Source organism: Notamacropus eugenii, chromosome 2 (assembly GCF_028372415.1).
Source record: "Notamacropus eugenii isolate mMacEug1 chromosome 2, mMacEug1.pri_v2, whole genome shotgun sequence".
Taxonomy (NCBI): Eukaryota; Metazoa; Chordata; class Mammalia; order Diprotodontia; family Macropodidae; genus Notamacropus; species Notamacropus eugenii.
Window position 1 is genome coordinate 311,939,536 of NC_092873.1, and position 72,089 is coordinate 312,011,624.

The 72,089-nt window shown below is 39.9% G+C and overlaps 1 long non-coding RNA gene across 1 annotated transcript; it reads left to right on the forward strand.

The window, feature by feature from the left end:
* The first annotated feature begins 16,064 nt into the window (after nucleotides 1–16,064).
* On the forward strand, nucleotides 16,065–30,853 carry LOC140527801 (uncharacterized). Its single transcript, XR_011974925.1, has 3 exons — nucleotides 16,065–16,775; nucleotides 17,998–18,303; nucleotides 29,937–30,853. It is a non-coding gene; the product is annotated as an uncharacterized lncRNA (long non-coding RNA).
* The last annotated feature ends 41,236 nt before the right edge of the window (nucleotides 30,854–72,089 follow it).

Consider the following 72,089-nt stretch of genomic DNA (forward strand, 5'->3'; position numbering starts at 1 on the left):
TGATTCTAAAGTTATCTCACTGTCTAATACATGGTGTTTCCTCTCAGAAATGATCAAATATGGAAATAGCCAATGTTGGAGAGGTTTGGGAAGACAGACACTTTAATACACTATTGGGGCTATTGTGGGTTGGTTCTGTCCAACCCATTTGGAAAACAATTTGGAACTCTGAGAAAAGTAACTGTTCATACCCTGTGATCCTACAACTGCACTGGATAGAAGTGGGGTGGGTTCAAAGACAAAAAGACCCCATAGATGCCAAAATATTCATAGGAGTTCTTTATGTGTTAGCAAAAGACTAGAAACAAAGTTCCATTAATTGTGGAGTGGCTGAGCAAATTTTGGTACATAGACATAGTGGAATGCTATTTTATTATAAGAAATGATGAACATGAGGAATTCAGAAAAACATAGGAAGATTTATATGAACTGGTGCAGAACAAAGTAAGCAGAAACCCAGAGAGCAATATATGCAGTATCTATAATAATGTAAAGGAAAAACTGGTAATGTAAACTTGAATTCCGAAAAATGATCAAACTTGCTACCAGGGAACACATAATGAAACATATTTCCTTGCTATCAGTAAAGAAATGGAGGACTTTGAGTACAGAATGCTGTATACACCTCCAGTTTAGGACACTCTATTGGTTGCTTTTACTTAATTTTTTTTGTGTTCTAAGGGAAAGTTTAGTGACGTGAGAAGGGGTGAGACAAAGACAGAAATGATTTCGATATGAGAATAAAAGGTAGCAATAAAACAAACGAGAAAAAAACCCAGGAGCTTGTACTAGATAATCTTTAAAGTCTCCTCCAGCTATAAATCCTATAAATAATTTGCCCAAGGGCACACAGAGATCAAGTATTAGACCAAGATATAAAGCCAGGTCCTCATATACCCAGACCAGTGCTGCACCAGTCTGTTTCTCATGGAGGCAGCTGTCTTCCTAAAGGTTTACAAAGGACTTTTCATATATTTTCTCATTTAATCCTCACAACAACTCTGTTCTATTATTATCCCCATTTTGCTGGTGAGAAAACAGGCAGGCAGAGGTTAAGTGACTTGCCCAGGGTCACAGAGCTGCTAAGTGTCTGAGGAAGGATACAAAACCAGGTCTTCCTCATTCCAAGTCCAGCACTTTATCTATGACACTCTAACTTTCATATTTTTTAAAATTGTGAATTGAATATCATTAAGAATTATAAATATTTCAAGACATGAAGAATAATGGACTAGAAAACTGGACAAGTACATTTACAGATTCTGACACATTACCTGTGTGATGTATATGTATGTAGATATATGCATATGTAAATATGCACATATATGTATGTATATATACACACAAATACATATACATATGCATGCATGTAATCAAAAATATCATCCAAATTGATCCCTTGTCTCATTCCCTGGGCTTGGCTTTGAATGACTTTTGCCTATTTTTTAAAAAATAAAATCTCACCAGAGGAATTAAGTAAAAGCCAGAATGTTTTTCTTCCTTTTGAAAACTGGCTTAATTTGACTGTTGCCCAGATGGAACTCTCCCAGAAGGCAATGGGGCATTTGCTTGGGAGCCTAGATAGAATATGCAATTTTTTTCCTTAGGGGAGAGGGAGGAGCACCAATCCATTAACCTTAGAAACTATATTCAGTGCCCAGGCATGGGGGGTTGGAGGGAAGGATTTACCTAGACTGCTCTAGAACCATGAGTTCACCTTGCTAATGCCTCAGAGCATTTCCTCTTGGTACGATCTAACTGTGCCCTTGGTGAGCTCTAACTTGAAGTCTCTGAGCTTCCAGCCATCCAATGAAAACTTGATGGTTGCTCCCCACAATTTCCCTGGGCTCCCAGGACTTTCCCTATCCCACACCTCATAGACATCTTACAGCTGCCAAATTTGCCTACTTTCTTTTTCCCAAATAGCTCATTACAACCTAGCTGAGCTTCTGTTTCCTCACCTGTAAAATGAGGGAGTTGGACTCCTTGGCCTCTGATGTTCTTTCTGGCTCTAGATTTAAGATCCTATGTTAATAGGTGGTACAGTGAAGAGATAAAATCTATCCACTGTAGTCAGAGGACCTGGGTTCAAATTCTGCCTCAAACACTTACTAGCTGTGTAACCCTGGGCAAGTCACTTAACCTCTCTTAGCCTTAATGTCCTCATCTGTAAAATAAGTAGGTTAGCTTCAATGGCCTCTCATGCCCTTCCAACACTCAATGGATGATCCCAGGATAATTTACTAATAATATTATTTCTTACTACAATTTATATGCTGCTTTAAGGTTTGGAAAGTGTTGGGCACGTTTATCTTACTGGATCCTTTCAATAATCCTTGGAGGTATATGATTTTATAGATGAGCAAACTGAGGTTAGGTGACTTTGCCCATTGTCATAGTCAGTAAATGTCGGAGGCAAGATTCAAACTTAGCTCTTTCTGACTCCCCGTCCAGAGCTGTGACCACTGTGTTTCCTACTTTCCTCATCTAGCTATGTCATCTTGAGTAGGTTTACTTTTTAATTTTTTCTATTGTGAATTCACTAACAATCAATTGTAAACATTTCAAGACATGAAGATCAGGGAAGGTGACTCTACAGGAAATTATGAACTTCAATGTAGAGTATTTTTATTTATTTATTTTTTTAAAGAAACACATACAGGCTTAACAAAATAGTAATAAAATGCCCTTTTTTTTTTTTTGGCATCCCCTTCTCCACTTTTTCTTCTAAGTACCTTTCAAATGCTTTATTGAAGCTCTTTTTTAAGGCAGCCAGATGACATTGTAGATTAAGTAATGGAGGTAGAGTTGGGAAGACTTAAATTCAAATTTTGCCTCACACCTTTATTAGTAATGTGACCCTGCATAAATCACTCATTCACTATGGGCCTCAGTTTCCTCATCTATAAAATGAAGAACTTAGATTTGATGAACTCCAGGGTCCTTTCCAGGGCTAAATATACTATCCTTTGAGATATGATCTATGATAGGTAAATGTCTAATAGGTGCGTTACTGGGTGATCTGATGACCCAAACCCAAAAGAACTATGGGCTTGGGTCAAAAGGTTATTGGGTCATAGATTTAGAATTAGAGGGGACTTGACAGGTTATGTCGTCCCACCCCCTAATTTTACTGATGAAGAAATTGAGACCCAGAGAGGTGGCATGACTTATCCAAGGTCACCTGGACTCTCCAACTTTAGATTCATTGCTTATTTCCATTGTGCCATACTGTGTCTTTCATATCCCTCTGGTCTCTAAAATTGTTCCTTTGGAGGTAGCTGGAGGTGACAGAACGGGAGCCTGTAATGAGAAAGGAATCATTTCAAATCTGACCTCAGTCACTTATTAGCTGGATGACCCTGGGCATGTCATTTAGCCTCTCATTGCCTCACTTTCTTGAACTTTAAAATGGGGATAATAATAACACCTACCTCACAGGGCTAATGAGAGGATCAGATGAGATAATATTTGTGAAAGTGCTTAGTACATTGCCCAGCACATAGTAGGTTCTATATGAATCTGAGTTCCCTTTCTCTTCCCCCTCCCTCTAGTATTACCATGAGCCTGGGGGTCACTGAGACAGGAACTCTAATGAGGAGCATCCATCTGCTCTTGTTGGTATATTGCCATGTCAGTGTTCTTGTGTCTTTTCCTTGTACACATTTTCGAAATACCATGATGTTGTTATCCATTCCCAGCACGTGATAGTAGCTCAGGAGTTCCCAGACTTTTAGTGCTAGGGCCTCTTGATGTATTTAGAGACATCTTCTCCCAACAGCTTTTGTTTATGTGGGTTAATGTATTGATATTACTGTATTAGAATTAAAGCTACCACCACACCATCCATATGTGGGATCATCGGTTACAACAAATAGAGAAGTTTTGAATGCTGTGGATAGGTTCACTTACCTTGGTAGTGTACTTTCCAGGAATGTACACATTGACAATGAGGTTGATGTACACATTGCCAGAGCTAGCTCAGTGTTTGGGAGACTCCAAAGAAAGGTTTGGGAGAGAAGAGGTATTAGACTGACCACCAAACTGAAGGTCTACAGTGCCATTTTGCTGACCTCATTGTTGTATGCCTGTGAAACATGGACAGTCTACCAACACCATGCCAGGAAACTGAATCACTTCCACTTGAACTGTCTTAGGAAGATTCTGAGGATCACCTGGCATGATAAGGTACCAGACACTAAAGTCCTTGCCTGAGCTGAACTGCCAAGTATTCAAACTATGCTTCAGAGAGCACAACTCCAATGGGTTGGCCACGTTGTTCAAATGCAAAATTTACACTTGCCAAAAAGACTATTTTATGGAGAACTTGCATGGGGCAGGCGATCACATGGTGGCCAGAAGAAACAATATAAGGACCCTCTCAAGGTCTCTCTCAAGAACTTTGGATTTGACTGTGCAACATGAGAGACACTGGCACAGGACTGCTCAGCATGGCGTGCCCACATAAGAAAAGGTGTTCTGTGCTCTTTGAGCAAAGCAGAATTGAGACAGCACAAAGTAAATGCAGGATGCACAAATTTGGAGTATTCACCCCAAATATTCACATGCACTATCTGTGCCCAACCTGTGGTAGAGCATTCTGAGGTCATATTGGTTTGAGCATCCATAGTTGGACACACTGAAATTTCACTTTACTATGGTGATGTCATTTTGGTCCTCTTCGAAGACGAAGGACAATAACCAATTAGAATTAAAACAACAGTAATATTGCAAAGAGAGTCTTGACCTCATGGACCTTCCTGAAAGGGTCTCAGGACAGCCACTTTGAGAACTGCCATCTAGCTACTCAATTACACAAGCATTTATTAAGTACTTGCTGTGTGTTAAGCACTATGCTAAACATTGGGGATACAAGGAAAGGCAAAAAAAAGTAGTCTTCAAGAAGGTCACTTTTCTCTTTGGGGAGAAGCCATGTACCTGCAAATGACATGCAGAGTAGATCAGAGTACAAGGTCAACTTAGTCAGGAAGGCATAAGCTGTTGGAGAGGACTAGAATCAATAGTCAATTATTCGACATGAATTTATTAATTCCTTGGCTCTGTGCCAAATGCTGAGGATGCAAATACAAAAAATGAACAACGTCTGGTTTCAAGGAACTTACATTTCTAATGAGGGAGATGACAAATCTATAAATTGGTGCATACAAGATATATACAGGGTAGAAGGAATATACCATTAGCAGCTGGGGGCTCATTCATCAATGTTGGCTGATCAACTGAGACAAAAGTTCAAGAGTGGAGTTGTCGGTTGGGTTTACTCCTATTGGGACATTAGAGAAAAAGGAATTGAGGGAAAAATTATTTTCTAGGTGCTCTCTCATTCATTCATTCATGACCAGATATGTGGTGGTCACTGTATGTAGATCCCTGAACCAGGAGGAGTGGGAAGGAGAGGAACATGAGGGGAGTATGACAGTTGGCTATTGAAAGAAAGATGAAATTGTGGTCCTCTCTCAGGAATTTATCAATTTTATTCATTTAACAAACATTTTATTTTAAACATCTGCTATGTTCAGAGGGCACGCTGATTGGTCCTAGGAGATACACAATTTAGAAAAGACAAGATCCTCATGAAACTTACAGTCTATATAGGGGTATAAGATACAAATATATATTGCCTTACATAATAGAATGTGATAAGTGCATCAGAGAGTTGTAAAGCAAAGGTCTTGAGGATAGGGGAGGAAGGTTTGTTACTAACAAGACAGATAGGAAGTTCTTCATAGAGGAGGCAACTTTTATGTTAACTTTCTAGAATGAGTAGGAGTTGAGTAAACAAAGACGAGGAGGAAACACATAGTCAGTTGGAGATGCCAATGGGACATCCAGAGGGAGATGAGTTATAGATACTAGGAACTGAAAGTCTAGCATTCAGAAGAGTGGCCCAGGCTGCAAAAATAGGTTAGAGAGTCATCAACATAGAGGAGGCTATGGGAGAGAATAAGATTGCCTAGGAATAGTGTAGAGAGGAGAAAAGGATGAAGGAAGGTCCCTGGGGTATACTCACATGAAGGAGTATAGTTTAGTTATGTGCAATGAATTATATGTGTGTATAATAAGATTAATAATATATGTATACTATGTTAAATTCTTACCATGCATCAGGCACTGTGCTACATGCGGAAGATACAAATACAACTGTGATAAAAGAATTTTTGGCTTCACTTTCTTACTGTCATGTACTTAAGATGGGTAGGTCACTGGCAGAATCAAGCTGAGACATCAAACCACAGCCCAATATTAATGATTAGTTTGCAAATTCCAGCTATAACCCTGGTGTTTACTGATTAGTTTACTGTTTTACCTGATAGAGATCCTCCCCTTCTGCTACCTGTTCTTTGATGTGTAAATGATTATCTTCTTCTGACTGCTATAAAATTCCATTGTGCACATCCTGACTGTGTAACTAAAACCTATATAATGCTGCTGAATCTGTTGGTCATGGCTTGCTGATTTTTGTACACAGTGTTTTGTGCTCTGAGCATATAATATACCTGGTTTCCCCCTATATTTCTGCATCTGTTGGTGATTATGATTAGCAGCATTTTCCATCAGTGGGTCCTGGGATAATTTCTGTCACATAAGCAAGCATAAGAATCCTTACTTGAAGGGAGCTTCCACTCTAATGGGGGAACACAACACATAAAGGAAGAGAGGGTTTGGAAATGGCCAGAAACTGGCATGGAGAAGGCAAAAACTCCCCTATCAGAACCCAGGGTCACAGAGGTAGTATCCAATTTCTGTTGGGATGGGAATGAGGAATAATGACCAGAGTGCAGGTTGTAGGGTTTGGAAATAGCCAGGAAGTACAAAAAAGAGAAAACAGAACAGCATTCAGCAAGTGCAAACTGGGTATGAAAAATTCATTCATTCTGTGTGCCAGGCACTGTGTAAGGTACTGACCAGAAGTAATGCTGGGTTTTGAGCTGGGGGTGGGGTGGGGGAGGTGAATCACAGAGGGGTCCTTGGATTAGCTGAATTTTGGGGTTGTGCTTCAACTACCCAGGGAAGAATGAATGCTGGGAGAGCTCGGTCTCCTGCAGAAGCCCAGGTGCTGCTAGAGTGGGATGGGTGACTCAGCCTCCAGCTGTTGACCAGCCTTGCCGCCCCTTTGATGAGTCTCATCTTTGGGACAAGCTGAAGAACTGAAGACTCAGCCCCAGGGCAGGGTGGGGGGAGGGGCATCACACATCCCTTGGCATTGCTCTGTAATCCAGGCGCTGAGTCACTCCCTATTGCTCCATTGCCAGAGGAGCAGTACCGTATTTCCCAGAGTACTGGCTGCTCTCTATTGGGTCTCTCCCCTCCCCCCTGCTTTTAAAGCTAATAATATAGGGTGTGGCAAAATTAAGATAGTTTGTATCTGTAGATTCACATAAAAAAACAAAAACAAACCCAGATTCCCCCAATGTACAAAGTATCACCTGATCTTCTCAGATAAGTTCTCTGTGTGTACTGAGTAACCCAGTGGCCTGAACATTAGATTGGTAATTAATTGAATTCAAGTCAACAAACATTTATTAAAGGCCTGTTCATACTATTAGGTGACTGGGGACACTAAGAGGAAAAGGAAGAGGCCGCTAGGTGGTGATGTGGATAGAGTACAAGCCCTGGAGTTAGGAGGACTTAAGTTCAAATCCCGACTCAGACACTTGACACTTACTAGCTTGTGTGATCATGGACAAGTCACTTAATCCTCTTTGCCTCTGTTTCTTCATCTGTCAAATGAACTTGAGAAGGAAATGGCAAATCACTCCCTTTGTCAATAAAAGCCTAAGTGGGATTATAGAGAGTTGGACATGACTGAAGATTCCTTTTTAGGTCTAAATCTACAGATTTTATAGGGGCATTCTAGGAATATAGGTCAACCTGTGCAAAGGTGTGGAGGTGGGAGATGTGGTATCATATATCTCAAGTAGGCTGATTTGTCTGGAAAGGCAGTACGTAGAGTGAAATCATTTGACATGCATTATGTCATTTGAGCCTTACAATAACCCTGTTGAGGTTTGTACTGATACTTCTCTTTTATAGATGAGGAAACTAAAGCCTTGGAGATTGGTCCAAGATCAAACAACTGGAAGACTTGTTAAATGACTTGTCAGGTCATACCTAGCAAGTAGAGGAGGTGGGACTTAAATCCAGGTTTCTCCTGACTCCAGGGTCACTGCTTTTTTGACTCTATTGAGATCAGGCCTATCTGGTGCCTCTCTACATAGAATTTACTTCCAAGGATGTTATTCATAGAATCCATAGAATTCATCCAAGGATGATTTCAAGTCACCTGACCCAGATGAAGTACAATCTTTAGGTGCTGAAAGAACTTGCAGGTATGATCACTGGGCCACTATCATTGCTACATGAAAGATAATGAGAAATGTGAGTACCACAAGATTGGAGAGGAGCAAAGATCAAGAATTTTAAAAAATGAGTCTGCAAATAATAGATCAATGAACTTGACTTTGATTCCCAACAGTATTCCACAACAGATCATTAAAAAGATGGGTGGTGGCTATTTAAAAAGGAAAGTATTAATCACAATGGGCCAGCATGGCTTCATCAAGAATAAGACGTGCCAAACTAACCTCATTTTCATTTATGATAAGATTACAAAACTGATAGATGAAGGGAATGCAGTGGATATAGTTTTACTAGATTTTAGCATAGCTTTTGATAAAAATATCTCATACTATTCTTGCGGAAAAGATGAATGATAGAGATGACACTTTCCACCTTTGTCTTCTAACTCTCCTACATATTTATCCCTTCCATCTGCTGTGTAAACTCCCAATCTTCCCCACCTTTTCACTGGGCCACAACACACAGAATATGCCAAAGGGAAATTTTACCCCCACTCTTTGCCCTCTGATCTCTTTACAGCTACAGACTGTGCTTGGGGGCAGTGACTACTGAGTAAGAGCTCTAATTCTCTTCTTTTCCTTTTGGGTGGGACAGAGTGAGTCACACAGGATGAGCAGGCTTGGATGGATTGTGTCTTTTATCAGAGATCTTATTATATTACCTTTCTTTAAAAAAATGTATTTCAGTTAAAATATATTTTTCCCTCTTACTTCCTCCAGTGGAGGGAAAAACCTTATAACAAACATAATCCAAGACACATTTTCCACACTGACTGTATCCAAAAAGGTATACTCCAATCTGTGCCCTGAGTCTCCATTAGGAGTGGCTACCATGCTTCATCATTTATCTTCTGGAACTGTGTGTGTGTTTTTAATATTTTATTCATTACAATATCGCTCCTCCACTACTCTCAACCCATGCTTCTTTCAACCTTCTTTACTTTTGTACTGGAACCACCATCCTTCTAGCCACCCAGGTGTTTATAAACTTAGTATCAACTTGGATCCCTGTAGTTCCCCTTCTCTGAAACTTATGATCTTAAGAGAGTTGCCTAGGGCACTCAAAGGTTAAGTGACTTATACAGGGTCACACAACCAGCATGTGTTAGAGGTAGGACTTAAACTTGGGTCTTCCTAGGTAGGAGGATAGCACTCTATATGCTATACCTTTCTGCCTGTCAGTACGTATGTGTCATTTATAAACAAACAAACAAACAGATAAATAAAAAAAATATGTATATACACACACATACATATAGGGGAGCATGCTCAAATTATTTTATCTGTCTGTGTCTGTATCTCCATACCTATCTATCTATCTGTCTGTCTGTCTGTCTGTCTGTCTGTCTGTCTGTCTATCATCTATCTGTCTGTCTCTGTCTGTATTTCTCTCTCTCTCTCCCTCTCCATGTCTACATATCCATCCATATGTATGTATGTATCAATCTCCTGAAAGAGGCACATGACCAAAAAAGTCTGGAGACTACTGGGTTAGATGATAATATCCTAAGAGGGATACAGACTTGGTCCAGTCAAGAGTTCATTGGCTCAATATTAACCAACATGAGATCTCCTATAAAGTACTTAAGGGGTCTGTGCTTGGCTCTGGGCTATCTGACAATTTTTTATCATTCAAGGGTGCTCTGTGCACCATGGTGCCACGTAGCTGCCAATCACTCAGCTAATGACGATATGCTCAAGACGCCAAGTTGGAAGGGGTAATGGACATGGTGATGGAGTCAGGATCCAAAAAGCTCTGAATTTAATCTGATAAAATTCAGTGGGGATAAATGGAAAAATTCTTACTTGTGAGCACAGAAAACTGATTTCATAAGTAAAAGATGGGGGAAAGGAGAGAGTTATCTTTAGAGAGTGGTTCTTCTGAAAAGGATCTGAGGGTTTAAGTGGTCTGTGAGCTCAGCAGAAGTCAGCACATATGATGTAGTCAACAAAGCAAATGCTATCTGGGGCTCCATTCAGAGAGTAGAGCTTCTAGGAATAAAGAGAGGGCATTCCCTCTGTTCTGTATCCTTATCAGAGCACATCTGGAGTATTGTGTTCAGTTATGGACATACTTAAAAGGATATTGATAAACTGGAGAATGATTCAAGGCAGGTAAGCAGGAGGGTGAAGAGTCTAAGTCATATGATGATGGGTTGAAGGAACCAGGGAATTTAGCCTAGAGAAGAGGAAACTTTGTGTTGGGGGAGCATTTGAAGGGCTGTATAATGAAGGGGAGTGTTAGCCTTTGTTTGACCACTGAGGGTGAAACTAGGAGTAGTGGGAGGAAATTGTGTAGAGGCAGATTTCACTTTGATGTTGGGAACGATGTCATAAGAAGCAATGCTGTCCAGAAGTGAAATGGGCTGCCTTGCGAGGGGTGGGAAGTAGGTTCCTCTACTCTGGGGGTCTTTGTATAGAGGAGGAATGATCCCCTGCTGGGTATTTTATAGACGAGTATACTTCCCTACATTGGGACTGGACTAAATGACTGCTGAGGTCCCTGCCAACTTGAAAATTCTATGGTTCTGTGAAGGAAGGTCTGAAGCCTTGGGAAAGACTAGAATCCAGGACAGTACCCAGCCTGAGGGGCACTTTGGACCTACCTCTGTCCTAGAGCAGTGATGGGCAAACTCAAGGAGAAATGAGGCCACCTTTGTTGTTGCTTATTGACTTCAACATCCTCCCCCCGCATATTATCATTATCTATGTTCTGTTGCATTTTTGTTTATTTTGTTAAATATATTCCAATAACATTTTAAGCTGCTTCCAAACTCTGACCATGTTGTGCGCATCTGACACCTCTGTCCTGGAGTACTGGAATGAATATGACCAATATGACCAAAAGGTCTGTGCTTTAAACATCATGTTTACACAGCATTCCTTTTTGATCACACACCGGCCTGGATCTGCATGGAGTCTCACAACTGAAACCACTTGTCCCAGAGGAAGGTCTGATGTGGTATGGAAACATACTTGGGAATAATTTGAACAAATGAGGTGGTCATGATCTAACAATTCAGCTAAACAGTTCAACAAGCATTTATTAAGTGCCTACTGTGTGCCATGTAGGCCATATCAAGGCAAAAAGGAAATAATTCTTGCCTCTGAGAAGTTTATATTTTATTGAGGAGAAAAAAATATGTACATAGACAAGTTAATGCAAAATAAAGTCAGAGTAAATTAAAACTAATTGAGGAGGGAGGGAGGTGGAATACTAGTTAATAATCAAGAGTTGGGGGTGGTAGTGAGAGTGCATCAGGAAAGGTCTCACATAGATTTCCACAATGGTTGAAGCACATCACAATCTCACCATGAGTACATCAGTGTGCTTGACTTCTCAAGCCCTTCCAATATGGACTATTTCTGGCTTTTGTCATCTTTGCCAATTTGCTGGGTGCGAGGTGAAACCCCAGAATTATTTTGATTTGCATTTCTCTTATAATTAATGACGTGGAGCAATCTTTCATATGATTTGTTAATAGCTTACAATCCTTCTTTGGAGAACTGTTTGTTCCCATTCTTTAAGTACTTAGCCCTTCCCAACCCCTCATTATAAATATGTTTTATTGCTGACTTTTGTTTTAACATTGGGTCATTTCAGGTAATTCTGCCCTTATTAAAAAGAAAACCAATTAATTGTTTAGTATATTGATAGATAGCATGTTGATACCTGACAATGTATAGACACCATTCCTCCCTACCAGTCCCCTGCCTCTGCCAGGAGGAAATAGGTAACTTTTATTATCTATCCTCTGAGATCATTGTTCAACTCCCTCCTTTTTATGGAGGAGGAAACTGAGGCTCAGAGGGAAAGAGAAAGTGACTTGCACATGCTCAGACAGGAAATAAGTGTCAGAGTTGGGATGTGAACTGGCTTCTTGACTTCAGGGTTAAAAATAAGGTGTTGCCCCTAACGCGAATCTCTTTTGCTTGTGTATGGAGCCATTGTAAATGTGCTCAGAAGGGGATTACTGAAGAAAAGGTCTCTGAGTCCTTCTGCAGTCATAGGTGCATCCTTGAAACCAGTGGGGCCTCTTTTAGAGTTCTAGCTCTGAAGGGGACAACATTCATTTATGGGCATAATAGTTGTTATATTTATTAAAAGTACATATGTCTGCCCTCCCCTCACTCCTCAAGCAACCCGGTCTCACTTCTTTATAGCCACCGACCATGCAAACTTTTTTTCACATTTATTTTTAATTTATAGAATAAAACAAGCATTTCTATAACATAGTATGATAAAAAAGATGATTTCACATGAAGCTGCAACTCTATTATGTATAACTTGCTAGTATGTCTTTAAAATAGAATAAAGTTATCATAGAAATTTCTCTTTTTTCTTCTCTTCCTTTCCCCATATCCCTAGAGATGACTACCCTCAGCAAACATTTTCAAAGGACCTACTATGTGCCAAAAACTGTGTTAGGTACTGGGGACATAAAGCCCCAAATGAAATAAACCCTGCCCTACAGTCATGCCTGATTCTTTGTGATCTTGTTCGGGGTTCTCTTGAAAGACACTGGAGAGGTTTGCCATTTCCTTCTCCAGTTCATTTTACAGATGAGAAAACTGAGGCTAACAGGGTGAAGTGACTTGTCCAGGGTCACACCGCTAGTATATCTGAGGTCAAATTTGAACTCAGGTCTTTCTGACTCCAGGCCTGGTGCTTTATCCACTGTGCTACCCAGCTGCCATGTGTGTGTATATATATGTAAGTGTATATATGTATATATATATATACACACACACATACACACACATATATACGTATGTGTGTATACATATATATATACACACACATACACACACATATAGATATATATATAATATGTGATTTAATAAGCTCCTTGAGGGCACAGACTGTCTTTTGAGTCTTTTTGTATCCCTTACGCTTAGCACAGTACACATGGTAGGCATTCAATAAGTGTTTATACACACACATACATACACTTGCACCTCTATACCTATAAGTATTATAAACTCCTTCAGGGTAGGATCTCTTTTATATATACACATATATACATGTGCATGTGTGTGTATATACATGTGTGTGTATGTGTATGTGTGTGTGTATTTTACTCCTTTTTATAAGTTGCAGAGATAATGTCCTGAACTGTCAGTTCCCTGTACTGATGAAAGTCTGTGTCCAGCCCCCATTCCCTATCCTTTATAATCTGAACTCTTCTTCACTGATGGTTTATAAAGCTTTCTGGGATCCCTTCCCTTTTGGAAAACTCTTTTTTTCTGAGTCTTCCTTAATAAAGAAGTTGCTTTATTTATCTTTTGCTTTTATAGGCTTGGGGTTCTCAGGGCACATCTAGACCTAGCTCCTGGAAGCTCCAGTTATCTTGTGGTTTTGGTAGATCTGGCTTCTCTACCGCACCCCAAGACTTGGCTTTGTAAAAAAAATGTTCCCCCAAAGCTCTCTGAAGAATGTGACCCAGGAGGAGAACACTGGGGAGGCATGATGCATCACTTAGTCCAGTCCAAAGGTGGGGAGAGAGAGTGAACCTGTTCTTGCCTGTGATCAAAACTGAAGGAGATAAACATATTGATCTGAACATAGGCCTCTTCTGAATATAGGCTGCATTCCTAAAATGATATCTCTTTGGAAGATAATGAGTGTTCTATAAAAAAAAAAATGATTACTTTACATTACCATAATAAGTATATTTATTGTAATGGAATTAGAAGAAATCTCAGTGACTAATCCCAAACCTCTAAAGGACCTCTCCCCTCATTACACAGCAAGTGGTCATTCAGCCTCTATTTGAAACTTCCAAAGAGGAGGACCCAATCACCAACCGAGAAGCTCATTTCACTTTTTATCATTCATCTCCAGTCACCTCTTCTGACTCTTTAGACTCTTGACCTTGCCCCTACAGGTACTTTTGCCTTTCCTCCCCACCCATTTTTTTTCTTGAAAAACTGATATCTAGCCACATATCCTCAATTTTATACCTGTGAGGTTGTTTTTTTTTTTTAACTCAAATGTAAAGCTATACTTATCCATGTTGAATCTCACCTTAGAGTCAACCTGATGCTCTTGCTGTCAAAATGTGACACCTGCAAATTTGATAAGTCTGCTGCTTATGCCTTTATCCAAGATATTGATAGAAATGTTAAATTGCATAAGCCTAGCCCAGATATTTGGGGAATTTTCCTGGAGAATCATTTCTTACATTTCTTTCTATTCAAATAAAGATTATATAGACTCACCCATACCTGAAATACAGTCCTTTCCTCATTTCTCCCTCTTAGAATTCCACCCTTCGTATGTGCCATCTTTTATGGGAAGTATCTTGATTCTCTTCTGCCTCAAATGACCATATCTATCTATCATCGATCTATCTATCTATCATCTATCTATCTATCTATCTATCTATCTATCTATCTATCTATCTATCTATCTATCTATCTTAATCCATTTTGGTTTATATATTGGATTTCTTCCTCCACCCCCCAGTCATAGTCTTAAGGAAATATTTATTTTTCAACTTGGAACAAAAATAATTGAGGGCATGTTATAGTCTGACTGTCAATACATACATGTGTGTTAGAAGAAAAGGCAATTGACCCTCACCCTCAGAATGTTTGGGTGGAAGATGGACATAGCAGGGATGGAACCCTAAGGATACCTGGGGGTGGATGGTTGTGTTGCCATTTGGTAGGGAATAAAAGAGGTTCCAAAACTGAGACATGGAGATGGCAGTTGCTCTCCTTCTGTGTGTGTGTGTGTGTGTGTGTGTGTGTGTGTGTGTGTGTTAGATTTTGCCCCCTTGAGTGTTAGCACCTTGATGCAAAATCCTCTTTACCTCTCAATAGTTGTAGTTCTCTCTCCAATGGAATGAGGGACATTATAAAGAGTACTATTGGCTGTACATTCAGAGAATCTGTTTTCAAATCCTGGTTCTGACATATAATATCTGTGTGACCTTGGGTAAGTAATTTCATCTCTGTGGACTTTAATTTCCTCAACTGTAAAATGAGAGAGTTGGATGGTATGATCTCAATTCTAGATCTATGACCCTAAGTTCCTAGAGGGCAGATGATAGCTTTTTGATTTGTCTTTCTGTTCTCTAGGCTTCAACAAGTTCCCATTTATGTTCCCTCTTGTCCTATCCCTACAGTAAAGTTTTTGTTTTGTTTAAAATTTTTTTCGATATATCTTTTTATTTCACCTTCTTCTCCCCAAATATATTCATCCCTTCTCCCCTCCTTAGAGATCCATCCCTTATAACAAAGAGGAAAAAAGAAAGGGGAAGCAAAAAGCAGTATAGCAAATCTAACTAACCTATCAATAGTGTCTGATAGTATATACATTGTTCCATGCCCATAGTTCCTCACTTCTGTAAAGAAGGGAGAAAAGCACATTTTAAAGTTCTTTAGGACCAAGCTTGGTTAGTACAGTTGAACAGTGTTCAGTTTTGACTTTGTGGTTGTTTGTTTTATGATGTTCTTTTCATTTGCATAGTTGGAATCATTGTGCCTATATATATATACATATATATATATATATGTATATATATATGCATATATATATACACATACACACACATACATACACACATATATATACATATGTGTGTGCACATGTGTTTGTGTGTATGTGTGTGTGTACTATGACAGTTCTGCTTCTTTCATTCTACATCAGTTCATATAAGTCTTTCCGTGTTTCTTTATGTTCTTTATACTCATTGTCTCTTATCATATGATAATATTCTACTGAATTGAAAGAGTTTGTCTCATAGTGTGATAATACTCCATCATATTCAAACCACAGTTTGGTCCAGAAAAAAGACATCTGCTCTGTCCAAAGGTCTTTTTAAACAGAATCAGTTCTCATTTTTCTGGAATAGTAGAGGTGTTAATGCTTAAATACAAGGGGATGGACAAGAAGAACTGTTTTAGCTAAGGGGATTAGTTATCTTAGGGCTCCAGATTTGTTATTTTTAAGGAGGATCTTGATTCCTGTGTTCTAGGAATGTTCCCGGGGAGAAAGATAGACTTCTGGATTGCCTGCACAGAATATCAGGGCTTGGTGGGAGGTGCTGGGGAAGGTTGAGGGTATTTGGTGGCTCTGGAAAGAAGTCAGAAAGAATGGGAGAAAAGCCACTGGGAACTCTACTCAGTGAGTAGAAAAAAAATCTGGGCCCCAGTCCTCTTCCTTTCCTGGATGTGCAAAGCTCTCAGACATGTTTGCCCTTGGTCACCACTGCTGCTACTGCAGTGTTGATTTTGGCAGCTCTAATAATTCTGTATTCCAAATACCAGTTGGGCAAATACAGACTGAATGGTTTATATCCTGCTTGACTCTGCTCCCTGTTCTTCAGTTGAGAAAATAGTGTAATTGTACCTGGAAGTCACATCTGGCCCCATGATCCACAATACCAGGTAAGCAAACTCCATAGGAGGCAATGCAGCATAAGCTCATGGCCCATGGTGGGTTAGTCATTTTAAGGCATGAAGGGAGGAAGGGAGAATATCTGAGTCCCTGGATCGTCTACTTGGTGGACTGCCTACTGTCGGAAGATCATAGGACCCTGGGTTCAGATCTGAAAGGATTTTAGAGGCCAGCTAGTCCAACTCCCTCATTTTATTTATAAAAAGAAAGAGTTAGGCTAGAAGTCTTTAAGATCCCTTTCCCCTCTAAAGCTATGATCCCAGGATTCCATTGAATGGTTTAGCCATTCTCCAATCAAGGGGCATCTATTTTGTTTCCTATTCTTTGCTGCCATAAAAGGACTTCACACATTTTAATGTATATCATAGCTATTTGTGCTCATGTCTATCTCCTGGCCAGACTGTAAACTCCTTGATGAGCATGAATGGTGTCTTAAGTCATTCATTTTTTTCACCCCAACACTTAGCACTGTGTCTTGCACATAGTACACACAATAAATGTTTACTGAATTGAATTATGCTCTATGCCTTGGAAAACAAGTAGCCTCTCAGTAGCAAGGGATCCTCCACTTTTTTGTGGGACCATAATGCCTCATAATAATAGCTAGTATTTATGTAGTGGGACAGCTAAGTGGCACAGTGGATAGAGAGCTGGGCCTGGAGTCAGGAAGATGAGTTCAAATCTGACCTTGGACACTTACTAGCTGTGTGACCCTGGGCAAGTCACTTCACCCTGTTTGCCTCAGTTTTCTCATCTGTCAAATGAGCTGGAGAAGGAAATGGCAAGCCACTCCAATATCTTTGTCAAGAAACCCCAAATGGTGTCATGAAGAGGCAGACATCACTGAAATGAACGAATGATTTATATAGAGCCTTAAAATTTGCAAAGTTCTTTACAAATATCTCATTTTTTTCCCTCATAAAAACCCTGGGAGGTAGGTGCTATTATTATCCTCATTTGACAGATGGGGAAACTGAGGCTGACAGAGATTAAATGAGTTGGCCAGGGGCACACAGCTCAAAAGTGTTTGAGGTCCACATCAATGAGATTTTGGAACATTGAGACATTGCCGAAGAAGCAGAAACTTTAGTAGCTATTTCTAATTCCAAGTATTTGCTGGTCATGTCCCCCATTGTTTTTCCACTGGTCTTGCATCTTTCCATTGTGTTTTTCTTTCTAATGAAGCAAAGTTGTTATTGTTGTTGTTTTTAGCATCTGCTCCTGCTTCAGAACAATGCCAGAGCTTGGAGGTCATGGAAATAGAACATTGAGCCTGGAAAGATTTGCAGGAACATGAAAGCTGGCTTCAAGTATTAGAAAGATTGTCATCTGACAGAGAATTAGACTTGATTCTGTTTTCCCTCAGAGGACCATAACCAGTAAAAAGAAAAGAACTCAGAGAAGCCAATTTAGGCACAGTGGAAGGTGTTCATACTTCTTTATTTGAACTGTCCAACAATAGAATGGGTTCTGCTTCACTGAAGGTCACCAAGCTGAGTTTGGATGACCACTTGTTGGGTATGTTATAGTACAGATTCCTTTTCAGGTTGACTGCTGAGGTCCTGAGATTCTATGATTCTCTGACTCAGCATCTGTGGCTCTCTTGTTCAGATGGGGGAGTCGGTTTCAATGACTATGAATCAATCAACCTTTATTAAGCACCTGCTATGTGCCAGGTACTGTTCTGGGGATACTTAAAAGACAGTCCCTGCCCTCAAGGAGCTTACAAGTTAATTGGGTAGACAACATACAAATAAACATATACAAAACAAGCCATAGGCAGGGAAACTAGAAAATAATTAACAGAGAGCAGACAATGGAATTAAGGGGGGCTGGGAAAGGCTTCTGGATGGGATTTTAGTTGGGACTTAAAGGAAGCTGGGGAGGAGGTAAGTAGAGCAGAGGAGGAAGAGTATTTCTAGTTTTCTTGCTCTCCTTTTCTAAGACCTTTTCTTGTTTTCAGTATCTGCTGCCTTTGTGTCACCAATTCTGTGTCTCCTCAGTGCCTCTGTTATGATACCCAGTTTGGACCTTCCTTCCTTGGTCAACATCCCATGCCTCAGCTGTTTACTTTCTTTTTCCTACCTTAATTTACAGGTCCTGGGTCCCTTCCCTTCATACTTGCGTTTTTGCTGAACAGACAGGTCATTAATGGCGTTAGTAGGTGTTTCCAGGGCAACAAGTTTTCATTCTAGGGATAATAAGAGTATGGATTTGGGGCTGGAAGGGGCCCTTAGAGGTCATCTAGTCTAACTCCCTCATCTTACAGCTGAGAAGATTGAGACCCAAAGAGGTAAATTTCTTTCCCCAAGACCACGCAAATAGTCATTTTTGACCCAGATCTTCTGAATTATACTACTTATGTACCTTTGGTTAAGTCACCTAACTTCTGTGGAACTCAAAGAGTATACCAGGCAATCTGACCTCAAGTACTTACTAACCCTGTGACCCTGGGCAAGTCACTTAATGCTATTTGCCTCAGTTTCCTTATCTATAAAATGAGCAGGGGAAGGAAATGGCAAATTATTCCAGTAGTTTTGCCAAATGGCTAACTACTCCAGAATCTTTGTCAAGAAAACCCCAAATGTGGTCACAGAGTCAGACATGACTTTAATAATTGAACAACAATTTCCTTATCTATAAAATGAGGAGGTTACATTAAATGATGCTGTCACTCCAAATGCAGCATTTTCCCACTTCATGAAGTGGCCCTCCAGATCAGTCTAGATAGAGACACAAAACTTTCATCCAAATGAGTGCTGCTAATGGTGAAAATTCTATAGATGGTGGCAAGTCTGTGGGGAAGATGCCTTTTGGGGTGTGTGTGTGTGTGTGTGTGTGTGTGTGTGTGTGTGTGTGTGTGTGTGAAGGGTTTGTTGTTAATGCCCTCCTCGTCTTGCTGCACAAGTAGCTGCCTTTTGGGTTCATGGATACTTTTCAAGAGAGACTGTTTATGTTCATAGTGGTGGGGGGAGCTGTTGATAAGCTGCTACTGCTCTATGTGGGAACATTTATTGTTATTTGAATCACCAATGACATATCAGAAGGTGGCTCTTTTTCACTGGCCCAGTAATGGGAGCCAGGATTTGTTAGGGCTGCCAAGTTTAATAAACCTGTGTTTTACCCTTTTAAAGCTGTTATATTGAGGCTTTCTTGCAAGAAGTCTCCTTTCTACCATAACTTCATAATTTATTCAGAATTTTCTTAACTAATCCATCAACAGAGGTGTGAAAATGCCAGAGAGTAAAGTTTGTTTAATGATTACTGATCTTTTTTGCTTTGTTACAATAACTTCTGTAGAAGAAAACAATTACCTTAGGCCTTGATGCCTAGCCTCTAAGTGTGGTCTCTTTTCTGTTGCTTTAGATGGAACATCATTTTCAAGCTCTCTTGCTCTCCCTGAAATCTGCACCAGCCACATTCTCATCCTCAGGTCTATCTGGAATGTGGAGCTCTGGTCCAGAGCATCCATTTTGGGAAGATGTGGTATCAAGAAAAGTGTCTTCCTTTGAATTATGTAGAAGCATGCCCTTTGATAAAAGCTTTTAACCCTGGCAGAGGTCTTAGAGATCATTGAAGTTCATTGACCTTGTCTTGCAGAAGAAACAGGGATACAGAGGAGGGACTTGCCCAAGTCACACAAGATGAAGAAACAGGCCCAAAGAGAGGAACTGACTTTCCCAATGTCACATAGGTAGTTAAAAGCACAAACAAGACTCCAACCCAGGTTGTTCTTTGATTGTAAAATCAGAAAGAATCCTACACCATGCTGTTTTAGAAGAGATTTTCCTAAGTTCTTAAAAAACTTATCAGTTTTTCTAGGATGACCTGACAAGTCATCCGTCCATCCATCCACCCTATCTATCCAGCCACCCACCCAGCATTTATTGAGAGTCTACTACTTGCTCAGGGCAAATTACCTATGTAACAACCATGTCGGTAGATTCTGCCACTACTGTTACTGGATCTTCAGGATAACAGTAACTTACAGTTATAGTTACCGTATCTTTGAAATACTATAACTTAAAATTGCTGTTACTTTATCTTTGGAATCTTGAACAGTCCCAAACTTGGCTATCCTTGTCAAAAGAAGTCATGACTAATGCCTCCTCATGCTATCATCCAATATCTCTGCTCTCTCCCACAACCAAACTCCTATAGAAGGCTTGTTGCTACCCTTCTCCCTTCCCAGTCCTTAACTCCTTTCAGTTTGGTTTCTGACTTCGTTATATGATCTCTTTGAATTAAAAACATTTTTTTTCATTTATTTTCTCTTCCTTTCACTCCACATCCCCAAGGAAAAAAGAAATATAGCAAGGATCTCTTAATTGCCGAATATGACAGCCTCTCCTCATTTCTCATCTGTCTTGACCTCCCTGCAGTATTTGATATTACTGACCACCCTCTCTTCCAAGACACTTCCTCCTACCTGGATTTTTTTTTCTGACACTGCTCTCTCCAGATTTTCCTTTCATCTGTCTTGATATTCCTTCTCATTTTTTTTTGCTGGATCAGCATCAATGTCCTAACCCTCAAGGCTCTTTTGTTAATCTTGTCAACTCCTATGGGGTGTGTGTGTATGTGTGTGTGTGTGTGTGTGTGTATGTGTGTATGTGAATTATCATCTCTATGCAGACAGCTTCTAGATATCCAGCCACAATCTCAGTCATGAACTAAAAAAAAAACCATTTATTTTTAGTTTTTAACATTCACTTTGATAAGATTTTGAGTTTTAAGTTTTTTTCTTTCCCTCCCCTTCCAACCGCCCCTCCTCAAGATGGCATGCAATCTGATATAGCCCATGAATGTACATATTTCCACATTAGTTATGTTGTAAAGAAGAACTAGAACCAAAGCAAAAAATTTCAAGGAAAAAAAAACAAAAAAAGAGAGAGAGAGAGATAGAAAATAATATGCTTCCATCTGCATGCAGACTCCCCAGTTCATGCTCTGGATGTGGATAGCATTTTCCATCATGAATCTTTTGGAGTTGTTTTAGATCATTGCAATGTTGGGAAGAGCTAAGTCTATCAAAGTGAGTCGTTGCACAATGTGGCTGTTACTGTGTGCAGTGTTTTCCTGGTTCTGCTTGTTTCACTCAGTATCAGTTCATTTAAGACTATCCAGGTTTTTCTGAAATCAGCCTGCTCATCATTTCTTATAGAACAATAGTATTCCATTACATTCATGTACCACAGTCTGTTCAGCCATTTCCCAATTGATGAGCATACCTTTCATTTCTAGTTCTTGGCCACCACAATCAGTCATGATCTCTTGTCTTGTCTTACCAATTACCTATCGGTCATCTTCAATCAATAGCTCAGTCAATTAACATTTATTAAGCACATACTATGTGTCAGGCACTATTCTAGGCACTGGGGGTACAAAAACAACATCATCTCTATCTTCAGAGAGCTCATATTTGAATGGGAGAGAAAGCATGCAGACTTTGAGCTATATATACACAGATAGAGGGTATTCTGAGGTAGGCATTGCTTGACTGGGAGGGTGGGACAGGGACCAAGAAAGACCTCAGGACCAAGAAAGACCTCAGGACCTTGCACTGATTTCAGTCTCTCGTTGCCTCTCACCTGAGCTATTGTAGTAACCTCCCAAATATTCTTCCTGCCTCTAGTCTTAACCCACTCAGAATTCATTGTTGGTCCTTTGATCTCGAAGAAGACCATGACATCAGGGAGGTTATACCATGACATGCAAAGGAATTTGGATTTAAGTGAGGCAGGGCTGTGCAGTCACCAGCCTTACTTTCTCTCTACAGCAATCTGCATCAAGTGGCCAGAAATGGATCAGGATGACTGAAGATGCCCCCCTTCCCCACTCTGATCTCTCCTCCACACAGCTGCCAAATTGATATTCCTAAAGCACTGACCATATCATCCCTCTGCTTGAGAAGTCCCAATGACTCTCTCTTGGTGCTAGGATAAAATGCAAACTCCTCTATTTGGCCTTTAAAGCCCTTGCCAGTCTGGCTCTGGCTCATCTTTCTAGGTCAATAACATTTAGCTGTACTTTATCCACTTTCTGTTGAAGCCAAATTAGCTTACTTGAGGTGGCACATGTGTGACATTCCATCTCTTGTTTCTGGGCCTTTGCTTACACTGTCCCTCAAGCCTAGAATGTCCCTCCTCATTTCTGCCCCCAGCATCCCTGTTGTTGTTGTTGAGTTGTTTTAATCATATCTGATTCTTTGTGACTCTGGGGTTTTCTGGGCAAATATACTGGAGGGGTTTGTCATTTCCTTCTCTAGTTCATTTTACAGATGAGGAAACTGAGGTAAACAAGTTAACTGACTTGCCCAGGGTCACACAGCTAGTAAGTGTCTGAGGCTGGATTTGAAACTTAGGCCTTCCTAACCCCAGACCTGGCATCTGTCCACTGTACCAACTAGCTGCTCCCCAACATCCCTAGTTTCCTTCAAGATTAACTTGAGCGTTACCCATATCTTCCTCCTATCCTCCTCCAGATGTCAGAGGCCTTCCTCACACACCAGATTGATTTTTTTGTCTATTTCATATATATTTGACATGATGCATACATATATAGCATATATAATATAATGTTATGATGCACTTGTTTAATTTTGGGATTTCTGACAGTCCTTCCTCCCCCTCAGCTGCCTTAATGAAGTCTCCATTTTCTGCAATTATCCATTTTACTTTGAATCAGAAAAACAGTGTAATGCAGTAGAAAGGTGACTAAACTGGAGATATAAGAGAAGTTTGGGTTTGAATCCTCACCACTTCACAGTTGTGGGAGTGTAGCCAAGCCACAATAGGAGCCTCAGTCTCTTCATTTGTGAAAGAGAGATGGAGGTGAGACAAGGGGGATGAAAGGGGCTGAGGAAGGACAGTAGCAGAAGAACCAGGGGGTCTTTGCACGATGGCCAGGGCTTTCTGCTTGGCTGCTTTCCAAACCTTTACTGGTTTACTTTGGGCAGTTGGATGGCTCAGTGGATGAGTGTTGAGCCTGGAGTTGGGAAGACTCATCTTTCTGAATTCAAGTCCATCCTCAGACATCGACTAGCTGTATGACCCTGAGCAAGTCACTTAACCCTGTTGGCCTCAGTTTTCTCATCTGTTAAATGAGCTGGAAAAGGAAATGTCAAACAGCTTCAGTACCTTTGCCAAGAAGACCCCAAGTGGGGTCACAAAGAGTCAGACATGAATGAACAACAATACCTTTATTGATCACTGAAATAGAAAGCTCACTGGGCTTTGAGACAGACAAACTGGGTGCAAATCTTGGCTCTTCTGCTCATCAACTGTGTGATCTTGGGGGAGGGACTTTACCTTCCTGGGCCTCAGCTTCCTCTTTTAGAAAATGAAAGGTTAAACCAGATGATCCCTTTGAGAGGTAATGTAGTGTACTGAGCTCAGAAGTAGGATTGAAGAGAACTTGGGTTCAAATCCTGCCTCAGCAAAGGTCATGACCCTGAACAAGTCACTTCTTTGAGCATCAGTTTTCTCCTCTGAATAGTAGCATCTACTGCCTTTCAGGGTTGTTGTGAGACTCAAAATGAGATCATATTTGTAAAGCTTTTTTCAGCCTTACCACACTTAATGTGAACTATTTTGTGAATCTTTTCAAGATTCCCATGCGATGATCTCACAAGCTGCTAACAATGCAAGCAGTACCCACCTGGTGGGATTGTGGAGAGACTCCAATGGGCTAAGGTTTTGTGAATCGATTAAAGGCTACGTAGATTGTGAGCTATTCTTGTCTTCCCAAATGTAGGTCTCTGATAGGAGAGAGGGCAAAGGGGCTGGGAACATCAGAAAATAAACCAAACCAAGGAAAGCTTGTTCCTTTCTTGGCTTACCTCTCCCCAGCATGCTGCCTACTAAACTGCTCTCTGAATAAAGAGCATCCCTTCCTAGGAGATGTCCTCGAAGACAGATTGTTCCTAGGGGCTCACCTGTTGTTTCCAGCCTGCAGCTCCAAGTTCTGTCTGTCTTTAGTGCTAGGGTGTTGGGGATGGGAAGGCTGAGGCTCCAGGAGAGGGTTTCAAAGGACAAAGGAGCCTCCTGAGAGTTGATTCATCTCATGACAGCTGACCCTCAGCCTTGCTTGGAGTGGGAGAAAACACTGGAGTTAGAGCGGACACTGTAGACATGTTCTGGGTCAAGAGGATAGAGCTCCAGACCCAGACTCAGGAAGATCTGAGTTCAGATTCTGCCTCAGACATAGTAAGCGCTTAATATATATTTACTGGTTCGGTTTGGATTGCATTGAAGAAAAGCAGTGAGGTCAGTTTCGCTAGATCATAGGCAATATGGAGAGGAGTAATGTTCTACACTCAGATTTTCTGTGGATTCTGCCTATCAGCCATTCAGTCAATGAGCGTTTGCTGTGCATTTACTATGTGTCAATGTATCCAGGAAGTAGTTTGTTCAGAATTGTTGCCGTGTTGTCTCCTCCATGAGAGCAGGGACTGGCTTTTTTTTTTTTGGTCTTTCTTAGCACAGTGCCTGGTACACAGTAAGAGTTTAATAACTACTAGTTGGCTGACTGCCTGACAGAGAGAGTCCATGGATAACTTAAGTGTAAGATATTTCTCTGTTTTACAGAAGAGGATATGAATACTCAGGAAATTTAAGTGACTTGCCCAATGTAACATAGTAAATGGTAGAATTCAGATTTGAACTCAGGTCCCCTGACTTCAAAGCTGGAGATCTTACTACCATACTTCCATAAATCCAACATCTTCCATTCCAGTGGGGGAGACTAGGTATGTACAAGATACATACAGAGAAAAAGTAAGGCAATCTGAGAGAAGAAGATACTGGCTTGTGTGATGGGAAGAGGAAGAAGACCAGAGCTGAAAGCTGGGCTCTCTCCTCTCCTTACTGTGACTGTAAGCAAGTTCCTCAACCTCTCTGGGTCCCTGTTCTTATACGATCTACCTTCCAAGGTTGTTGTGGGAGAAGATGGCAAGATGTATTTTTTTATCATTATTATTATTCTGGACCTATGATTGATAAGTGCAGGGAACTGCCACTGCCAAGAAAGATTAGCAACGACTCCAGTTTACAGACCATGACTGCCTGGGGGCACTGAAAGGGTGAGTACTCACATGGTCAGTGTGTGTCAGAAAGGGATTAATAATAACCATGATAGAGAACATTTACATAGCACTTTAATGTTTTCAAAGTATTTTATGTGCATTCTCATTTGATTCTTACAACAACCCTGGGAAGTAGAGGCTGTTATTATCCTCATTTTACAGTTGAATAATCTGAGGCAAGTGGCAGTTACGTAACTAATCATGGGAGGCTTTACTTGAATTGAGGTTTTCCCAGTTCCAGGATCAGTGTTACCTTGACTCAGTTCACTAGCCATGGCATCATATCTTCTCCTTCTTCTCTTTCTCCTTCTCCTCCTCCTCCTCCTTCCTCTTGAGAGAGCAACTGTTGGATTATTTCCTTCTCTGACATTTAACAAAGGGATTCCCTCTTTTCTCCTACAAGTTTTTAATTTAATTTTATTTTAAAATTTATTTTAAATTTTTATTGATATTTTTATTGTTATCTTTTATCTTTTATTTTATTTTATTACTCCTCCCCCTCCAATAAATATTCCTTCTATTCCCTTTCTTCAGGGAGTCATTTCTGGTAATAAATATTTAAAAAGGAAGAGAAGAAATATCAGTCCAACAAACTAGCCTGAATCTGACATGTTACACACTCATAATTGTAAAAATGAGAGGAAGATACATTTTCTCATCTCTTCTTCAGTGTCAAACCTGGCCATTATAATGAATTACATACCACTACCACTACCACCACCACCACCATCATCATTGCTAGCATTTATTAAGTACCTACTATTTACCAGGCACTATTCTAAACACTTTACAAATATTATTTCATTTGATCCTTACAACCTCCCTGGGAGGTAAGAGCTATTATTATCCCCATTTTACAACTGAGGAAACAGATAGACCCATGATAAGTGACTTACTCAAGATCATACAACTAGTGACTGTGTGAGGTTGGATTTGAGTTCATATCTTCCTGACTCCAGGCTCAATGCTCTGTGATTCAGTTTCTGTTTTTTGTTGTTCTATCCCTTTACTACTCAAAGGAGCTTAGGCACATTGTTGTGCATTTTGTTTCCTGGCTCCTACAATGAAGTTTTACCGTGAGGATGGCGATAAGTGAGCGAATGCATTGCCAGGTACAGGAATAGTGGCTCTTTCTGCTTTGTCAGGCCCTGTTTGGTTTCGGTCTTTACTAGCCTCTGGAAGGAAGCCTGAGGGACTGCCTTTTGTCTGCTAGGAAGGAAATGTCCTGTTCTCTTGGGCTCCCAGGAACAGCTAGGGCAGGAGTCCTGTCTAGGTTCCCAGGGCAAGGTAGACCCCACAGGGGTGGAGGCTTTTACTCTCACCTCATTGGCCAGCTTTTCCTCCGCTCTGGCCACTGTGGCTGGTGGGCAGAATCTGCCAAGATCTAACGCATTTTCTTCACTATGCTTAGTACCTTGGGCTGATACCATATCCCTCTAAGTTATGCTCCACCTGAAGGCTTGGCATCAGAAAGTTCAAGTCTCTCACTTAATCTTTTAGACTGGGCTCATCTTCCATCCACTCCAGGTCAGCACAGGTGTATTCACTTTGCCTTATATTGCTGCTGTTACCCACTTCTCACTTCACGAGAGAGATAAGTTTGTAAATGTTGTACAGTGGGAAGGTCACTGAGTTTAGAGTCAGAGGAGCTGGGTTCAAATCCTGCCTTTGCTACTGATTACCTGCAAGACCTTGCCCAAGTCTTCTTCCATTTTAGAGCTGCTGTAAAATGAGGGGGTTTAGATTAGATGAGTATTAGTTTAGCAGGCAAAGGCTTCTCAATTGAATCCCAGTTCCTCTATTTTCTATCTTGACTCCTTGGGCATTAGTTTATCCGCATATAAAATAAGAGGACTGGATTAGATGGATTTTGGATCAGAGGACCTGGGTTTAAATCCTAACTGTTATTTTACTACCTGTGTAACATAGGGCAGATTGGGACTCAGTTTCCCCATATGTAAAGTGAGGGATCGGACTTGATGGCCTCTGAGATCTCTTCTAAGCTCTAGATCATTGATTATGTGATTCTAATTAAAGTCATTTAACCTCTCTGAGGCTCAGTTTCTGCATTTGTGAAATGCATGCATTGACCTTAATGAGGTCTGTTCCAGCTCTAAATCTACAATCTGATTATACCCTGTCTGGATTGTGAGCTCCATAAGAGCAGGGGAGGTGTTTTCATCTTGGTATTCTCCACAGTGGCCTTACACACAGTAGGTGCTCAGTAAATATTTGTTGAATGAATGAAATGCTGAGGGTGAGAGAGAGAGATCCCAGGGAGAGAGAGAATTCTTTGTCTGGCTGAGCAGAAAAATCTGCTTTCCCTATCCTGGCTGCCCTGGGGTCAGTTGTTTCAGCTGTGACTCTGACCTTTTGCTTCAAGCTGTCTCCAAAGTATTTCAGACATCGGGTGCTTGGGACTAAACTTCTCCTCCTTGGACACTGCAGGTGTGTTTATTCTTCGTGCCCTGAAGCTAAATTTTGTTTCCTTCTTCCTCTCGACTAAGATGTCTGGGTTACTCAGGATGAAGGGTGATCTTGAAGCACAGGTCTCGGTTGTTCCTGGATGGGATCTGTCCCAGAATCCATCAGTTGTTAGGTGACCATGTTTTATTTGCTGTCAGACAGAAAGGAAAATAATAATGATATATAAGAAAGGGAGGGAAAGGAGAGAGGAAGGAAGAGAGACTTGTAATTTACTGCATAAATAGAAAGATACACATTTTAAAAATGGATCAGGAATCCTACAGAAGATGATACTAGATCTGAGGCTGGAACCTGATGAATCTCAGAAGTTATCACTTTACAGGTGAGTAAACTGAGGTGTGGGAGGGGAAGTGACAAGTAGTAACGAAGTCAGGACATCACACAACATCCATTTATTTGGCCCAAATTGCATTTGTAGAATTTTCTCTGCAACGTTATAGGAACATGGCTCTTGAGCTAGAAAGACATCCCCATCAAATTCTTGTGCTTGGTGACCTGCAGTGAGGGAGAATCCACTCTCTCCCCAGGCAGCACATTCCACTTTTGGACAGGTCTAATTGTTAGGATGATTTTTCCTTACCTTGAGTTGAAATCTTGTTATTCAGTTGTGTCCTACTCTTTGTGACCCTATTTGGGATTTTCCTGGCAAAGACAGTGGAGTGGTTTGCCATTTCCTTCTCCAACTCATTTTACAGATAAGGTTACATGACTTGCCAGTAAGTGTCTGAGGTCACATTTGAACTCAGGTCTTCTTGACTCCAGATCTGGTGCTCTATCCACTGTACCACCTAGCTGCAATCTATTTCTCCCTAATTTACACCTGTAGCTCTGAGGTCAAGCTAAAGAAGACAAATTAAATGACTTCTTCATTTAAGAATTTTAGCAATACTTCTGCACAAGGTATATATCTCAGAGAATCCCTTCAAAAATTCTGTAGGCATAAGAGAATTGAGTTCTGCCAGCTCTGAATCCCCAGGACATTTCGCTTACATCTCTCTTATAAGTACTTCCCTTATGATGCCTCTTATCACAGTTATTAGTCTATATTTCTTATCTTGCTACTAGTTAATAAACTCCATGAGGCCAGCTAGTATGTTACACTTCTTCATCTCCCCCAAAGTTTCTTATGTATGATATCTGTCTAGTAAAAGTATTTGATGAAGAAATGAATGACTGAAGGAATGAACATAGATAAAAACAAATACAGGGCTTAGTAGATTTTCTTTGCTTCAGGGGCAACCCTTATGGACTCATTAGTAAGAGTAATTGTTTCTGCATGTCTATGTTCTACCTCCCTTTGGGGAAGGGGTCTATACCTTAATCAAATAGTCTAGAGAAGGCACAAATGAGTGGATGGGATCTATGCTGAGTTTTGAAGGAATAAGAGAAGGAATAAAGAACATGTGAAATCTGTTCTTTTCTACACAGAGGAAGTGATCATTGTGTTGTCCCCAGACCTGACCTGACCCCACAGTGTCAGACTGAGAGGCCCATATCCTTGTCTTGTGTGCTCACAACTCCAGGGTAAGAGAACTTGGTCGGTGAATTCCTGTCTATCTCTTCTTTTTTTTTCTCCTAGTCTCTGTGCTAACTGGAACTCTTCTAGACCTTGGTTTTTCAAGGTTTTCACCAGAGGGAGGAATGTAACCATACACTGAGATCCTTTCTTGAGCTGAACTGCCAAATATTCAGACTCTACTGTGGGGACTGCAACTCCAGTGGGCTGGCCATGTTGTTCAAATGCCAAATGTATGTTTGCTGAAAGACTGTTTTATGGAGAATTCACACAGGGCAAGTACTTACTTGGAGGTCAGAAAAAGCCATACAAGGACAATCTCAAGGTGTCTCTAAAGAATTTTGGAATCATTTACATCACATGGGAGACAATGGCAAAGGACTTCCCACCATGGTGTGCTTGCATCAAAGAAGGGACTGTGCTCTATGAGTGAAGCACCAATTGCAGCAGCTCAAAAAGAAATATGAGATGCACAAATTTAGAGACATCTCCACTCCAAATGTTTATATGGACTATTTGTGTCCATTATGTGGTACAGTCTTCTGAACTTGTATTGGTCTGATTAGCCACAATAGGACTCACTGTATCTTGACCCTGACATCGTGATGCCATTTTGGTCCTCTTCAAGAATAAAGGATAACAACCAACAACAGTGCCATAATACTGGCTTGCAAGATATTTCTTGAACCTGCTGTATGGAAAAATATGAATATTTAGGTTTAGATTAACAAATCAGAGTTGTTCATTTTAGGTTGAGATTTGTAGCTCAGTTCATGTCCTTGGCACTTAGTAGATGCTTGATGCTCCGTAAATATTGACCTACCCATGTGTGAAAAGCCACTGAGGAGCTATGGTACATGGAAAGATTTGAAAGCCATAAACGTCTCCATACTTGGCTTTGGGGGAGGATTATTGTTGATGTCCATGAAGATGGATCATAGCTGTGAGGACATAAAAGATGAGTGATGACTAATATTAAAGTGGATGGTGGGTAAATAAAAATGAATTCTTGCTTTGAATAATTTTTATTGGAGTGTTTCAAATGAGGGGTGATCTATGGCAGGCAAAACCCACACAGGACTGTATAACAAACTTACACATGTCAAGCCACGCATGCAGCTTGATTTCCGCTCTGTTTTCACTTTGTGGAATTGGTACTTGGCTGTGGAGCACACGTGTTACTTTTCATCCAATAATCCTGAAAGACTTTGTGGAAAAAGTCACTTTTCTCCCTCCGTTTTTCTCACTGTAGAGAGAGGCATTGTAGGCAAAGACAACTGGCAAAAATGGGGATGTAGGTGACGAGTTAGGTTTTGGTTTTTTATTTGGGTCCCTAGACCTCTTATGCAAAGCTCCTTCCTTCCTTCCTTCCTTCCTTCCTTCCTTCCTTCCTTCCTTCCTTCCTTCCTTCCTTCCTTCCTTCCTTCCTTCCTTCCTTCCTTCCTTCTTTCCTTCCTTCCTTCCTTCCTTTCTTCCTTCCTTCCTTCCTTCCTTCCTTCTTCTCTCTTTATATCCTTTTCCTCCTGGCTCTCTATCCATTATACCAAGCTGCCTCTCATATACAGAAAGGTAGATATAAAATACACACAGAGTTGTTTGGTAGTGGTGGGCATAGTGATGGAGACTAGAACACCACCAACCCTGGGATGGAGGTGTACAATAAGGAAAGGCCTCCTGTAGGGGATGACACATGAACCCCTTCAAGGGACCTTATAGAATTATAGCCTGAAGAAGTGAAAAGGACCTTAGAGGTCATCTCATTTTATAGATGTGAAAAACCAAGGCCAAGGGAAGTTAATGACATATCTAAGGTTACACAGTTAATACCTGGCAAGGGAGGGATTGGAATCCACAGCACCACATTGTTTCCTTGGAAATTTCCAGAAGTATCAGTGAGGAAAGAGGGCATTCCAGACACAGGAATGGTCTGTACAAAGGCACGGAGGTAGGAGGTTGAATGTTGAGTTCTATAGTCTACTCTTCTCTTTCCCATCATCAAAGCTCTAGACCTTTGCCTGGCTTAGTGAGACTTTCACTTACCAAGAGGCACAAGTGAATGACTTGACTTCAGTGACTATTAATCTGATAATGCCCAATTCCTGTTGATACAAGCTTTGATCAGTTCTCCCAGTGGGCTGATCTGTGGGTCATGTGTCTAAAAAAACCTTAAGGGGCCAGATGGAGAAGATTTTCATCTGCACCAGGGATTCTTAATTTGGCATTTGTGAACTTAAAAAAATCTTGCTAATTGTATTTCACTCTAATTGTTTTCTTTTGCAATCCTGTGTATTTTATTTTATACATTGTAAAACATTATTCTGAGAAGGAGGTCCATAGGTTTCACCAGCCTGCCAAAGGAATCCAGGACATAGAGATTGAGAATCATTGATCTGCACGGATTCCTGATCGGAAACTATCAGTCTGGACAAGTGTTCTGGGTCCTGGAAAGAAGGAGACTTGACAAAGGTTATCCCCCTTAGGGGTCAGGAGCAATGAAAGAATTTTGTATTTTAATGGGGATCCTCTGGAGACAAAACCTTCATTTAAGGAGTGTCTCTAATCATGGGATTACGAAATATGGTTCCAAGGAAGGGTCCCTTATTGAGCCATATCTCTGCCTGCATGCTTTGCCTATAGGGCTAACCTTGACGGCAGCCTCCTACCTAGCAGTATGTTTATAAGAGGTAGGGGACCCTGTTTATGGTCTCACAGTTACTCTCTATTGGTCCCTAGGGACCCATCTCCAGTTCCAATCCTCTGCAAAACAGCTTGCTTATCCTTGCCAGCTCATATGGCTTTTTCCCTACTGCTTCCCTTACTCACTCCAAGCTCCCATCATTATTATAGGGTGAATTCTTAGGGGAAACTGACATTGAACTAGAAAGTTCCTCTTTTTGTAGAGTCTACAGGGAGTTTGGTAGTAACCGCTTCAGAGGTCTGAATGACAATAAATGCTCAGACCAAGCACAGCAGGCAGAATCAGCAGGTTTCTGTGTATGCAGGCCAGTCTGCCCTTCCTGGGTGTTGAGGTCAGAACAAGATGTTTGTTGATAATTTTGAAAGATTCAGGGGATATGTGATGGCCAAAGAGAAACCCAAGAAAGGTCAGAGCTTGCTAGTTCTGAAGGGAGAATGTCTCATTTATGGTTTGTAAATAAAGCCAGCTCTCAGTTGCTTCCTTTGTGTTGGGAGGCAGGGGAATAGATGACATATCACTCTCTCTAGTTCTGTTCTCAGAAATGGATGCCTCACACACATATATCTAAATAACACCTTTTTTTTTAAAAAAACACATTTTCCTCATAACAAGCCTAGAAGATAGAACCTATATCTGTAGGTCCATTTTGTTGTTGATGTTCAGTCATTCAGTTGTGTCAGACTTTTTGTGACCCCACAGACCATACTGTCCATGGGGTTCTCTTGGCAAAGATACTGAATTGGTTTGCCATTTCCTTCTCCAGTGGATTAAGGCAAATAGAGGTTAAGTGATTTGCCCAGGGTCACCTAGCTAAATGTCTGAGGCTGGATTTGAATTCAGGTCTTCTTGACTCTAGGACCAGTGTTTTATCCACTGAACCACTTAGTTGCCTCAAGGCCAGTTTTATATATGAGGAAACTGAGTCTCAGAGGAGTGAAATGAAACTATCTAAAGTCCTATGGGTAGATACTGGGCATTCAAACTCAGGTCTTCTGAACCGAAGACCAACACTCTTCTTGTTAAAGCATTGTGTTTTTCATTTTTTACATGCACACATACATGCACATGTGTACATATCTATACATGCATATGTATATAAATATTTTATTAGTATCTTTTGTTTTTACATTATCTAGACTTTTCCCTGAATCTTTCCCCTTTTTCTTCCCAGAGAACTAGCCATTATAATGCTTTTTGAAAAAAAAAGGAAGAGAAAAAAAAAACAGACAAAATCAATTCACATATTGAAAAAAAACCCCACTTCTGCAAGGGAGTGGAGAAGGGTCTTCTCCTTTGTCTTCTTTAGATCCAAGCTTGTTCTCGATAATTTTTAATATTCATTTTTAACTGTTCTGTGGTTATTGTTCTTTTCATTTCTATTACTGTAGCCAATATGTATATTACTTTCCTGCTTCTGTCACTTTGAATCAGTTCATGTAAGTTTTTTCATGGTTCTCAATATTCATATTTATCATTTCTCATAGCCCAGTAATATTATACCACTTTCATGTACCATAATTTGTTTGGTTATTCCCGTCAATGGACATCTACTTTATATTAACCCACTCAGTAACCCTTTCCAGTTCTTTCACAAACAGTTGATTTAACTGAATTCCAGCCCAATAAATATTTGGCTTTTCCCCCACTGATTAAAAGAAAAACAGTTAAAAGAGCCAGGGGAAAGTTAATCTGGAGAAGACTCGGAGAGGAAGGGAAGGACCTGATAGGGGTATTAAAGTATGTAAACCTGACCAACAGATCAAAAAATGACTTGCCCTTGGTCTTGTTATTTTCCCTGATTGAAATCAGAGATGTGTAGCAGTCAAGGACTTGGAATTTGTTTATCTCTTGGAATGACTGGGCTCTAGGGCACAAATAAACCAAACCGTGCTTGCATTTTACTCTCCAGATCAGCTCAGAGACAAGGAAGGTGACTTTGCTTCTGGACTTTGGGGGCTATGTTCAGGTGCTTTCTGGTGGGATATTGCGTTTATCCTTTGCCTGGAGTGGGGAAAGAAGAATGAGGTATAGAAGATGCCGGGTTAAGTGACCAGGCAGGAGGAGTAATTTATTCGGCTCCTGTGAAAACTGAATTGGTTTGTGATGCTGATTTCTGCTCCAAATCTAATACCCAGGAATGATTCCAAGCCAGGCAAACTCAACACAAAGCAGCTAGCTTGGGAGGTTAGTTATTGCCTTGAACTTTGGTTTGGCTGTTGAGAGCAGGTTAGCCTTTCCCCTAAAAGGTCAAAGTCTCCCATTGCATCCTGGGCCATCTTCAGTCATCCTGATGAATATCTGGTCACTGGATCCAGATGGTTCAGGAGGAGAAAGTGAGATTGGTGATCTTGCACAGCTCCCCCTCACTCAAAGTCAGGTGCAAGTCATATCATCATTTCTCTAATATCATGATCTTCTTTGAACACGGACGAACACAACACAAAAGCCTTTCCTGTGACTGCAGTATTAGTCAAGTAATGTCAGCTACTCCTGAGTCCCAAGGAAACATAGCCAGATCTTTGCCACCTCTCCCCTTGGTCCATCTCATCCTCTGGTTTTTACCTGAGTTGGAACTTTGTAAGACACAGTAAGACAAAAACGTCCTTTCTGGGACTTTCCCAGTCTTTCCCCAATTTTTTGGCTTCTGCCCCTAGCTTCTAGTTCATTCACTACATTAGAATTCTTTCAAGCCTGAAATGTGAGCCAGCCATTTAAAAAAGTACATTTTATCTTATTGTTATTGCTATCTTTTGTTCATTTACAAACATACCCCACCCTCTTCCTCAAGCCATTGAAACATCCCTTGTAATAACAAACATTAAAAAGAAAGAGAAAAAGCAAAACCAAAGTTGGTTTTCCTGGCTTCCTTTAGGTCCCTGCTACAATCCTACCTTCTACAAGAAGTCTTTCCTGATCTCTCTTAAGTCAAATGTCTTCTTTCTGCTAATTATTTACAACTTATCCTACTTGTACATAGTTGTTTTCCTATTGTTTCCTCCATAAGACTTGCTCCTTGAGAACAAAGATAATAATTATTAATACAATTTTTTATTTTCTTTGCATGTTCAGTGCTTAGCACAGTGACTGGTATGTGGTGAGCACTTGTTTATTGACTTGTCTTGAATGAACCAATATATCAACTGTGTCTCACAGCATATGCATAATTCCATACTCATGGACTCCAACTTGTGCAATGAATGGAGGGAGGTGTCGAGTTACCAATTATAATCATAATTATTTCCCGTATGGGCTGTCCTCTCAATCTTTTCCATGTAGTGGGTGTCTATCCATCACTTCTTTCCACCAACTCCTCTTCAATTATCATGGGGCTTGTGAGTATGGAGGGTGAGGAAGCTGAGGGCATGGTGACCTGTCTCTCTTAGCTGTGGGCTTGTTTCTTCCTTTGGTCTTCTTTCTGTCTGGCTTGGAGGTTGATCACCATGGCAACAACCTTATCAACTCAGTAAAATTAACTATGAAACAGCTCCAAAAAGGACTTACATATGTGGATGTGTGTGTGCATGTATACATTTATGTATTAAAAAATTAGTAAGAAGTCAACCCCCCAATATGACTCATTCCTTATTCTAGAGTTTGCTCTTGCTTTTGAGGTTGATGGAGGAGTCCACTGCTGTGGTAGCCGAGAGAAGGGGGCAAAATAGTGTAAAGAGTAATTATTAGCTCCAGAGATGGAATCCTCAATTCTAATCCTCCTTCTGATATATATGATGGGGTGAACTTGGGCAAATCACTTAACCTCCCCAGGTAGATAAACTTAGAGATCCCTTCTATGTCTAGAGCAAATAATTTAACCTCCCCAGGTAGATGAACTCAGAGATCCCTTCTAAGTCTAGAGCTATGACTCTCTGAAATACTGAGGAAGAAAATGTCAATGTTTGGCCACTGAAACCCTGCTCCTCTACTTTTATCAATTCTCTTATGAGACAATGTAGGGAGCATGTCTTGAGTCAGAAGGAAGCCAGGTTGAACAGTACATGACTTTAAAAGCAAAAAGAAATGCCAATAAAAATGCCCCCTTGGATTCCCACCAATATTTCATTTTATGAATTAAAAAAAATAATATAAAGAAATAAATGGTTTCTTCTTTAAAATAGATTGAAGAGTGAAGCAGACACCTTTATGTCCTTCTCACCAATCCTTGGTGCACAGTTTTACACACTGCTTAATAAAGGCTCATAGGATTGGATTGACAGACTTTTGTTTATTTGAATATTATATTCCTTTATTATTGATGCCTTTTTTTACCCTGAGTAGTAGAACCAAGAAGAAAGATTTTGCACTGAAAATATTTTCAGTTCTTTTTGACTCTCTTCCCATCCCTCTCCACCCTTGCTGCTGTCAAAGGTATTTAAACCATCTGCTCAAAGCACCGGTTTTTTTTAATCACCTTCATTACTAAATATTCCATTTCACCCTCCTCTGCCCAGAGACAATAGGATCATAGATTTAGAGCAGTAAGGGGCATAATAATAATATTGCCAATAGCTAGCATTTATATAGTGCTTTAAGGTTTGAAAGGATCTTTACATGAGTCATCTACCTTGATCTTCACAATAATCCTCTAAGATAGATGCTATTATTAACGTTATTTTACAGTTGAGAAAACAGATGCAGAGGAAGACTTGCCCAGGGTCACATGGCTAGTGTCTGAAGTAGGATTTGAATTCAGTTCTTCCTGACTTTAATCAAGTGTTCTTTTTGCCATACTACCTTACCTCTTATATCAAAAACTGACCAAAAAAAGCAGTCCATCAAAACTCACCCATGTATCAACTGGTCTGACAGAATATGGTAACATTTCACACTCAAAATTGCTCACCTCTTTAATCAATCAATCAATCAATCAATCAACTGACAAATATTCCTCAAGCTTCTACTATGTGCCAGGCATAGGGATACAAATACAAAGAATGAGACAATCTCCATTCTCCAGAAACATATTCTAGTGGAACAACAGAGGTGTATTTTGCCATCTACTTAAGCACATTTATTGTTGTTGTGTTTGTCCTTCATTCTCAAAGAGGACCACGACATCAAGATGATGACATGACTGGCAGTTGACTTTGATTTGAGTGAGAGAGGGCTGTGCAAGGTCACCAATCTCACGTTCTTCTCCTGAGCCATCTGGGTCCAGTGGCCAGATATTCATCAGCACAACTGGAGATGGCCCAGAGTGCAATATGCGACCCTGGCTCTTTCAGGCTAAGGTCTTATCACATTCTCACTTTGAGTGAGATGTACCCATTCAATGAATAGACTTCTTTAAGTAGTTACTTAAGGGATGACCCTTTTGATAAAAAAAAAAATCAAATTGGGGAGGGGAAGACCCTTAGGGTTCTTGGGTAAAAGAGAAACAATTACTGTTTAGCAATTTATTAAGCTGGCTGTGTGCTAAATGCTGGGAATTAGAAAAAGAGACAAAAGGCAGTCCCTCCCTCAAGGAGTTCATAATCTAATGGGAGAGACAATAAGTAAACTACTATGTGCAGACTAGCCATGTGCAGGATAAATAGGAAATGATTAGCAGAATGAAAGCCTTAAGAATTAATGCACTCATTTTCCATTAACTGCTTTGTTTTATTTTGACTCTATAAATGTCATACCTGCTCCAGGTTAAGTTCACCACCTGAAATCTCATCACCAAGCAAATTGACTCAGTTTCAATGCTGGGATTGCTTTGGGAAATTTTTATTTCTTTTTTATTAATTTTTATTATTCAAGGATCAGGGCCATTCTTCCTGTAACTTTCAGTTCACCAAAAGCCTGTCTTCTGTTAATATTAACCTTACCTTACCAAAACCTGACTCCTGGAATAATAATGTTAAGGGAAGACTGTTTAACATTCCTCTGATAAAAGTCAAAGGGGAGTTTGAGCTACCCAGAGTGATTTAATTATTTGTGAACTTCCCTAGCTAACTGTGCAAGGAAAGATTACTTTGACACCAATTTCTTTGGTTATCTTGATGACATGTAAATCTTCCCCCTCCATCAACCTATTGTGAAACCTCCACATGGAATTTAATCTATAACCCAATTTGGTTTACCTATAGAGTCTATTTAACTAGCTTTGTTTCCTTAAGGAATGTAAGAAATTATGTCTCTACTTAACTTTGTTCAACTTTTGGCATTGAAGGAAGCTTTTGATTATGAATCTGTCTTTTCTTTTACCTTTATGGCCTAAGAGGAATATTTAAGATGGCAATATATTAAAAGATTTCTCTATCATTCTGATATAATTTTGTCTCTAAGAAGCCTTGCTAGAATTCTAATCTTTGTTAAGTTTATTTATTTTTTTGTAGGAGATCTGAATCTATGCTTAAGCATAATAAAACCTAGGTTTTTTTACCTCCATCAATTCTGCATTTTCGTAGATCAATTCTGACAGCAGTTACCTACCACATGAAGTAAAAAAGAGATATTTCTTCCATGACAAAGACTCAGCAGCTCCTCAGATCCCTCAGTTGTCTCTCCCCACTGATTGGAGGGCCAGAGATGGGGTGGGCTGGATCAATAAACTCCTCTCAAAATCTTGCTTTGCAAAGGGCTCAGAACACTCTGAGTAACTTCATTTTTCCATCAGCCATTCTGCTTGGTTTAGCTCCACTGAATATCATGGCCCATCACTGAGCACCCTTTGATGCCATTCCCCTTTCAATTTTCTATTGTATATTATCTTCCTTTATCAGATTGTACAGTACTTGAGGCACAGACTGTCTTTCTTTTTTTCTATTTGTGCTTAATAAAGTGCTTGGCACTTAGTAGGCACTTAATATTGACTATTGACTAGAATTCAGAGGAATTGGGAAAGACTTCTTGTAGAATATGAGATTTTAGTTGGGATTTAAAGGAAGCCAGGGAAGCATGTAGGCAGAGATGAGGGAGGGGAGCATTTCAGACATGCGGCATGACCAGAGAAATGCCCAGAATTGAGAACATCTTGTTTATGGCCAGGAGGCCAGTGTCACTGGATGGAAGAGTCCATAAGGAGTAAGGAATAAGAAGACTAGAAAGATAGAAAGGGGATAGATTATGAAGGGTATTGAATGCCCAACAGAATTTTGTATTTGATCCTGGAGGCAATAGGAAACCATTGGAGTTTACTGCTTATAGGGTGACCTGCACTTTAGGAAAATTGCTTTGGTGGCTAAAAGGAGGATATATAGGAGAGACTTGAGGCCAGCAGACTCACTAGCAGGCTATTACAATAGTCCAGGCATGAAAAAATGAAGGCCCGTATTAGAGTAGGGGAAGTGTCAGAAGAGAGAAAGGAATGTATTTTAGAGATGTCTCACAGGTGAAACTGACAGGCCTTGGCAACATCTTGGATATGGGGTGTGAAGGATAGTGAGGAGTTGAGGATGACTCCTGGGTTTCTATCCTGGGACACTAGTGTTTCCTTGTACAATAATAGAAAGTTAGGAAGTTGCCAGGCCTAGAGGCCTGAGGGCTACCCGAGTCTTACCTTACCTCTATCGCAGGTCTTCGGCTGGCCAAACCGGATAAACGTATGAGAGAAGAGACTTTCCGGAGTTGAACAAGGGTTAGGCTTTATTCAGGGTCTCGGTTACATGTGCAGGGGAAGCTCTTCCTTAGGAGGGAGAGAGAAATCTCCCAAGGAGGCAAAGATCTTACTATAAGAGATTGGAAGTAGAAATGTAAGTGGGGAGAGAGGGGGAGGGGAGAGCGAAGAGAGGGAAAACGGAGCCTTCTGTCCTGTCAGGGCCCCTCCACGCTAAGAGAGCCTTCAGGCTTTCCTGATCCTAATTAAGCTCTCCGGCCGCATAGTTTGCACCTGAATACCGTGCCTGTTAGATAACAATAGGTGTGCCCAGATCCGGGACAGTCTCAAGGGTGATGCTCCTCCCATCACGTTTCTCACGGGAAGAGGAGGAAATACACGAGATTGCTCGGTCTCACTCCTCGATTCCCTGGTGTTTTATGGGGGGCCTCATGAGAACTCTAAGATTTAGAAGTTCCCACCTTTACCCGCCCGAGACTGTCCACATGGAATTGAGCTTCCATCCCCAGCAGGAAGTAAAGAGAGTCTTAGGGGGAAAGATAAGTTCAGTTTTGGACATGTTGAGTTTAAGATGTCTACTGGACATCCAGTAGACATGTCTGAAAGGCAGTTGGAGATGCAAGACTGGAGGTCAGCAGAGGTTAAGGCAGGAGTCGAAGACTTGAGAATCATCAACATAGGGATGGTTATTAAATCCATGGGAGCTGATGAGACCACCAAGTGAAGTAGAATAGAGGGAGAAGAGAAGAGGGCCTTGGACAGTCCTGTGGGACACTTATAGTTGGAGGCCCTGATCTGGAGGAGGATTCAGCAAAGGAAACTGAGAATGAGAAGTCAGATAAGAGGAAGATCAGGAGACAGTGGTACCTCAAAACCACAGGAAGAGATAGTGATCAATAATGTCAAAGACTGCAGAGCATTTGAGGAGAATGAGGATTGAGAAAAGACCACTAGAGCTGGCAATTTAAAGATCACTGGTAACTTTGGAGAGAGTAGTTTTGGTGGAATGCTGAGGTCAGAAGTTTGTAAAGGATTAAGAAGACAGTGAAAGGGAGGCATTGTAGATTGGATTGTAGATAGATTTTTCAAGTTTACACACAAAGAGCAGAAGACACATATGGACAATACTTAGTAAGGATAGTTAGTAGGGATGGTGGAAATGTGGGAATGTATTTAGGCAGTAGAGAAGGATCGAGTAGGAGAGACTGAAAATAAGTTATGGAGTTTGAATGAAAGAGAAGACACTGTTGTAGGAGACAGGATAGAATGGTTTACTTGAGCCGGTAGAAGGGTAAGTGCAATGTTAATATAAGGTTAATGGTGGGTGGGGGGAAGAATTAAAGATCTTTTCCCCACCCATTAATGAGCCTCAGATGAAGTCCATTAAAGGAAGCTTGATTAGGGGAGACTTGTTTTATAGAGAGGCCCATACCTTTTGTTTCTAATGAGGCAGGATCACCAGGGTTGTGCCCTTCAGCTCTGAAAAGTGTATATATACTCTGAGGTGAGGTTTAACTTTGCGGCTTACTCTTTGAAAGAAGGTTCATGAGCCAGATAAGACTCTGGGCAGCCATTAAGAAGTCCCCTGGGCTTTGAAAACCCAGATGTTGTTTCTTCTATCTGGTAACTATGTATCTATGTAATGGTCAGACAGTTGGATCTGTCTGTTGATCTGTGATGTATGCATTACTTATGGTCAGACAGTTGGAAGCCCTGTCTATTGGTCTTTATTTCTCTGCTTGTATTTTCTCTGTTGGTGAATGTAATTAAAGAAGATTGTTGACCCCTCAAAAGTTGCTTTCTTTTCAGAAAAGCAGATCTAAGAACCTGTGCATCAGGCCTCCCTACGTATGTGGGTGCTTACTGCTACAGGAAGGAATAATGGTGATGGTAAGGATCCAACACTAAGGCTTGGCAGGGTGCAAAGGGAGAAATGATAAGGGAGAGGTACTGAGGAGAAGAGGACGTTGGAGTGTTGAATTGGTTCTCTGAGGGCTATGCAGTGTTTGAGTTTGTTTTAGTGTTCTGTCCGTTTACACTATTGTAGTTATTGTTTACATGGTTTCTTACCTCTATTTTCTTAACTTTGCATCAATTTATATGTCTTCCTATTTGGGAGGAAGCATGATTTAATGGACAAAGTGTTGGATTTGGAGTCAGAAGGTTCTTTTACTCCCTATCTTTGTGATCTTAAGTGAGCAAATCACTTAATCTCCCTTAGCTTCTTGTTTTCCTCAACCATAAAACAATGGATTTGGATTAAATGACATTGAAAATCCTTTCATCTCCAAATCTATTATCCCATTTCTCCGAATCCTTCATATTCTTTGTTCTTCCAGCACAGAAATATTGCATCGTATTATCTACCACAATTTGTTTATTGTCCAGTTAATGGGTATCTCCTTTGTTTCTAGTTTGTTCTTATGACAAAAAAAAGTTGTAATGAATATTTTGGTATAATATGGGAACTTTTTGTTGATCTCCTTAGAGGTGTAGGCCAGCAGTGGGGTATCTGAGTCAAAGAGTATGAACATGTTAGTCATTTTTAAAAGTAAAATTTCAAATTGATATCTAGAATAGTTGGACAGATTCACAGTTCCAACAATGTATTGATTGGTGTGTTGCTTCAAGGAAAAGCTTGTAACATCTTTATGTTAAAAGATAAAATGGAAATTTTACTAAAAAAAGTTAGCATACAGAAGAATAGAGTACAAAATGGTCCTTTAGAAATGTTTACACCTATAGATGGTTTTATAATTGAAAATAATTTTCCTGGAGATTTCATTGTAAGAGCTACAATTGATCATCTGAAGTATGTAGAGATACAGTTTCAGAAATACTTCACTTCAAATTTTGATTGGAAAAATCTAAGTTGGGTTCATAAGCTATACTCAATTGAAATAAAAAATGTTTTTCATCTGTCATTAAAAGTTCAAGAAGAATTTGCTGAGTTATCAAGTGACAAAGATTTAAAACTTGAATTTCATAAAAAATCATTAAACGAATTTTGGCTGAGGATTAGGACAGAATTTCCAACAATTTCTGAAATGGCCCTAAACATACTTTTGCATTTTGTACTATGTATTTCTGGGAAGTGGCACTCTCAGCATTGACAACTATAAAATCAAATTATCGATCAATTCTGAAAAATGTTGAAGACACTCTCCATCCTGCAGTATCAAATATTCTGCCAAAATTTAATTTTTTATGCATAAATAAACAAGTGTATGCATCTCATTACTATGCAAATTTGCTTTCGTTCTTTAATACATGATAAAGTTATATGTATGCCAAAAATTGTTTTAAAAGAAATGTTTTAAAAAGAAATGTTTCTTTATGATTTATTATCAGTAAATGTTTGATTTGAATACCTATTTTATATATATGTATACTGGAGTAGTGTAAAAATTTCTTGGGCAAAAAGGGAAAAAGTTTAAGAAGCTAGTCTAGTAGACCCTGCTCTGGTTCCTTTCCAAGACAACAAAAAAAGTCTACTTTGGAGGGGGGGGGTGAATGAGAGTCCAGAAATATCTATTAATGCCTTCCCACAAACTGCATTCAGACAATCCTTGTGGACATATACATAATCTTTGTGGGCAGCTTTTGCACGCACGCACACACTCGCACACACACACGCACACACACACACACGCGCGCACACACACACACACACACACACCCCTCTATACATTCATAGTCAATCTGCTTTATACTTTGTTAGAAACATCCAGCTACCTAACATGCCTCTTCCATCAATTGTGACCATTAGGAGAACATTCTGAGGGCTAAGTCATAGCTCTGGCCAGCAGTCAGCCTTCTTTGTCTTCATACACAACTGCCATGTCTTCAAAGATCATATTTATTCACAGAGGAAAGGATCCATGGATGTATCCTGGGTCAGTCTGATTAGGAACAGTAGCTGCTGCTGTTGTTACTAGTACTAGCGCTGCTGCTGCTGCTGCTGCTGAAACCTGAGCACCTTTGAAGCAGGTTCTGTCTCTGTGAGCAACACCTGGGTAAACAAGTATTTCCTAAGGGAAGAAAGCTGGATTAGGGGCAGAGAGCAGAAGAGGTAAATTGGTGGACAAGAGGTCTGGGACCATAAACTAGGGAGCCCAGAAGATGTTCAGAGCAGCCGGTGCTGAACATTTCTAGGTTAATTAATAAATGGCCCTCCCATTCCTACAGTGTCTATCATGTTTCATGGATCCCAGGCCATTGTGTTTTCTCTTTGGGGGTTTGGAGGTTGGGGGCTGTTGTGCTTAAGTGTATGAAGCAGAGTTTACATAATAAACATTTGCCATATTTTACTTCCTTTGTCAAGATGACTAATCTGATAAAACTCCTTTCCTTTCCAGTCATATCTTTCACAGCTGTGAAATGACTTGGGAGGAGGTTTGATTCAATAAAAGCAGTGAATTCAAGACTGTGGGCTCTCAGTGAAGTTAATTCTACCCTGTGTTAAGTTTAACATCCAGGATTTTCCTCCCCTTTTCTTAATTTACATGGATTCAAGTGTACTGGGGATTTCCCTTCCCAGAGATGGTCTGCAAGGAAATACAGGAAATAGGGCATATTTACTTATTTATTAGATTTACCATCAACCCTACAATCCATGCTTTGGAAGGAAGCCATAGATAATTCATAATACTCAACTGTAATTGTAGAAATACCATCTTTTTGTTCACTCTCAAATGCATTAGTTTCCTCCTGATGTTTTGTTCAGACGAGCAAGAAGATGAATTTGTATTGGCCGGGAGGGAGGTATGCTGGATAACCACGGGCATAACATTTTGCTATTGGACAATATCCACTGAGTAGATGACAGAGAACTGATTATCTACCATGATGCCTGAAAGAGGGATTTTCTTAAAAGCATTTTCTGCAGGACACTGTGACTGAATGAGCACTGGATCTATAATGGAAGGAGCTCAGTTCAAATTCCAGTTGTTACTTACAGGAGTGTGTTGGAGCAGGCTCTAACTGGCTTGTCAGACCTGAAAGGTGATTGTTAAAATTTCCGTGGGAACATTTACACCTCAGAAATAAATAAAAATAATAATAACAATAATAAGAACAATAAATAATAAAACCAATAATAACATAATAAATAAATATAATACATAGATTATATATTATATATAATATGTAAGCATAACACATAGATTATAATTATATGCAATAAAATATATAAATACAACAAATATATTGTAAAATAAAATAATAACTGGTATTTCTGTACTGCTTTAAGGTTTGCAAAGTGATTTATATCCACAATCTCATTTGAACCTCATAATACCCTTGGCTACTTGCTACGTTTGTGACTTTGAACAAGTAAGTCATTTAACCTTTCACCATGTGAGTTTCCTCATCAGCATAACAGGAAGATTGTAGTGTTGGAGTATATGACCTCTGAGGTCCCTTCCAGCATTAATCCATTATTGCGTGATTTTCCAATCCCTTGTCAAAAGGCTAGATATATACAGCCAATGAACAAATGATTTCTTGGGGGTGAGGAGGTGAGAACAGCTTCTTGGTCTGATGCTAATCAAAAATAATTCAGGACTTCTCCTTCTCCACTCTGCCTCAACTCAATCTGGCTAAGCTGTTCACCATCATCCCTGAATCTCAACAGTCTATTGTGCCCCAATGCCAACTATCTCGTTTGGTTCCTCCCGTATGGCCAAGGGTGTAATGCTTTTGCCAATGGACAATCCATTGAATGGTTAATAGAGATATGTCTACAGTGATGACTGATATTGGATTTTATTTAAAACCATTTTCTGTAGCATGATATAGTGAAATGAACACTGGATCTGAAATCAGAGGATCTCAGTTTGAATTCCTGCATAGTTTGCTAGTTGACTATAACTGGTCTTTCTTGGCATGGTGGGAGGAGGATGAGAAAATGATTTTTAAAGAAATCTTTATTTCAGACTTTACCGTAGGCTATTATCAAGGTGTAGGTTATCCAATAGTAGAATATTAATCCCGTGCTTCTCTCTGTAACATTCAGCAAGTGTGTTTTAGGGAATGCAAACTAATAATGTTGTAACTAGGGTAGGGTGGCTGAATCTTTGACCCAGGTGTTGATACTGGGTAGGGAGGGGCATACTTCTTCCTCACAGTAATCCAGAGGTTATCAACCTCTTTCCTAGCAGTTTTTTCCTGTCCTACAGGAGTTAGTGGGAAATATGGTCCTGGAGAGAAGAGCAGGAGGCAGAAGTGCAGGCCAACAGAAGTCAGAGGAAGAGGAAATTGTTGTACCAGTCATTAGACTCTCTGAGGCTGCTTGCAACACAGCCCTCCCACCCACCCCCACACTAAATTTGCCTCCAGTACTGGGAATTCTGGTTACAACTTTGCAATTTCATTGTATTACTTGCTTGAGTGAAGCATCATGGGAAAGGCTGAGGTACATCTTTTGACCAGTTTGCCAGAATGCAAATCAATGTGAACTGGCTGGTTGAAAATAAAGCCTTGAGTGCTATTTCTTTTCATTTCCTTAGGGTTACAAAGTTGTAGGACTTAGAGTTGGGAAGACCTGAGTTCAAATGTGACCTCAGACACTTATTAGCTATGTAACCTTGGATGGAGGAAAAAAAAAAATCTCTGTGACTCAGTTTCCTCATTTGTAAAAGGAAGTAATATGAGCATCTGCCTCACAAGATTGTTGTGAGGATTTTAAAACGCTTTGGAAACCTTTAGGTGTTATATACATGCTAGCTATTATTGTGTCTTTTGGATAGGATAATAGTGACAGTAATTGAAGAATTTAGAATTTAGAGCTCCAATAGAACTTCAAAACTTGTTCTTCATCTATCAGTGAGGAAGTCATAATAATAATAGGCTTAACCAAGTTATTCCCTTACTCAAGAAACTTCAAGGGTTCTCCCTTGTCGTTAAGATAAAATACAAACTCCTGTTCTGGACATTTAAAGACTTTCATAGCTTGACTCCAGCTGGTTTTCAGGCTGATTACACATTACCTAACTCCCCCCAGCCCTGTGATCCCTAATTTCTAGTCAAATCAACTTGCTTGCAGTTCCCCCCCTATACAATAGGTCTCCCACCTATGGAATGCTTTTCCTTTTCACTTCTACCGTAACCTGCTTTGTTCCCTTACAGACTTCATTTGAGTCTACCTCCTTCAAGGTAGGGAGACCAGAAAGGCATTTCTTGGGTTCCTGAACTTGTTAGGGTCCCATGCTCCAAATCATTGTGTATTTATTTGTGCATAAGCTGTGTGAACATGTAGTAATTCCTAATAATAAACTTCCTGGGAGTAGGGACTCTCACTTTTGTCTTTATCCCCAGCACTGATCACAATGCCTGATATATAGAAGGTGCTTAATTCATGCTTGTCCATTGATTGATTGACTGGTAACATTTTAAAAATAATATTTTATTTTTTTCTCCAAATATGTATTAAAAGAATTTTAAAACTCTAAGAAAAGTTTTGAGTTCAATGTCAAAATATATTTAATATTAATGTATACGTAGAGCCTGTATCAGATTACACACCTTCTTGGGGTTGGGGAAAGGGAGAGAGGGGGAGAAGATTTGGAACTCAAACTCTTGTGGAAGTGAATGTTGAAGACTAAGTATAAATAAATAAATTTTTTAAAAAAAGAAAAAAGTTTTGAGTTCCACTTGATTGATAACACTTTAAAATTATATTTTAATTTATTTTATTAAATATTTCCCAATTATGTTAACTTTTTAACATGCATTTAAAGAGAATGTTGAAAGCTATCTTTACATGTAATTGGAAAAAATAAAATACTATTAGTGGAAAAAAATAATTTTTGGTTTTTTAAAAAAACTATTCATTTAAAGAAAATTTGAATTCCAAATTCTCTCCATTCCTTCTGCTCCTTTTCCACCCATTGAGATAGTAAGCAATATGATATCAGTTATACATGTAAAGGACTAACTGATAAGATTTTGAAGTTTTCAGAGTGCTTTTTGTACATTTTCTTGGTTGAGTCTCATAATAACCTTAAGAGATGTGGTTTCCCATTTTACAGATGAGAGAACTTCCTCCAAGAAAGGTTGAATGAATGGCCCATGGACATACAGCTAGTAAGCTGCAGGGGCTCAAATGGAATCCAAGTCTTCCTGGCTCCAATTTGAGTTTGATTTCCACTATATCCTCCTTCCTCTGAGGAACCTGATGCTTAGACATTTTAAGTGATTTGCCCACAATTATACACTTTCAGAACACTTTCTACCTTTCTTAAGCTCTTTTCATGCTTTATTTTCATAGTGCTTTTATTAGTATATATGTCTCCTATTCCCTCAGAGTTTCTATTGTGAAGTAATTTTCACATTCTGAAGTACTATAAACGTTATTTATTAATATTCATATATCCAGATACTTTATGTAGTTATTTGGAATAGGATTTCCTTCTCTTTTATTGACTTGAGTTTTGTTATTATCATAGAGAAATGCTATTGATTTTCAGGGGTTTATTTTGTAGCTTGCAACTTTGCTGACACTATTATCTCAAATATCTTTGCTGATTCCCTGGAGTTTTCTAAGTAAGTCACCACACCATCAATAATCTTTTTTTTTTTTTAAATGTGGAGATTTCATTAGATGACCTCTGAAGTCCACAATGGCTATAAGTCTGCTATTCTATGGTCCCAATGGGGTTCCACTGAGCTGGGGCGCCTAGTTCATCATAAGGGAAATTTACTGGTCTAGAGAGAATCTACATTCTGGAATGGCAGTTAGGTGGTGCACTGGATAGAGCACCAGTGCAGGAGTCAGGAGGACCTGAGTTCAAATCTCACCTCAGACACTTGACACTCACTAGCTGTGTGATCTTGGGCAAGTCACTTAACCCCAGTTGCCTCATCCTGGGTCATCTCCAGTCATCCTGATGAATATCTGGTCACTGGATTCAGATGGGTCTGGAGGAGAAATGAGATTAGTGACCTGCACAGCCCTCCCTCACTCAAAGCAAAGCCAAGCGCAAGTCATGTCATCATTTCTCTGATGCATGGTCTTCTTCAGCAGTGAAAGACAAGCACACACATTCTGGAGTGCATCTCTGTAACCTCTATGTGATTTTCATTTTTTAAAACAAATTTTTGTCAATGAAATATGTCCCAGAAACCCTATCTTTTTTGTTAATACAGACATATTTAAGGGTCAGCACTGATGATTTCATTCAGTATGGGGAATTCCTAGTGTGGAAACTTCTTCCATTAGCTGATACAATCAACAAACTTTAAACATGGGATCATAGAATTTAGATTTTGAGCTGGATGGAATCCTAGAGTCCATGGAATCCAATCTGCCCATTTTGCAGCTAAAGAAAGAGTCCTAGGGAAGTTTTGGGCATCTGGGTGGTGTAGTGTCTAGAGCACCAGGCTTAGAATCAAGGAGACCTGGATTCAAATTTGACCCAAGACCCTTACTAGTTGTGTGACCCTGGGCAAGTCACTTAGCCCTTATTTGCCTCAGCTTCCTCATCTGTAAAAGGAGCTGGAGAAGGAAATGTCAAACCACTCCAGTATCTTTGCCAAGAAAACGCCAGATGGGGTCATGAAGAGTCAGACACAACTGAACAACAAAAAGGGAGGTTTTAGTGACTTCAGTGATATTTCCCAAAGGAAATATCACAACCAAGTATTTGTTAAGTACTTCCTAGTGCCACTAGGCTAGACTACCCACTGGGGATACAAGACAAAAAGCATGGCTTATAAAATTTCTTCCGGCTCTAAATCTATGATCCTACAAAGTTGTCTCTGACCTCAAAAACCTTTCATTCAATCTGAAGAGACAACTTTTCTATCTGTAAACATTTATAAAATATAGCTGAAGTATTTTCAGGGTGTGAGGGGCACTAATTTATCTGTAAGTTATAGTCTTAGAGTGTTTTGGGGGGCATTTAGAGATCTGATTTGACTTGTTCAGACACCATATTGCTACAAAACTGCTTAACTCCCCAATGGACTTTTCTTTCTGCAAGGTCCCTGGGGATGGGCAGTCAATATTTGGTTCAGTATGGGACATTTCCCAACAAGCCTCTCAGGACATCTGTTGTGCTCCTCATGTTTACCAATTCATTCTTTTGCTGAGTTTTAGTTTCAGCCTAAATGGAGGAGACAGCTTCCAAACCAAGGAAGTTTCTTTTTCAAATGCTCATCTCCTGAGGCCTGTCTGGGCTTAATCACAGGCCTGGCCCCTCCAAGGCGACAGAAGAGCAGGGTTCAGTGGGATTAGCTCTCCAAATGAGATAAGGAGAAAGGGAGTAAGTGGGTCAGGCACTGTGCTAAATGCTTTACAAATATCTTCTCATTTGATACTCAAAACAACCCTGTCAGGTAGATGCTATTATTATCCCCATTTTATAGATAAGAAACTGAGGCAAATAGAAAATAAGTGACTTGCTCAGAGTCACACAGCTAGTAAGTGTTTGAGGCTGGAATTGAACTCAAGTCCTCTGATTCCAGGCCCAGCATTCTGTCTGCTATGCCATGTAACTCCCACCTTAATAATAATATTTAATATTTGTAAAGATAATACTTGAAAAGTGCTTAGCATAGTGTCTGGCACATAGTAGGTGTTTAATAAATGCTTGTTCTTCCTTCCTCCCTTCCTTCCTTCCTTCCTTCCTTCCTTCCTTCCTTCCTTCCTTCCTTCCTTCCTTCCTTCCTTCCTTCCTTCCTTTCTTCCTTCCTTCCTCAGGAATTGTTTCCCAAGGAAAAGTCATGTGAATCAATCTTTTCCATCATCTGAAACTCAGTATCATCTCCACAAATACCATAGGCTCATAAGTCTGAGACCATAAAGGGACTTTAAAGGTTACCTAGTCCAGAGCCTATTAATGTGGGGTCCATAGACCAAGGAGCTTGTGAGTTTTGATGGGGAAGAATGACATCTTTATTTTCACTAACTTTCAACTGCCCTTTAACTTTTCCTTCATTGATGAATATAGGTGACAAGCATGATTCTAAGCCGAAGTCCCTAGGCTTCCCCAGACTGCCAAAGGGTCTGGGATATAAAAAATTGTTAAGAAACCCTGGACTAGTCCAACCTTGTCATTTTACGTGGGACAAAAGGGAGGCCAAGAAAGAGGAAGTGATTTAGCCAAGGGGACATAGAAGCTGGGATGTGAGCACGGGTCCTTAGATTCCTATCCCAACGTTCTTTCTATGACACCATGGTGCTTACAGACATAACCTTGTTTACAAAAATTTTTTTATTTCAAACAGTCAGGAAAGCCCAGGTTCAAATGCAGCCTCTGACACCTATTGACCACGTGACCCTGACTAAGTCACTTAATTAAGCAACTCTTTGAAACAACGTATCAAACATCAACACAACAAACTAAACTTCCTTGACACATCTTAAAATGTAAATTTATCCACTTTAATATATAAAACATCTTAACAACTTTTCTGTTACTTCCTCTACTTTCTCATTAGGATTCTCTGTCCCCTTCATTCTTATTCACTTTTCATTATAGGTCTCTTCCTTAATCTCAGGAAGAAAACAAATTGTCCTGGGTGAAAATTCTTCCATAATTCCCTTCAGCATGTATGTTGATCCAACTGGAAGCCCAGAGAGAATCTCTTTATGCCTCTATTTAAGATACCTCTATTTCTTTTTTTTAATGTTTATTTCTTTATTTTTAGCTTTCAACATTAATTTCCACAAAATAATGAGTTCCAAATTTTCTCCCCATCTCTCCCCTCCCCCCAAAGCCTTGCATTTTGATTACCCCTTCCTGAAATCTGTCCTCCTTTCCATCACACTGCTCCCTTCCCTTATCCCTATCTTTTCTCTTTTCTTGTAGGGCAAGATAGATTTCTATACCCCATTGACTGTATTTCTTAATTCCAGATTGCATGCAAAAACAATTCTCAACCTTCATTCCTAAAACTTTGAGTTCCAACTTCTTTCCCTTCCTTCCTCTCCACTCATCCACTGAGAAGGCAAGCAATTCAATATAGGCTATATGTGTATAGTTTTGCAAAATACTTCCATAATAGTCATGTTGTGTAAGACTAATTATATTTCCCTCCATCCTATCCTGTCCCCCATTTATTCTATTCTTTCTTTTGACCTTGCCCCTCCCCAAAAGTGTTTACTTCTAATTACTTCCTCCTCCCATTTGCCCTTCCTTCTATCATACCCCCACTCTACTTATCCCTTTCTCCCCTACTTTCCTGTAGTGTAAGATAGATTTTCATACTAAATTGAGTGTGCATGTTATTCTCTCCTTAAGCCTAATGTGAAGAGAGTAAGCTTCACTTTTTTCCCTCTTACCTCCCCTATTTCCCCCTCCATTGAGAAAGCTTTTTCTTGTCTTTTTTCACGAGAGATAACCTGACCCATTCCATTTCTCCCTTTCTCCTTCCAATATATTCCTCTCTCATCCCTTGACTTTATTTTTTTAGATATCATCCCTTCCTATTCAACTCACCCTGTGCTCTGTCTATATATATATGTATATATCTATCTACATAGATATATACATATATATATGCGTATAATCCCTCCAACTAACCAAATACTGAGAAAAGTTTCAAGAGTTACAAATATTATCTTTCCATGTAGGAATGTAAACAGTTCAACTTTAGTAAGTCCCTTATGATTTCTCTTTCCTGTTTACCTTTTCATGTTTTTCTTGATTCTTGTGTTTGAAAGTCAGACTTTCTATTCAGCTCTGGTCTTTTCATCAAGAATGCTTGAAAGTCCTCTATTTCATTGTATGACCATTTTTTCCCCTGAAGTATCATACTCAGTTTTGCTGGGTAGGTGATTCTTGATTTTAATTCTAGTCTCTTTGACTTCTGGAATATCATATTCTAAACCTTTTGATTCCTTAATGTAGAAGCTGCTAGATTTTGTGTAATCCTGATTGTATTTACACAATACTCAAATTATTTCTTTCTAGCTTCTTGCAATATTATCTCCTTGACCTGGGAACTCTGGAATTTGACTACAATATGCCTAGGAGTTTCTCTTTTCGGATCTCTTTCAGGAGGTGGTTGGTGGATTCTTTCAGTATTTATTTTGCCCTCTATTCTAGAATATCAGGGCAGTTTTTCTTAATAGTTTCATGAAAGATGATGTCTAGACTCTTTTTTTTTTGATCATGGCTTTCAGGTAGTCCCATAATTTTAAAATTGTCTCTCCTGGACCTATTTTCCAGGTCAGTTGTTTTTCCAATGAGATATTTCACATTATCTTCTATTTTTTCATTCTTTTGGATTTATTTTGTAATTTTTTTGGTTTCTCATAAAGTCATTAGCCTCCATCTGCTCCATTCTATTTTTAAAGAACTATTTTCTTCAATGAGCTTTTGACCCTCCTTTTCCATTTGGCTAATTCTGCTTTTTAAAGCCTCCTTCTCCTCATTGGCTTTTTGGACCTCTTTTGCCAATTGAGTTAAGCCTATTTTTAAAGGGGTTATTTTCTTCAGCATTTTTTTGGGTCTCCTTTAGCAAGCTGTTGACTTGCTTTTCATGATTTTCTTGCATCACTCTCATTTCTCTTCCCATTTTTTTCCTCCACCTCTCTTACTTGATTTTCAAAATCCTTTTTGAGCTCTCCCATGGCCTGAGAACATTGCATATTTATTTTGGAGGTTTTGGATGCAGAAGCCTTGACTTTCAGGTCTTTCTCTGATGGTATGGATTGTTTTTCCTCATCTGAAAGGGTGGAAGAAAATACCTGTTCACCAAGAAAGTAGCCTTCTATAGTCTTATTTTTTCCCCCTTTTTTGGGCATTTTCCCAGCCAATTACTTGACTTTTGAGTCCTTTGGCAAGAGGAGGGTATACTCTGGGGACCTGTAAATTCTCAGTTTGTCCAAGGTGGCACAATCAAGGGAGAGGAGTTTACTTCTCTCCTGTCCTGCCCTCTTGTCTGTGAGCAACCACAAGCACTCTGTTCTGCCCAGGATCTGTGAATACAATTCCCTCTCCACAACTGCCTCCAGCCCCACCACGTCAATGGTCTTCCTCGACCTAGGAGAGGCACTCAGGACTGAGGTTCAGATCAGCTGCTCAATTCCCCTAGGGGTTTTAGGCTGAAGGATCCAAAAATGGAGGCCATCACTGTAGTTGCTGCTGCTGGCGAGGCCAGACCATGTTCCCTTCTCTTGGGTAAAAGAACTTTCCCACTGACCTTTGAAGCTGTCTTTGGCTTTTGTGGGTTGAGCAATCTGGGCACTACAGCTATTGCTGGGGATTCTGTCCCCTGAAGCCTGTTCTGGTCCTGTGGCTGCCACACTGCCACCAAGGCCAGACTGTACTCTGCTCTGTGCACAATGTGAGAAACCTTTCTTGTTGGTTTTCCAGGCTGTCTTGGGCTGGAAATCTCTTTCACTCTGTCGTTTTGTGGCTTCTACTGCTCTAGAATTTGTTTAGAGTCATTTTTTACAGGTATTTTATGGGCTATGGAGGGGAACTTCTACAGGTTCATCCTTCTACTCTGTCATCTTGGCTCTGCCCCTCCACACCTCTATTTCTTAAGGCATTCTTGTACACATAGGGTGATCTCACTGGATGATCAGACAAAAAGATTTCCTCTGAGTGCATGCACAGAGAAGACACCAGAAAATTTTCCAATATATAGTTGCCAGTGCATAGGAAATCCAAATGGAGTTCCTAACTCAATTGACCATAGCATAAGCAGGCCCAGTTGAAAAAGAAAGAAAAGCCGTATGAGTCTGAAACACAAATGAGAATTCTAAAAATGATTAAGCACTTGGCGTTGATTGGAATCAGCCCCTCCAAAAATGGGTAAGGTCGCATCACCTAGCATAAAGGACCCACTGCTGGACCTGGCAGACTGAGGTGCTCTCTCCATGTCCTTCTCCAATGAGGGAGTCCTCTTAGCTCTGGACTCATACATGTTGTCAGACCAGGTTCATTGTTGGAGGAGCCTGGCCTTGAATTAGATGGAGTTAGGCTTTCATTTCTTATACTCTTTGGCTTAATAACACCCCTTCTCCCTGCCCAATCCTAATGCCCCTGGGACAAAAAATTTAAAGTTTAAGTTTTGCCTTGCATCTCGAGTTTCTATAAAAAGGAGTAAAAATATATTCAGGTGTATAGTGTAAGTCAGATATAGGTCCACACAAAAGAAATGCTAATAGATATTAAATATTTACAATGCCCATTAATGGAATAACTTAAACAAAATTTATAAATTTTCCTTATAACCATTATTAGACCATCCCCCGAGGCTGATACTTAAACCTCATTAGAACATAAAAGTAGTTATCAGGGCTGCTGATTAGACATTTCCTATTTCACCTCTGTTTTGTACTGTCCAAACAACTCCTGGTCTCATGTCTTCTGGTAAAACAAGGCAGGCTTGTACTGATCCTTTTTTTGGTGGTCATTTTCTCCAAGAGTCCTAATGTAGTTGCTGGAGACTTACCTGTTGGAACCTGGGATCATCAGATCTCAAAGAGTTGGACAATATCCATTCTGGTAGAGAGAACTCATTTTCTTAAATCTCAGGAATGAACAAGCACAGAACAGGTAGCCCAAACCCAAGCTCAGGCTTGCCTTAGTAGGATGTGTGCTTTAGATTACCACGTACTCATGGACACATGACAGCCAGGTTGTGGGATAGGGAAGACTTCTCTTCACTTCACCCACTTCTTGGAAAGCAACTTGAAAGAGTCCTGACAATTCAAAGACAGAAAGGAAGAGATAACTGAGGGTGGGGTCACTCCCTTTGAATATCCAGTGAGTTATCAGCTCTTTCTGCTCTTCACCCAGGGAGAGAACCCTTTTAAATTTCAAAGTACAAGTCCTTCACACCTGAGTCACACACAGCCAGAAGAAGGAACCAAAGCTCCCCCATTGTTTGACCAGAACAAGAAAAGTCAACTCTGAGTATTCAACATTGAGTGGTCCTTGTTACATTAACAATGCTGTTAATAAGTCATTCAAGTTATGTTTTGATGGATGGTGAGCTTAAGGAAAGTGACCAGCATGAGGATTTAAGACTGTAGTGAGATAAAGAGGGTGTGACAGATATTTGGGATGGAGGAATTATTAAATTTCCTGACTAGGACAAATTTGTGAAAATTTGAATTTTTCTCTGCCTCTTAATGGTAGTAAAATTTTGATACAGATGTGAAATCCCAAGGAGTGAAGTGGAGGGAGGGAATGTTAGGGGGGAAAGTCTAGGAAGACTTCTCAGCCTGAGAAATTCTCTGGAAGTAGACCCAGGAGCCTCGGCTCCCACGTCTTTCCAAGGAAAATGGAAGGGGGTCAGGTTTTTTTGGGAGGATTGGACATAGCTTTTAAAGGGACTTACTTGGTTTTCCTTTACCCTTTGCATAGATTGGTCCCCTCCAACTTTAGGGACCAGCTCTAAGATCTCTCTCTCTCTCTCTCTCTCTCTCTCTCTCTCTCTCTCTCTCTCTCCCCCTCTTTCTCTGTCTCTCTGATTCATTTTGCCACCACCCAGAATTTACTCTGGGATATCTCCCTCAGCTGTTCGTATAACAAATCTATATTTTCACAAGTGTGGGTGAAGGTGTCTCCAGATACTGTTTAAACATTCAAGGTGGCAAGATAGCCATTATTCCACCTCATATAAAGCATACAAAATGCAAATAACTCACAGGAAAGAACATAAAAAATATAAAGTTGTAACCTTAAGACCTGGACTTAAATTTTACAGGTCATCTAACCCAAAGTCCAGAAAGACTTGCAACAACCAATAACTAATCAACATAACTCTCCTCATTCTTTTGTTGGCCTGGTCTTTCCTTCAGGGTTTCGAAGTCCTCTGGACTATTCTCAGGAAAGAAATAAATTGAAGGGAACAATTAGGAAAACATTCTGATGTTCTAGTGGATTTTCCTCTCCCACATGAACCTATGTAGTTCTTCCCCAGACTATTGGTGCAGCCCTGGGGTTTGAACTTTCCTTAGGAAGGAAGCAGACTTGGGGCTGCTGGTCAAGCAACCTCTCCTCAATGAATATATGTTCTCTGAATAATTCACTGGAAAATGGAGATGAGTGAGATGGAGTCCAAATCCCTTGATCTCCTAGGTCATGACTAGTTTCTTGCAGCTGTTTCTTCTGGCACTGGAGGCCACATGTACAGTTCTGTTCTTTCTCCAAGAGGCATGCTGTTCAGGAAATCCCCCTTTTCTGGATGGCTCAGATCCCTGAACTTTTGAATTTAGAGATACACTTGATGCCCACTCCCAAAGCTAGTACTTTCTATGATATTTCCCTTCTATAGCTATATGGCTAGATTCTGGGATTGTGTTGGGGAGAACATCTTCCTTGCACTACCTCAGCTGCTGCCATCTCTTGGACTGAGAAAGTCTATTTTCAGGATCCTAGTTTCTGACCTATATCCAAAACAAACAAACAAACAAACAAACAAACAAACAAATAAACAAAAAACCAGATGGGTGAAGGGGACCAGGAACTTTTAAGCCACATAGATGAGCAGAGACTCATGTGTTTCTGACCCAAGGTAGTCAATAAGAGATAGGGAAAAGATCCTCCTTCCCCAACCTCTTCCCAATGCATTCTTTTTGAAAGGTAGAAGAGAAAAGATGAAACCTAAAGTCTTCAATAGTAGCAAATTATAATGATAGTAATAATAATAGTAGCTTACATTTCTAGAGTGCTTTAAAGTTCGCAAAATTCATATGAAGATTCCATTTATAGTCTAGCACTTCTCCAACAAGAGTCTGCTCTCTCAAGGATCTGAGCCAAACAAAGGTTTGGGAACTGCTCTAATCATTGAAATCCAACCTCAAACATAGCTAAAGGGGGCAACTTCAAACCAACCAAGCCGTCCTTGGGCAGTCCCAGTGTCTTGTGGAAATTACCTAGGGTTCTTTTATTGACTTCTTTAATAAAGTATCCAAGGCATTATGTGAAAATCAGTGGACAAAATAAGATATGCCTCCCTCCAAGGAAAAGTAAGACACTCAATGATTTGGTCAAACTGCTTTTATTTCCATCAACCAATATAGGTGCTCAATTACTTTGCTCAATTTACTTAATCACCCAATTAATTAATGAAAGGGGGGGGAACCCCTAATCTTATTCCCACACCACAGAATGGAAATCACCTAATTTCCCTGAGATGTACAATAGGAAATACCCAGACCAACATCTTCTTCTAACTACCCCAAACAATCTTACTACACCTGGGATGGCAGAAAAAGCTATGGTGGATCTGAGAAGATCCTAGGGTAAAAAAAGTAAAGAAAGTTGCCTCTGGACAGGCAGACCCAATGGCTATGGACATTGATAGTAGGAGGTTGGACCTTGCCTGGTCCAGTCTGTAATGAGGTTGCAGCCTGTCTCCTTTGGGCTCCAGGAAGCTTGTCAAGTCTTGAATCATTGCCAATGACTAGTTTTGCTTTGCTTGGGTGTGGGCTTAGTGGTGGTTCCTACTTCAGCATTGGGCCATCTTGTCTCTATCAGGAGGGGTCACTTGGACTTAGTGTGGCCTGCTTTTAAGGGAAAATTGACCAGTGTTTTTTGCTGATTGGATGGTTAAAATTGCTTATGCTATTATGTGAATATATTCACAAGGTAACTAGCATGTGTTTTGTAAATAATTCATGGTGGCACATTGATATCACATTTCAAAGTGACCCTATTTGGCCACAGGCATCTGATAATTAGATCTATCTGGGCTTACATCCTTGGGAGCTTGGAGTATATATGCCCATTACAAATTCAAAACAGACTCACTCATATCAAGCAGGTTCCTATGATACCCAATCATGTCAAAGATAGATCAGTACAAACTCTGCTTCTGGGAGCATATATTCTAATAGAATTGCATCTTTACCAGTAATCACACCATGAAAGCAGTTAGGCTGTCAACAAGCGCTTCATTCCTTCTAGGCCCTGGGGGTACAAAGAAAGATTAGAAAAATGAAGATACCTACCCTAGAGGACCTTATAATCTAATGGGGGAGATAACAGGCAAACAACTTCGTACATAAAAATGCATACTGTGTAAATGGGATGTAGTCTCAGAGGGAAGGCCCAAGTAATAGGGGGGCTAGGAAAGGTCTCCTGTAGAAGGTGGGATTTCAGTTGAGAGAAGCTAAGGGAAACCAGAAAGCAGAGGTGAGGAGGAAAAACATTGCAGGTGTGGGGGACAGCCAATGCAATAGCCCTGAGTTCATGCTCATATAGCTATCAGAGGTGGAATTTGAATCCAGATCTTTCTGACTCCCAGTCCAAAACTCTATCCATGACTCTGGAGGATAGTGTGGCACTATATTCGGAGTGGAGGACCTGTGTTTAATTAAATTTCATTAAATAATTAAATTAAATTAAATCTCAGTTCTCTCATTTATTATCAGTATAAGTTTATGCAAGTTATATCTTCCTGGGCCTCAGTTTCTTCATCTGTAAAAAATGGAAATTTAGGTTAAATAGCCTTTAAAAACCTTTGCAGGACTAGATCCTAGAATGCCTCCCTTATCCTTTTTATGGAGGTTTCTATACTTCCAGTCTCCTAGAAGTCCTTGAACCTGACCCATTTTTCTTAGAACTATTTGGTTTGTCTGAAGTACATAGTTTAGGCTGGTTTTACCTTTTAAGTAAACAAGCCAAAGTTCACTTCTCTAAGTCTGTGACTGATCCCATCCTCGCTAGCAGCCATGTGGCCACCATGGTGTGGAAGACCTTTCCCAGAAGTCTATCTGCATTGTGTCAATTTCCTTTATGACCACACTGTTTCCAGGCTGCCTCTGCAGAAAAGAGGTTACTTGATAGGTCTTAAGCTCAGTAAAGGATCAAATTTTTCTTGTCTGAAGATATTCCCTGCCTCAGATTCTCTTTATAGCACCCCTCATGTGCTGTTTAGGAGAGTTGGCTTCCAGAGTCCTAGCTCTACAGTTTTGAAAAAAAAAAAAAGTGTCCAGACCTGTGATTTCCTGGGTATAGAGACTTACCTGATGAGGTTACATCCTCTTATAAAGTGACTCATCAATTATTTTATAACCTATGCTTTAATTACAGGGTTTCTTGAGGTCTTGAGAGGTTAAGTGACTTGCCTAGAGTTACTCAGCCAGAATGAGTTGAATTTAAGCCGTGGTCATACTGACTCTGAGGTCAGCTCTCTATTCACCAGACCATCCTGTCTCTCACACTTGTGTAATATCACAAAGAACTTCTACATGTAGTAAAAATGACAGGAGTAGTTTCTTCCAGGAAAAGAAGCTAAGGGCCGTTCCCTTAAAGGAATAGGGACCACTGTGAGTTCTGATGTGGTAGCAGAACTCCAGGTGGGAAGAGTGCTGTGGGATTTTGTGGAATCTTACTTGCTTCTATGAAAAGAATGTAGGGCAAATTGTAGGAAATCATAGGAGCTGAACCTTCAGGTCTTTGAGTTCAGCTGCTATCTCATCTTACAGAGGAAGAAACCTAGACCCAGGAAAGAAAAGTGACTTTCCTGAGGTCATCCAAGCAATAAGTGACAGCCAAGACTGACTCTACCTTCCAACTTTGAATCCAGTGCTGCTTCTATCACCCTATTTTTGCTGTAGGTCAACAGTGTAAGACATTCTAATATCAGATCTCACTGAAGCTTCCTAATACACCTAACAGTATTTAATGCCATTATGGAGCTCCATAATGGCATTAAATACTGTTAGGTGTGTTAGGAAGCATAGAATCCAAATTCAAGAGAGATTCCTTTAGGTGATGAGGTTCAGCTTTCCAGCACTGTACTTGACACATATTAAGTGCCTGATAAATGCTTTTTCATTAATTAATTAATTTCTGTTTGTGGATGACATTGTGTCATTCAAGTCCTGGAATAATAAAATGCTTCCTAAATGAGATCTGCAACTATTCAAGAGTTGAATCTAATTATCTATACAGGAAAAACTAAGTGGATGAAGTAAGTAAATGATTATTTTCCAGATTATGATATGCAATTGAACGGGCAATTCAAAGAGCTGGACAATCAGTATACACATCATCTCATATAGATGTTGCCTAGGGACAATAAGCGGTGCTCAGAATTGTCCATGAACAGGACAGACCACCTTTGGGAAATGCTTTTAGTGACCTGAACCTTCTCTTTGAAGTGAGAGTCCATCATTTTAACAATATCTTCCTGGTGAGGCTGTATGATTGTGAATCATAAAATACCAGTCTCTGAAGAATTAAAACTTAAATCATCCAAAGGATGACAAAGTGGCATTTGATGGTTGTGAGTGGGCTGCAACCCATTACTAATGCGAGATTGCTGAGAAGCAGCATAAAGGATAGATACCATTAGAGAGATGTATGATAGAAAAATGGGCACATGATAAGTACTCATGTGCTTCACTGACATCCATGTGAATCAGTAGATCAAGTGAATTCTTTGGGGAGCTGTAGAAGGACATGGACAAAATTTGCTGAGGATGAGAGGGAATGGATAGATTGTTGGGAGGAGTACCCATTACACACTTTTTTGTTTATTTATTTTTCATTTTAAAATAAATTTTATTGATGTTGCATTCTTGTATCACCCACATTTCTCCCTGTATCCTTTTCTCTCCTTTCCCAGAGTCATCACTTATAAATAATAATTTTTTTTTAAAGTGGAAAAAGGAAAAAAAATTCATCAAAACAAATCAACTCATTGAAAAAACCTGATGTTTCAAGTGATGTTCCATACTCAAGGACTCCCACTTTAGAAGCACAGTGGATAAAACACAGTGGAGTTAGGAAGTCCTGAGTTAAACTTCAACTTCAGAGTAAACCTCCGATTTGTGAGATTCTGGGCAAGTCCCTTAATCTCTGTCTGTTTTAATTTCCTCAACTATAAAATGAGAAAAATAGCACCTACCTCACAGGGTTGTTGTGAAGATCAAATGAGGTAGTATTTGTAAAGGCCTTAGCACAGTTCCTGGCATATAGTGAGCTCTATATACATTACAGCTCTTTTCTCCTTCCCTTTTTCCCTTCCTCCCTCTTCCTCCTCCTTCTCCTTCATTTCACAACATTCGGTTTCAATTACTTCTTGGTTTCTCTATTTGCCTTTTGCCATCGTGTATGTTGTTTTCCTGGCTCCGTTCATTTTTGCATCAATTCATATAAGCCTTACCATGCTTCTCTGGGAAGTTTTTATCATATTCATTTTATTTATCATATTAGTTATTCCTTTCAGCACAGTCAGATTCCATTACATTCCTGTGCCACAATTTGTTTAACTGTTCCTCAATTAATGGGCATCTGCTTCCTTTCTGGTTCTTCGTCACCACAAAAAGCGTGGCCATATTTTCCTGCATATGGAGTCTTTATTTTTGTTAGTCGTGGGAGTGATCATATTGATGTGATCATACATCTTGGTACTGGGGAGGGTGCTCTTGGTGCTTGGTACAAAGTCTGTCTGGGGGTTACAGTTAGATCAAATAGGCATCTTTTCCAACAGGGCTGGAAACAGAATATGCCTTTTCTGAGTCCCATGGATTGGTTGGACAATGTGATACTAGCCAAATGATCCTTTGCTCTTTGGGGAAGAGTAAAGCATGATCCAGTAAACATCTATTCAGTGTCTACAACATTCCAGGTACTGTGTTAAGCTCTGGGGATACAATTAAGAAAAAAAAGTTAAAAAATCTAGAATTGAATAAGTGGAAAAACGTTGTTACTTGTTCATTCTTTGTTTTTGAAGAGGACCAGTGACATGATGATAAATGTCTTGATTTATGTGTGATTTGGATTTAAGTGAAGCAGAATTGCACAAAGTCATCAACCTCACTCTCTCTCCTAGAGTCATCAAAGTCCAGTGGCTGCACAAAAATCAAGATAACTGGTGATGGCCCAGGATGCAGTGGATGATCTTGGCATCTTGGATGCCTGACCAACTTCTAAGTGCTCCACATTATTTGCTTCTACCATCTTCATGGCCATTGGAACAAATTATTCTCATCTATCCATTCTGTCTTCACATGCTTGGGATAAACATCCCTCTAATTTACCGACGTGCTCCCCACTGAGAGGTATGGAGTGGCCATGTGGACTCCTGATATAGCAGATCATCAGGTGGGCTGTCTCCTTGGAGCTCAAAGCTAAGATGTGATGGAAAGACTGCCAAACCTCATCAAACCCACAGACTGCTATCTATTGATGCTGATTCATATAGGGATGAGTGATATAGGCAGTACAGGCCTGAAATGCCTCTCTCTAGAGGCATTGAAGTTTGAGGTAAGAAGCTATGGAACATTGGTGGCTCAGGAGATGTTTTCATCTCTAACTCCTGTTGATGGTTTTGACAGCAGACTGGAAAGGAGGAAGTGAGAAGCTAGTTATGAAGATGGTGATATAGAGCAGAAATTAATTTTCAAGACCTTTATTTCCCATACTAGAATGATAGGTTTCCCTAGGAAATTATAATATAAATGAAAAATATAATGTAAAATAAACAAAAGATGTTACAAAATTGCAGTTAAATGGAGGGTGGCTTGGGGTTTTTCCTGGGAGACATAAACAAAGTAATTATCAGGGTTGTCCTCATTATACAGTAAGAAATATCTTTTCATGAGACACTTGGGATCGTAGGATCATAATATGGAGAAAGAAAGGTCCTCAAAGTCTACCCCATCCAACACTCTCTTTTTATAGATGAGGAAACTGAGGCCCAGAGAAGTTAAATGACTCAGCCAAAACCTGGTCCTCTCACACTGCACAAACCAACCCCCCATGAGGAGTACTGTAGTTTGTGTCAATATCCATTGTAAAGAATGAAGAGGGGAGGAATTCTTTGATCTTTGTGAATCAGATTTTGAAACGTAGACTAGAAGATGATATGGTGAGGTACATTGACAGCTGATTAAGAGGCTGCTGGTTGTTTTCTTTACTTGGTATTGTGAACTTCAGTCCTATCATGACCATTTTGTTACTGTTTCACCACTAATTCATTGCAGGTGGTACAATGGATAAAAGCATGGGGCTTGGCATTAGGAAGATGTGGCAGACATTTATTTATGAGCTATGTGACCCTAGGTGAGTCAATGGGCTTCAGTTTCCCCATCCGTAAAATGAAGAGCATAGTAACTCCTACCTCACAGTGTTGTCATAGGGACCAAATGAGTTAACATGTATGAAGTGCTTTGCTGACTTCAAGGTGCTACATGAATGCTTCTTTTTCTTCATCTTCTTCATTTTCTCCGTCTTCATCTTCTCCTTCTTGTTCCTGTTCTTCTTCTTCTTCTTCTTCTTCTCCTTTTCCTTCTTGTTCTTGTTCTCATCCTCCTCCTCCTTCTTTTTGTTCTTCTCTTTCTTGTTTTCATTTTCCTTCTTTTTCTTCTCCTCTGTCTCCTTATTCTTCTTCTCCTTCTTGTTCTCCTCCTTCTCCTTCTCCTCCTCCTTTCTTCTTCTTCTTCTTCTTCTTCCTCTTCTTCTTCATTGCTTGTCAGAATTAACCCAAGAAAAGCAATTTATTTTACAAAATATACTACTTCTTCCTTGTATGTTATGTTGTGAGTCAATGTTCCATAGAGAATAAGGTATCATAGAACCTTAGACCTAGAGGTGGAAAAGATTTCAGAGGCCATTGATTCCAACTCCCTCATTTTACAGATGAGAAAACTGAGGCCTAGGAAGGTTATGACTTAACCAAGATCACACAGGCATTTGAATCAGAGGTTGGATTTGAACCCAGATTCTTGGACTCCACAACCTGCCCCACCTCTGAAATATGTTTGCTATGTAACTTTGGACAAGTTATTTGACCTCTTCATGTCCATAGACATTTTTATAACACTATAAGTTGCAGAACAATTGTCAATATGCCTTGGTAGATGGTGTTTCCTTCCAGGTAGCTTCTTATGTTGAAATTAAAGATCTGGACTGAAAATATATCAATCAGTGAGTCAATAAACATTTGTTAAGTGACACTGTGTGCCAGGAACTAGGCTAAATACTAGGTATGCAAATTAGAGCAATAACATAGTCTTTGCATGTAAGTCTAATTGGGGAAAAATATGCAAACAACTGTGTACAAAGTCACTTTGTAAGGGATAAATTGGAGAAAATCAACAAAGGGAAGTCACTAGAATTAAGAGGAATCAGGAAGACTTGCTGTAGAAATGGAATTTTACCTGAGACTTGAAGAAATGGAGGCCAGGAGGCAGAGATGAGAAGGGAGAGAATTCCAGGATAGAGTGTCTTGTGCAGAGAACTGCAAGGAAGCCAGTGTCATTGGATCACAGAAAATGCTCAGTATGTGCTGGTGGATGAATTGTGAGGTATAAGAAGACAGGAAAGGTAGTGGAGAAGTAGATTATGAAAGGCTTTGAAGACCAAACAGATGATTTTATATTTGATCCTGGAGGTGATTTGGAGCTGCTGAAGTTTTATCGAGTAGGAGGATGCTATGTCAGAGCTGTGTGTTAGGAAGATTATGTTGGCAACTGAGATGGACTGGAGTAGCGAAAGACTTGGGGCAGGGAGATGACAAGTGAGGTCATGAGAACCTGTACTAATGTAGTGGTAGAGTCAGAGGAGAGAAGCAGCCCTATGCTAGAAATATTATGAAGGCAAAATCCACAGACCTTTGCAACAGATTCAATATGAGGGCAGGAGGATAGAAAATGAACACTCTAGGATGATACTTAAGTTGAGAACATGCATGACTGGGAGAATGGTGGCTTTCTCAACAGTAAGAGAAAAGGAAGGAAGATGATTTTTGGGGAAAAGGTAATGAATTCAATTTTAGTCATGTTAAGTTTAAGATATCTATGGGACACTCAATTTAAGATACCTAATAGGCAGTTGGAGATGTGAAACTGGAGGTCAGAAGAGAGGTTAGGGCTAGATAAGTAGATATGAAAATCATCAGTGTGGAGATGATAATTGAATTCATGAGAGCAGGTGGATTTTATATATATATATATATGTACACACAGGCATATGTATGTGTGTGTGTGTGTGTGTGTGTGTGTGTGTGTGTGTGTGTGTGTGTACCATGCCCCAGTATCACTGTTACTTCATTAATAGCACATATTTGGGTGGTTGCATCTTTCAAGGAATCTTGTCTGACAAGCATGGGGAGACATCTTGCTTGGAGGAAGCATTTTGCCTGAGTCAAATCCTTCTTTGTCTCTTTGACAACGCTGAGCACAGTGGGATCTTGTATTCTGTAGATGTCTTAGTCAATGGTATAATGTGACATTGTAGTATGCAATGAAAAGAAAAGTCATCTATGAAACTTGCCTGTTTTTGTATCATGTTTTCACTAAAGACAAAATAGATACAGTGACCATTTTAATGAAGGTTTTGTAGTGTTGAGAAAGTAGACATGGGTTGACAGTCGAAGTTTTCTAAGTCCCCTTCCTTTTTTTGGGGAGTAATTCTACCATCTCTGATCTTTCCTGTGCTTTTGCAACCTTTCCCTTTTTGAGCGGTCTTGAAAATTCATCCCTTTAACCCAATGACTGCCTCAAGTAAATCTGTCTGTCTGTAATTTGACTGAGTCTCAGAACACACAGAGGTGTTAGAGTCCACATGTGATGGTTCCTCTGTTCTTGATGATGAACATTGATTACTATAGAAACCATGGAAAATTTGTGGAAGTTCTTGTTTGTTTGCTCTCTCTGTCCCAGTTTTGTCTAAAAATGCCCTTGAGATGATCTGACTTAGTAGTGTCCCACACAAGCTTTCTGCAGGCTCGTTTTTCAATCTGTTTTTTTTCCAATTTTGTGAGATCACATAGGACCCTTGCTCATCATCTTTCAACACTGTCTTATAATGTTTTACAAATGAGCATACAGAAATACATGTATCTATATAGCCATGCATATATCCATGTATATACATATATATCCATGTATATACACACATATCTTATAAGGATTCTACAAAAGCAAATGAAATTGAGCCCTGAATGGTGTTGGAAAAGTAGCCCAAACTCCACTGCCTTTGGAAAATTGTGTATGCCTTCAACAAACCCAACTTTTTTGCAGTCCCAAAAGCCCATATCTTTATTATTGATGGTGATTGATATATTATTATTATTATTGATCCAATATTATATTAGAAAAATGACATGGCTATGAATCGTAGAAAATTTTGTTCCTAGAAGAATCAAAATGACAGATTGTCCAAGGGCAATGGAAAGCTACATGATGTACATGAATATGCATGTGTGTGTGTATGGGTGTGTATATGTGTGTATCATGTATGCACCATGGTGGTTGGTTGTTGTCCTTCATTTTCCAAGAAGATCAAAATGACATCATGATGTTGGGGTCAAGGTACAACGTGCCTGACCAGGCCAATATAAGCTCCACAGGTTGGACACAAATAGTCCATATGAAATACATCAATGAGGTTTTGTATGGTTGGAAATGGAGATGAGATGACCGTATCACAACAATGAGGGACAATTGATGTACATCCTGAAGGATGCATTAGTAATCTTCTTCCCTTCCTCCCGTACTGGGAGATTTTACACATATACACACACAAACACAAACATATACATACGTATACAGACAGACGGACACACATATATATATCTATATCACTTAATTTGATGTCAGATGAAGTAGGTTAAAATTCCACCTCAGATCTTGCTAGCTGTGTGAACTTAGACAACTCATAAACTCTCTGGGTCTCAGTTTTCTCATTTATAAAATAAGGGGACTGAATTTGATAGCTTCTAAACTTTAAATATATAATCCTATGACTTCTATGACCCTTCCAGTTTTAAATCTATAATCCTGTGATTCTAATATGTTGAGTAGATCCTCCCTGGAAGATTTATGAAAAGACGTGGGTGAGAATCTCACAGGATAATAAAGCACGAAGTAGTTGTGCTCTGTATCATAGAAGAGTGTATTCGCATTGAAGAAGCTGGAGATCCATCAAAATGTTGTGCTATAATAACCACAAAGATATCATTGTAGATGCCAGGTGTCCTGCTTGAATCGAAGGTTCTCTCATCATGTCTATGATGTTTTCCCATTTGGGAAGCTATCAAAATTGGCATGGTGTATTTTTAGTAAGGCCATATTGGCTCCAAGTGATTAATGTATTCTTTTCTAAATGCTCACAAACCATAAGGCTTCTCAGAATTTAGCTGGTAACTAACATTACGTTTACTAGTTTGAGGTTTCCAGAACCAATTCACTTTGAAAATGTATACAGTATTTTCCTGTCCTAGCCTTCTGGAACCTTCCTTATTCTCTGTAATGTCTCAGATTATTATCAGTGACTCTCAGATTCCATCTGGAAGTTCTTTTAGTAGCCCAGGATGTCTTTCTGGAGATGTAAACTTATTTAAAGAAGCAGAATGCTTTCATAACACATCTTCTGGGCTCTAATTTATTTTTTGACTATATTTGTCCTCTTACCAGTTTAAAGACCATTCTCCTTTCTCGACAAAGGGGAAAAAAGGACATTCAGTAGTTTTCTTCTCTCTGTCACCCGCTAATATTATAACTTCTTCTCCAGTCAGTGAGACTTTTCTCTGCTTGTTCTTCTTGCTCTGAACCTAACTAAAAAAAGTCAAGCTTAGTATAGCTGGCTATGTGCTCTAAACTTCAGGACAACAGATTTTAAACGATTTAGAATAAAAATACAAATTATCCCAAAGCTTGAGGCTCTAAAGAGGATAAATGGCTCATAAAGGATGGGGGAAGCTAAAAAGTGGGGGAGTTCTGACTTGGCAGCTGTTTATAGAGGAGGGGTTATTTCCTCTGCCCTTAAGTGCCTTTGGGTGAGTTAAAGCATGTCCCAATAAAGTCTCATTGCTTCACACATTGCTGGCCTGTTGGATTCTTGTGAAAGCCTCCTCTAAATCCCTAAACTGAGGGAACAGGTTAGGATAAAGACTCTGTGATGAAAATGGAGCTTTTGGAAAATAAGTCTGGCTGTGAATGTAAGGAGAGCCTGAAATCAGGAGGTGAGGGAAGGTGTAGCAACAATCCAGATGTGAAGGAATTGTAAGTTTCCCTAGGGATAGAGGCTGCCATTTCTATTTCCCCATTCCCAAGAAGAAATGGCTGCTGTAGAAATGGAGCTTTTTGTTAGTCAGAAGCAATCCGGCTCTTTATGAATTCAATACACAGTAGAGGTAATATGCAAAAGCAAAAAAGCGTGCTATTAGATCACAGGGTCTTCATCTTTTTCGTGTCCTGGACCTTTTTGGCATCAATCTGGGGAAGTCCATGGACCCCTTCTCAGAAGAATGTTTCTAAATGTATAAAATAAAATACATAGGATTATAAGGGAAAGCAACTCTATTAAATACAATGACAAAAATATTTTTAATAATCCAGTTCACAGACTTCAGACTAAAAATCCCTGCATTAGGTAAATTATTATTAATATTAGTAATAAATAGAATTTATATTGTGCTTTGGGGTTTACAAAGCATTTCACAGGCATTATCTCAATGGATGTTTGCAACAGCTCTGTGAGGGCAGTGCAATTATCATACCCATTTTATAGAGGAAGAAACTGAGACCAAGAGAGAGATTAAGTGATTTGCTCAGGGTCACAGAGTATGTGTCTGCACTTGAACTCAGCTCTTCTTGAATCCAAGGTCAGTTCTGTAGGGCAGAGTAGGGGTGACTAAATTATTTCCACAGAAGCAATAAAATAAATGTAACAATACCATTGTGGGGTTTGGTTACAATTTATTAATAGAATTATTGTAAAATAATATTGGCAGCCAAAGTGCTGGATGTGGATTCAGAGAACCTTGGTTCAAACCTCAATCTTGCTTGAACAAGTCATAACTTCTGTGTCCCTCAGTTTCTTCACCTGTAAAACTGGGAGGTCATCCTCTAAGGTCCTTCCCAGCTCTAAAATTAGGATCCTTCAGGGAATTCACTTTTTAGGTCATTCCATGCTAAGCCTCAGGCTTGATTTGAGGGGAATCCAGAACTTCTGAGGATGGACCTTTTGAGTTTTGGTACTATCTTCTGTGATGTCACTGAGAATGAGCCTGGGAGGGCGAGAAGGAGAGTCGAAGGCTGAGTCTCCCAGCTCCATTCCCACCGATCCTGGGAGATCTCTACAAGGATAGATTGTTCGCATGCTCTCTGGGCTGGAAAGACCCTAATTCAGACCAACTGTGCAGCATGAGGAGAAAACGTGCAGAGAAAGGCAAAAGAGATAATGAAGGAAGAAAGAGAAGGATTTAAGATACAGTGAAAGATAGGGAAATAAATGAATGGGAATGGATGGGTTAATATCTGCTCTGATGGGTCAGTCTCTTGGCTTGGTGAGTACTACAGCTTGTGACATCTGGTTTTTTTGTAACTGAATTTGTTGACTCAGGGCTTAGTATCCATTGACAGGTGTGGCTGAGTCTTTCCTCCCCCGCAGTGGTCCCCTAGGGACTGCTATTGCTAAATATTCCTTCTAATAATAATTATACTCACTCATATTTACATGGTGTTTTAAGGTTTGCAAGATGTTTTACTCAAAGTGACCCAGCCAGCATTGTTTTGAGGGTGAATCCACGGTGGCTGCTCAGTGTGAACTCTCTCAAACCGCTACTAGGCAACTGAAAACTAGAGTCAGAACCTCAGTATCTGTATCTAAACATAATTTTGGACTGTATTGAGCTTGAAGGTCCCTAAATAAAATTAGTCCCAAGCAGTCAGAAAAATAGACTTCTCTTTGAAGTGCACAAGACACTGATATCATTAGACCAAAGATATACCACATTTTGGAGACTCATTGCAGTTGCTTAGTGCAGTGAGAGATAGGATGCTGAGCACAGACATGCAAGCAAACACCAGCCCAGAGTAAATAGTCCCTCAGGCAGTGACATGAAGTGCATTTAGGATTCTCTGTTTCTTGTCCTTGTTTGTTCTTCCTAGGGTTTAGGGGCCTCAGTTGCTTTGCATTGCTCTCTAAGCATGCCCTTTACCTATGGCTCTGGGTGTTTATTCAGAATGAAGGACGAACAATAATCTGTTTAAGCTATGCCTGAAATGTCCTCTCTCCTTTTCTTCAGCCTTTGACTTTCTGTCCATCCTTTGCAACTTGACTCAAATGGCACCATCTTGAGTGGTCTTAACTGGCTTTTCAAATCCCTATTGGTCATTTTGTCCTGTCTTTCCCAGAAAGAAAATTATTCTCTTTGGCAGAGAATATAAAACTGAAGATTTTAAAAATGCAGGAGATACTTTCATCACTATAGTCCATTGAAGGCCAAGGCATCAGAGAAAAGCAAATTTGGGAAATTACCAACCTGTTAAAAAAAACTGGTGCCTAAAAACGGGTTTTGGATTTTTGAATCATGGCTTGAAATATAAGAATGACGTGGCAGCTAGATAGAACAGTGCACAGAGCACTGGACCTGGAATCAGGAAGATCTGAGTTCAAATCCAGCCACAGACATGTACTAGTTGTGTGACCCTGGGCAAGTCACCTAACCATTGTCTGCCTCAGTTTCCTTATCTGTAAAATGAAGATTATTATAGTACCTACCTCCCAAGCTTGTTGTGAAGATAAAATGAGATAATATATTAAGGCTTGTTCTTGTTGTTCTTATTATGCTTGCTGTTGGTGATGGTGGTGTTAGTCGAGGACGGAATGCCCCTAGAAAAGGTCTAGTTAAAAAAAATTGCCTGGAGCCTGGCAATATTAATTGAAAAAGTCTTATACTGAAGATTAAGAAGGAGGGAAAAACCTCTCTCCAAATATGTGTGTGTGTGTGTGTGTGTGTGTATAGATATACACACATATGTCTATGCATATATATATATATACCCACATACATATGCACACAAAATACATTTGCACACCTATGGATAGATACATACAGATAGATAATGTAATTACATATGAATTTGTGATTGGGATGGAAAGGAAAGCTAGGCACAGCCTGACCTGCACCTTAGTTTTGGAGAAAGCCGATCTCAAAGGCCAAGGAGAAAGGTTAGGGAGGACCCAGTGGATTAAAATTCTGTAGGAGAAATCAATCCTGGAAGGTTGGGAGCTCTTAATAATGAGGTTCTGAAAACACAGAGAGAAGC